The following is a 69557-nucleotide window of genomic DNA, read 5'->3' as shown; positions in this document are numbered from 1 at the left end:
AATAACTTGTTGAAGCAGATCCTTAAGGATCTTCTGATCACTACGAATTATGAATTCCCGACCAAGCAAATATTGCCTCCATTTTTGTACAGCTTCGACAATAGCATAGAGCTCTTTGTGATAAGTGGACGCGCTGTGACGTCTAGGCCCGAGTTTTTTACTGAAAAAGGCAAGCGGGTGACCATCTTGCAACAGAACAGCCCCAACTACAAAATCTGAAGCATCCGTCTCTATGCAAAATATACGATCAAAATTAGGCAAGTTGAGAATAGGAGCTGTTGTCATTGCCTCTTTAAGCGTCTTGAAGCTGTCATCCCCTGCAGAAGACCACTGAAATTAATCCTTTTTAAGTAGCTCGGTCAGAGGAGCGACAATCATCGCATAATGAGCTATGAAACGGTGGTAGTAGCCTGTAAGGCCCAAAAATCCACGCAATTGCTTGACCGTTGACAGAGTAGGCCATGCCACCATTGCATCAATCTTGCTAGGATCGGCTTTGAGTTGACCCAAGTAATCAACTGTCGTGCTACAAAAAAATGCACTTTGAGAGTTTCACAAAGAACTGATGACTCGTCAAAGTGGATAGAACTTCGGTCAAGTGGCTGCAATGTTTCTCCAATGTGGGACTATAGACGAGAATGTCATCAAAAAAAGCAATGACGGATTTACGCAGCAAGGGCCGAAAAATTGAGTTCATTGCCGCTTGAAATGTCGAAGGCGCATTCGTGAGGCCGAATGGCATGACGAGGAACTCAAAATGTTCATCATGTGTCCGAAAAGCCGTCTTGAAAATATCCTCTCTGTTCATACGAATCTGATGATAGCCGGAACGTATGTCCAACTTGGTGAAAAACTTAGCCGCTCCCAATTCGTCGAACAACTCATCGGCAATAGGAATCGGAAAGTGATCTGGAATCGTGGCCTTGTTGAGGGCGTTGTAATCAATGCAGAATCGAAATGACACATCTTTCTTTCGAACTAGTAGCACCGGCGAAGAGAATGGGCTTTGACTGGGACGAATAATGCCTTGGTCGAGCATAGCAGCAACCTGTTTCTCTATTTCTTGCTTCTGGAAGTAAGGATAACGGTATGGCCTCAGGTTCACTGGTTTAGAGCCCGGCAATCCGATGATCAAATTGGTGGGACGGAGGCATGCCCTCTGGAGTGCGAAAGACAGAGATATAATCTGATAAAACTCGCAGAATGGTCGGCGGCAAATCCGGAGGAAATTCCAGCGCTGAAGTTGACTGCGCCGGGTCAGTCAGCGGTAGAACGGCAACAACTTCAAACAACTCATGTTGGTCAGTCTGCGCGATCAAAACAAACAGAGTGTTGACTGAGATTTGGCGTGGCATAGATGCTATCCCGCGTAACACGACCAAGGAATCATCCTTGAAGAATTCCATTGTGCGGGCCACATAATCGTGTGTGACACGACCAAGAGATTCCAACCATTCCATGCCCAAAATCAAGTCCGGATCATGAAAAGCCAATACATGGAGGTCGATTCGAAAAATATGACCTTGTAAATCCACCACGGTCTGCTTACAAACATGAGAAAAAATTAGTGAAACACCATTACCCGCGTAACACACGAAAGGGTTTAATCATGGTTAAAGGAAGACTTAGCTTTTCAGCGACGCGGGGATGTAGGAAGTCATGGGAGCTGCCAGTGTCAACGAGAACAGTGATTGATGAAGAATGGATGGTAGCCATAATGTTGATCGACTTCGCACGGTGTTTGCCGTCAACTGCATTCAAGTGAGATAAGTCCGCAGTGATGACATTATCCTCCGGAAAATCGCTGGTCAGATCAGGTTGGTCCTCATCCTCCAACTCAACTCCCATGTAGGCAAGGAAGTTATGCTTACAAACATGACCAGGACTCCACTTGTCGTTGCAGTACCAGCATAATCCACGGCGAGACCGGTCAGATTTCTCGTTAGCCGACAGACGGACTACCGGCAATTTACCCAAGGCATTTTGGCGGTTTCGTTCTGGCCGGGCTTGATTAGTAGAAACTGTTGTCGGTTGTGAAGTAGGAGAAGGGTTGTACTGTGATCGCATCTCCTTTGAAACCCAAGGCTTCCTGTAATAGGAGGAGGAGGAGGTTGTTGCTCAGGCCTGCAAGCAGATAGTTCCTTGGCGAGGCAAAGGCCGAAGCGAGGGTCGTTGGCCTGTGTAGCTTGACCTCGTGTTGAAGCGGTTGTTTGAGACCAGCAACATAAATCGGCAAAAGGATATAATATGGAACGCCGGAGGGTTTATTTTGCAATTTTTCAAACTCAAGTTGGTAGTCAGAAACTGTTCCGGTTTTGCATAATTTAGCAATTAAGCCGATGTAGCTTTCATAACAGTCAGGATCAAAATGATAACGAACCCCGTTCAAGAAATCGTGTCAAGTCACAAAATCATTGTTAGAACAATAATGCTTGATCCATTCGGCAGCTGGAGGGTCGAACAACGGAACCACATAATGCAATAGCTGAGCATCGGACATCATCATATGGTCAAAATAGTATTGGATTTTTGAAAATCCAATTGGCGGTGTCAGTTCCATCGAAACGAGGAGGTCCATCCGAACACTCTTATGTTGATCTGAGTGATGATATCCAGAGATAGGACGAGATGGTGAAGGATACCAACAAGATGTAGGACGAGGACCGGGTGGAGGTGTGTAATTCTGCCGATCAAAAGGAGAAGTGAATCCCTGTGATGAAGGTATTGTGTTCTGCCATGGTTGGGAATACGTGGGAGGTATTCTGAAATTGCCGTGGCCCGTGGAATTCCTGATCATGGGCGGTGTGAAACAGTGGGGTAGTGGACGGTTGTGGCAGTTGAAATCCTGAATGTGGCAGTTGAAAACCTGGTTGTGGGAAGTTACTGCTTTGAGAAGTAATAAATGGTTGATTGGGCATGTTGTGAGTGTTAATAACCGCCGCAGGCAACGCCATGAGCAGCTGTGGAGAACGGAGCAGCCGAGGTCGACAATGGCACAACATATGGCGGATCAGTATCTGGCTGCGGTGGGGGTCGATGATCTACCGAACGTCACTCAGATGCAGCCAATCTGGACTACAATTTGACCATATGGGACATAATCCACTCTAACTGACCCGTGGGAACAGTTCCCGGGGCAGGAATGGCCACCGTCGGAAGGTTTGTATCAGGCCGAGCATCACCAGTTTGCGGCTGTCCGATCTGTTCCCGGCTGGGGATAATAGGTATATTGTTTGGATTGGTAGCCATGAGCACGTCAATGAAGGCACCAGATGATACGATGTTGATCGTATCGGAAGCTTGGTCGGCGGGAAGAGTGCTCGGCGACAAGAGCAGACTGCGTGCGGAGAGTTCCTCCGTCAAGCAGTAAACTTGAGTTTGATAAAAAGGAAGAAAGAAAACGGTAATTTTGGAGTAAACTTCTCATATATTATTGATAGTTGAAAAGTTCCCCTTTTTATATCTAAGACCCTAGGGCGGTTCGACCTCTTATCTCTCGGGAAAGAACCGCAAAGAAAACACAAGATAGAGCTTATAATACGCTCGACGCCTTAATCTATTACATTAGATAAAGCAACTGAACGAAAAGGACAATACATAACTAATAACTAACACAATACATAGCTAATGAGTAACATAACATAGTCTTGAAGACGTGCTGGCGGCCTTCTTGTGCGTCGAGTACTCGAGCCACGGTTGCAAGTCAGTTCATCGCCTCTCATCTCTTCCTCTTGTGTCTGATCTGCTGTTGATGATGAAGGTTGGTGATGATTCCGCGAATTTTTGATAATGATAAATGCTCGTAAAAATAAATTACGACACAGAGAATTTTACGTGGTTCGATTTACTGAGGTAAATCTACGTCCACGGGGAGAAATGGGGGCAGGTTTGTATTGCTTGATCTGCGAATTACAGCTTACAACACAGACTTGCTATATGATTATTTCTCTAGAGAGATTCTAACCCCTTTCTACCAGATCTAAGTTCTATTTATACATTGAACTAAGATCGTGGCTTACATCATCACTCTAGGTCGTGGAGGTCGTGTAGGTCATGGCCTAAGATCGTGGCCTGAGTTGACGCCACGTGGTAGTGGGTGTGTTGGAAGTTGTGGAAATCCTGCATGGGTCCACTAACTCCTTGTTCGGTCGAAAACTGAGACCGAACTGCTTTGGTTGCCGATCTGAGAGTAGAGCTTGATGCCGACCTATGAGCAGAGCTTGATTGGTTGGCTTTTGCCGAGCTGTAGGCTGAGGCCGAACTCTTACTGAGACCGAACTGCTTTGGTTGCCGATCTGAGAGTAGAGCTTGATGCCGACCTAAGAGCAGAGCTTGATTGGTTGGCTTTTACCGAGCTGTAGGCTGAGGCCGAACTCTTTGGTAATGCCGAACTCCTCCGAACTCTTTGGTAATGCCGAACTCATACTCTTCCTTGGGCTTTGGGCTGATGGGCCGTCACTGCTGTTGGGTTTGTTTAGTTCGTACCCCATCACTACCCCCCCCGAAAGACGAAGTGAATCACTTCGGCGAAGCGAGTCACTTCGGTATTCTGGATAAAAGTACGGGGGAGGCTGACGTCAGGGGACATGCCTTGCATGTGACTGCATTAAATGCGACAGTAAAATCCGGCCGTTGAATCCTGAAAAGGTGGGATTCGAAACGGTGCGACGATTTTGAAATCTTCGCCGAATCTGATAAATATGCTCTTTCCTCCTCATTTGAACACCTTTGCTGTTGCGTCTTCTATACTCTCTCTTTCTCGAGAAATTTTCTTCCGCTTTCAAGAGCTTCTTCAGACTTTCTTCACTTTCAAAAAGTAAGAAAAATCTCTTCTTCTTCTTCTTCGGTGTCGGGTAGCGGTAGGAAAGGGGATAAGGGGTCTTCTAGCCGGAAAGAATCCGGGGAGAAGACCGTAGAGTATTTTCACAGTATCTTGAGTAAGGATACTGTGATATCCCTTCACGAGAAATATTTTTTACCTGGGGGGAAGGCGGTGGTTCCCGACGATGATCATAGGGCTAACGACCCGCCGGAGGGTTATGCCACCGTTTACGAAGCCTGCTTAGAATGCGGGCTTCGTTTTCCTCTTCCCCCACCTTTTGTAGAGCTTCTTCATTTTTTTCAACTCCCTTTAGGTCAGGTGACTCCGAACTCTTGGAGGCACTTATCGGCTTTTGCTGCCGAACTGCGTAGGCTAGATAAGGATCTGTCTCTGAGGGCAATCCTTAATTTTTTCCAGTTTAAAAGGAAGGGATCTTGGTTCTACTTGATCCCCTTACAGCCTTTTAGGGCCTTCTGCCGAACCAAGTGGCCGAAATGGCAAAACCGTTTCTTTTTTTATAATAGGACTTCGGCTCCGGGCTTTCCTTGGAGAAGGCCGAAGTCCGTGATTCCCCATCCTCGGTTAGAACCGTTGGCCGAGCTCGAGGGCGAGCTCAATAAGATTCCTATGATTAGGAAACAGTATTCGGAAACTGAGCTCGTCAAGGGCGACCTCGTGTTCAATATCTCGTCTTCGGACGAAGAGGCCGAGGGTGAGGATTTCTCTTTATCTTTATGCTCTACTGCTTTAACGAAGAAAACTAACCTTGTTTTCTTGCTTTTTGGCAGTGTTCATGCTGAATAAGGCTATCCGAAAGTCCTCCGAGCTTGAGGAGCCGGAGAAAGAGAAGGCTACCAGCTCGGCGCCTGATGCCGAGAAGAATCCGAAGAGGCAAAAGACCTCTTCGGGTCCAAAGAAGCCGGAGTCGACTTCGGCAAGTAGGAAGGGGAGGACCCAGAAGCCCCCGAGAGCGCCAGAGAAAGATGTGGTCTTGGCGCCTCCTTCGGAGCATATCTGTGAGCCATTTTTATGGCCCACGGACTTCGCCGAGGTGAATTGTCTTCTTGATTCTTTGGCTTGGCTTCTGTCCTGTATTTTTGGTGCCCTCTGTTGACTTTTTTCCTTGTCCATTTTCAGAGGAACGATATGCTCTCCAAGCTCGTCGCCGTCGAACTCTCCAAAGCGTCCAACGACTATGCTGAGATGCAGAGGAAATTGGCGGCTGCTTGTCACCGGGCCGAGCAGGCCGAGGCAAACTTTGAGAAAGCCAGAGCTGCTAGGATTTCGGCCCAGGATGAAGCTCAGTTTGCCAAAAACCAGCTCGTCATCCAGCGAGAGCAGACGAAACGGAGTGATGCTGCCGCCGTGGTTGCCCAGGGGGAGGCTCTCCGTGTTTACACGGAGAAACTCTTTTTGAGTAGCCAGTTCTCGGCTTTTGTCGGTAGTCTGGTAAGGCTAATTGCCGATAAGGGCGAGCAGGGGGCCGACGTCGTACTGCCTCTGTACAGCCGAGAGATAGCAGCTCGGCTTCAGAATCTGCCGCTCCTTGAGGAGCTCGCTTCATCTTCGGTCCTGCTTTCTGCAGACCGAGTCCGGAGTTGTCGAGCTGATCGGGACGAGAACCTGGAGGCTATCTTTGCCTCCGTGGGACCCGTTTCACCCGCTTCGACTTACAACGGAGAGGGTGAGGCCGAGCCGCTGGAGCGGGAGGCCGAAGTCGAGCGAGCCGGGCATCCGGAGAAGGAAGCCGATCAGGAGACGCAGCAGATCGGCTACGGTGGCGCCGAGCAGGCTGAGGAGAGCAAGGAGGCAGAGGCTGAAGCTGAAGCAGATAAGGAGAAGGAAGCTGAACCTCACCGAGAAGGTGGAGACGAAGCTAGCGAAGTATGATTTCGTCTCCCTTCTCTTAGTTTAGTTTCTTCCTTTATGTAAAATGGCCTTGAAGCCCTCCTTGTATAGAAAAATTTTTTTTCTTATGAATGAAAAAATTCTTCTTTCTGCTCTTGTGTCTTCGTATAGCCTTTCGTACTCTCTTACTCCTGTTGTGGTTTACTACCTGCTCGGTAAGCTGAAATGCCGAACTGACGTAGCTGCTTTGTATTCTTAACTCTCAAGGAGCTGGAGGTACTTCACTGGAAGCGGCTGTACTCTTCGGCTTTAGACGAAGCTGAGAAAAGAGCTATAGCCGATCAGACGAAGAATGACGAGCTTCTGGCTCGTTTAGTGAAGCTGGATGCCGATAATAAGGACTTAGAGTCCGATAAGAATGATCTGGAGGCCGAGCTGAACACGACCATTGCTGAGAGGACTGCGTACGAGGATTACCTCCGTGTGCGCGGGGGAATGACCATATCAGATGTTCAGAGTCGAGTTGACGAACTGTGGGAGGAATATAATGTACTCCGGAGGAACAATGCGCTGGAGAGCTCGGCTTGCCAACAAGTCGTGACATCATTGCGGCGCTGGGCTTCTCGGTACAACATTGTTCTTTCTCGGCGCCCCTCCATAGAAAGATTCCTTCGGCATATCGTGCCAACAGATGCTCGCACTCCAGATCAAACCTTTGATTCACTTGCTCAAAACCGTACTCCAAGTCAGCAACGAACTCTGGAACAGCCGGAAACGTCAAGACGAGAACAGGCTGAAGTTCGTAGAGGAGCTGTGATTAAGAGTGAGCAAGATCAACAAATGCTTCGTGAAGAGACTCTTCGCCGCCGAGGTGCTAGGGCTTCCCGGGCTCAGAGAAGAGGTGGCAGGTCGATTAGAGCATCTCGTCGACCTGCTTATTCTGCAGCTGCCTGGAACGCTCGAACTCAGCTTCACGAGGATTTTGTGAATAGATGGCTCAACTTTAGCAACCCTGGACAGTAGAATAGTCCTTTGTAATAGCGTAACGCCATCTTGTAGGGTAGCGGAGTTGTGTGCCGAACAAGATTTGAAAATGAAATTTTGTTTTTGTTTTCGCTTCTAACACTGTGTATTTACAGCTTAGCGAAAAAATTTCATCGTACTTGTCCTCGGTCTTATGAAGTAAACTTCTTTGACCGGACTTGTCTTTGGTCTGATGAAATAAACATCTTTGACCGGACTCGTCTTTGGTCTGATGAAATAAACATCTTTGACCGGACTCGTCTTTGGTCTGATGAAATAAACATCTTTGACCGGACTCGTCTTTGGTCTGATGAAATAAACATCTTTGACCGGACTCGTCTTTGGTCTGATGAAATAAACATCTTTGACCGGACTCGTCTTTGGTCTGATGAAATAAACATCTTTGACCGGACTCGTCTTTGGTCTGATGAAATAAACATCTTTGACCGGACTCGTCTTTGGTCTGATGAAATAAACATCTTTGACCGGACTCGTCTTTGGTCTGATGAAATAAACATCTTTGACCGGACTCGTCTTTGGTCTGATGAAATAAACATCTTTTGACCGGACTCGTCTTTGGTCTGTGTTCTAATTTGGCGATTTTTGTCGCCGGGATCGAACTTTCCCTTGTCCTAATTCGGCGAGTTTTATCGCGTGGATCGGACTTTCCCAGTTAACCGAAGTGGTCTTATGCAGTAAACCTCTTTGACTAGACATGGTCGTCCTCGGTCTTATGAGGTAAACTGCTTTGACCGAACTTGGTCGTCCTAATTCGGCGAGTTTTATCGCGTGGATTGGACTTTCCCTTGTCCTAATTCAGGCAAGTTTTATCGCGAGAATCGGACTTTTGTTGCAGTTCGTTTCAGACGAAGTGCTTGATTCTTAAGCAGAATTGTGGTCTTGTATCCTCTTTAGAAGCTTTGACACACAATCGTTGGCTTGTATGTTCTAAAAAGGGGATCAGCCTTTGAAGAACGAGATACCTCAGTTTTATTTGTAAGAGACGACACTCACATAGACAGACACAACGCACGTAGAGACGAGAACAAGTAAAAAACAAAGAAAACACATAAGACTGACTGACCGGACTGTCTCTTACAAATGGAACTTTTTGAGGTTGGAAACGTACCATGTTCGGGGTACTTGTGCTCCTGACGTGAGTCAATTTGCAAGACCCTTTGCCGAGGACTTCTGACACCCGATGTGGACCTTCCCATGTGGGTTCGAGTTCGCCCAGCTTTTCTGCTCGGCTTACTTCGTTGTTTCTCAAGACGAGATCTCCCACTTGAAATTGCAGCTTCTTCACCCTTTGGTTGTAATACCGGGCTACTTGCTCCTTGTACTTGGCTGCTTTTAGGCAGGCCAATTCTCTTCTTTCTTCGGCAAGATCTAGTTCGGCTCTCAGTCCGTCACCATTCATTTCTGAGGAGAAATTGAGTTCGGGGACTGGATATGCCGATCTCAACCGAATCACGGCTTCAGTGCCGTACACCATCGAGTTCGGCTCCGGTGTGACTTCGGTCATTTCGCCGGCCTCTGATTCCGGCTGCTGTGATTGCTATGCTTGATGGTGCCGAACTGATTGCTCGGCACTTTTAAGCGCAATCTGCGAACACACTTGCTCTTTTTCGATCACCTCGGATGACCGCTATCTCTCCTTTAGTGGAGAAGGTGTTTGGCGAGGATGCCTCTGATCGCTATGACCGGGCTTCTTTTTGTCTTCTCTAGATGAGCTGTCTAAAGACCGTTTTCGACGGTCTGCCTCATCGGCACGAGAAAACTTGTCCGCAATGTCCCACATCTCTTGAGCTGTTTGCGGACCGCACTCCACGAGCTTTCTGTAGAGAGCTCCGGGCAGGATTCCATTTTGGAATGCCGAAATGACAAGTAGATCATTGAGATTATCTACCTGTAGGCATTCCTTATGGAATCTCGTCAGGAAGTCGCTGATCTTTTCGTCGCGACCTTGACGTATAGAAAGCAGCTGAGCCGAAGTATTTCGGGCTTCCGCTTTCTGAAAGAACCTCCTGTGGAAAGCATCCATCAGATCTCGGTAGGATCTAATGCTGCCTTGAGGAAGGCTGTCGAACCACCTTCTGGCGTTCCCGATGAGCAGCTCGGGGAACAGCTTGCACATATGGACCTCATTGAGACCTTGGTTCGCCATATTATACTGATAGCGTCCCAGGAAGTCATGAGGATCCACGAGTCCGTCATAGGTTATCGACGGAGTTCGGTAGTTCTGTGGAAGGGGAGTTCGGGTAATATCGTCCGAGAACGGAGTCCTCAATGCTCCGTACATGGCGAACCCGACATTTCTTCGGTATGGAGGAGATGGAGTTCTCCTGTGATTCCGGTACCGAGGATTCTTTCTTCTGGAAGACATGACACTACTGCGGTAGTGACTGTCTCGTATGGAGGGAGAGGGAGAATCCGCCGTTTTTGTCCCCGGCTGCTTTTGGCTTTTTTGCAGGAAGGTTAAGAATTCCTCCTGCTTTTCCGCCAAAAACAGCTTGACAGCCTCGTTCAAATCGGGCTGCTGGGAAGACTCGGTGTGACGGCTTTTGGAGCGGCTTGTTCCTCCACCATGAGAACTGGTGGTGGATTTATCCCTAGGCTGTTTTCCCGACCTATGGGATGGATTGGCTTCCTCCTGGTTCTCACGGGCAGGAATACGGGTACTCTGCGATCTGGTATGCATTTTTTGGGTGGAAAAAATGGATCAAAAATTCGCTTTATCACAAATTTTGTTCTCTGCTTCCCACAGACGGCGCCAGTGATGATTCCGCGAATTTTTGATAATGATAAATGCTCGTAAAAATAAATTACGACACAGAGAATTTTACGTGGTTCGATTTACTGAGGTAAATCTACGTCCACGGGGAGAAATGGGGGCAGGTTTGTATTGCTTGATCTGCGAATTACAGCTTACAACACAGACTTGCTATATGATTATTTCTCTAGAGAGATTCTAACCCCTTTCTACCAGATCTAAGTTCTATTTATACATTGAACTAAGATCGTGGCTTACATCATCACTCTAGGTCGTGGAGGTCGTGTAGGTCATGGCCTAAGATCGTGGCCTGAGTTGACGCCACGTGGTAGTGGGTGTGTTGGAAGTTGTGGAAATCCTGCATGGGTCCACTAACTCCTTGTTCGGTCGAAAACTGAGACCGAACTGCTTTGGTTGCCGATCTGAGAGTAGAGCTTGATGCCGACCTATGAGCAGAGCTTGATTGGTTGGCTTTTGCCGAGCTGTAGGCTGAGGCCGAACTCTTACTGAGACCGAACTGCTTTGGTTGCCGATCTGAGAGTAGAGCTTGATGCCGACCTAAGAGCAGAGCTTGATTGGTTGGCTTTTACCGAGCTGTAGGCTGAGGCCGAACTCTTTGGTAATGCCGAACTCCTCCGAACTCTTTGGTAATGCCGAACTCATACTCTTCCTTGGGCTTTGGGCTGATGGGCCGTCACTGCTGTTGGGTTTGTTTAGTTCGTACCCCATCAGTTGGCATGTATCACCGTATCATTAACTCCTCTAAATAGTTATGGTGGAAAGTTTTGGATGAATCATCCAAAATAAAGATTTGATATAAAATACTATGTAAATGAGTATATTTTGATTTAGAGTGCTAGTTGTACATGAAATATTTACATAACACGCAAACTAAAAGCATTAGATTTTGAAATATTTTTAAAATTTTAACGTTGTTCATTTTAAAGTATAAAAGAAATTTACATAATACATCTATATATCTTCTACGCATTTTCATTTTTTACAAACAAGATTTAACTCTTCCAAATCCAAAATCCAAAACTAAATGTTTAACTTGATCGACACACCAATTTACTCTCGTCAAACTATTAATTCGAGAAAGGTCATTCTCTCCGAATATCTCGCAATTTGCCGGTTTGAGATGAGGAACATACATACATGAAAATAAATAATAGTAATATGGTTATTGACTGTAAACGACAAAATTTGATCTAATTCTAAATTTTTCAAAATTTAAATGACAAATAATAGAGTTTTAAATAGTGACACAAACATGTATTATACATCAAGTTACGTCTCATTAATATAGTCTCCCAACATCATTTATAGATTTATCATCCACTATACTCTCCCTTCCCAGTTTAAGAAAATCACATTTTGCCATTTAAGTCCAGCTCAATTTAGTCACATTTAGAATCTATCATATTTGAATATAAAATTTAACTTCATTATTCATCAAATCTACACTCAAATGTCATTACATTCATAAAAATAAAACAAAACAAAATTATAAACATATAAAAAGTCAAAATGGTCCCCACTTTTCACTACCCATTTCAATTATTACACACTCTAACAAACACTAACTCACTTTATTTATTACACACTTCACCAATTTCTTAAAACTCGTGTCATAACTAAATTTTACTCTTAAACCGGGACGGATGGAGTATTATTTTAACTATTTTTTTCCTCTTATTATCTCTAATTAATACCCCCTCCGTACCATCTCAAGTGATTGACAGCTTTTCAGCACGTGTTTGAGAAAAATAATAATAAATAGTTAAAATGGAAAGAGACTAAGGTAAGTAAGAGAATAATGTAGATATGACTCTGTTCTATGGTATTTTTTCTTTTTTTTAATTATGTATTATCATCTTTACAAAACAACATTAAAAAGCCAGAACGAAGGTAGTATATTTTTATGTGAGGAAGCAAATATTTAATTAGGACTCTTTTGAGTAATGGGCGTTGGATACAGTAATAGAAGTAATCAATTTCCGATAAAATTTATGGAACGAAGGAATTACGATTTTTTAAGAGTAATATTTTATACATAGGAAGTAAATGACGTGATTGCCCTTACTGGAAATACATATATTTTCGTTTGCTGAAATATAGCGGCGGGGCGAGTAGGTGACAGATAACGTTCCCATCGACTCTTATCTAATCTCTATCACTCTCCAGGTTTCTTCTTAAACCCTTCATCTTCTTCTCTTCTAGGAGTATTTTTTCTACCGAACATACTTTTTAACGACAGTCAAATTTCCATTGTTTTTATCGGCTTCTTTCTTCTTGTTGTAAGTTGGCTTTAGACTTTCACTGATTTCAGTTTCTTCATCCTAATTTTGCGGTTGAATGTATAACTGGAGGCGTTACATGTTAGTATTTCAAAATCAGAGTGGGTTTCTGAAACTTGTAGAGATCCTTGTGGGTAGATAAATGTTATAATCTATAATTTGTTGAAATTAAAGTTAGGTTTTTCTTGATTTTGTTTTGAATTAGGCTTGTATTTTGGGAATTTTATGCTATTGTTTAGTTTTCTTTGTATGTTCTTCTATTTTATCATTTGACTTTTAAAATTCTAGTCTTTTGAGCAAAAATATTGATGTGGAGTTTTCCCATTGTGATGGCAGCATAAAAATGGCAGCACAGTTAGTCAAAGAATGGACTGCAATTCAGCAGTTTCCGGCAGCCACTCAAGAAAAGTTGGTTAATTTGCTGTCGAAATTAAAGACGCAGGTTTGATATTTTGCTCAAAGCTTTGCGTTTTTGCTGCAATTCAGTTAACAGATAGGAGAACAAAATTGATAAGATGAGATAAAACTGATGCAATTGGACTGGTTTATTCTAAATCGATCACCCTCACAGTTGAGTTTTTAGATTTTTTGCTGATGTTTTAGTGAAACTTTACCTGTCTTTTGTAGAATGTTGACACTTTAACGATCCTTGTTATGGGGAAAGGCGGTGTTGGTAAATCTTCAACAGTTAATTCTATCATAGGGGAACGTGTGGTAACTGTGAGCGCTTTCCAGGTAAATGTAGTTTTGTTTTGAAAACTAGCCTTATATTTTGAGATATATGTCTGATGTGATTGCTGAGTAACTTATTAACTTGTTTTTGCCCTTTACTTCAGTCGGAAACCCCAAGGCCAGTGATGGTTTCACGGTCACGATTAGGGTTTACATTGAACATTATTGACACCCCTGGACTCATAGAAGGGGGATATGTCAATGACCAAGTTCTGGATACCATAAAAAGGTATTGAATGCTACACAATATTGTTCTTGTTGTGTATAATCAAAATACGCAATTAGTGATACATTTTTTATGATAGAGTCATATCTTATTTATTACCCTTTTCTTGGATAGCTTTCTGGGCAGGTTCCTTATGACGAAGACGATTGATGTCTTGCTTTATGTGGACCGTTTGGATGCATATAGAGTGGATAATTTGGACAAGCAGGTTGTAAAAGCTATCACCGAGAGTTTTGGCAAGGATATCTGGCATAAGGCAATGGTTGTCCTTACTCATGCTCAGCTCTCACCTCCAGATGCATTGAGCTATGAGGAGTTCTTTTCCAAGAGATCAGAATCACTTTTGAAATGTGTTCGACAAGGTGCTCGGATTAGCAAAAAGGAAGTTCAGGTATACTCTCTTGTTATCACTATTTAACTTTTGTTTTGATGCCCTCTGGGATTATATTTTCGGCTTAATTATTTTTTATTCAACCCACTCTATGTGTGTGCTGAGAAGCCCATAAGAGCAGTTGTATACTTCTATATAGTATCCCTTCAAGGGACTTATAATTATGTCTACCAGTACTTTTTTTCTCCTGGTTATGAGTCTAGGTTGCTTTAGCTTCTGTGTCAGTTATGGATTGAAAGAGATGTAGGATTGTGATGCTTGATCGACCCTGCCCTGTCAGTTTTGTTGTGTATGCTTTATTATTCCCAAAACAATATGATTTCGTTCTGTAAGAGATGTGTTTATTTTCGGTGTAGGAATAGAAAGTAAGCTTTTAACTTCATTAGATGAGGAAATAATTCTCATCAGATACCTGTGTCAACTTCTTGTTTTCAACTGCATCCTCAGTGTGCTGTGGATTGGTTTACTCCTATTTAAATTGATGTCTGGCGATATACAAACTTTGAGCTGCCTTTCCCAACAAAGCTTTATTCTTTTTTAAAGTTCTTTCCAAAATCAAACAGTATTATGATGGACTACTGAACATGTGGTCTCTCAGCCCGTCAGCCGTGATGTTTTCTTATTAATAATCTACTATTCTGGGATTTGGGTCTGTGTGTCACTGTTGTCATTTTTCTTTTACTGGCATTGGCACTGGCATTCTTGGCTTCTTATTTCCCTTCCTCTAACTATCGTTTCTTCTTATCTTAGAACTTTGCTATTCCCGTTGCACTGGTTGAGAACAGTGGTAGGTGTAACAAGAATGACAGTGACGAGAAGGTAAACTTCTTTCATGTAAAGAAGACTTTCTCATCATTTTGTGTTTGGTTTAGGTTCCTGAGACGAGTTTTGTGGATGTCAGATCCTTCCAACAGGTACTCCTTGGATTCCCAATTTGGTACATACTATCACTGATGTTGCCTTGAATGGAAAAAGAGGTATTCTCATCGACCAGAAGTTGATTGAAGGGCCTAATGCTAATGACAGGGGAAAGCTGTTCATCCCCTTGATTCTGGCATTCCAAGTAAGCTTTTATCTTGTCTGTAGCACTAATGTGCAGGTTCACAAATTTCTAGAGCACAATCTTATGTATTTCTCCTTGTTGGACAGTATTTGTTTGTCATCAAACCAATCCAGAAGTTGATCAAGAACGATGCTGCTAAAGAGACTAAATCTTCATGGGCATGAATGATTCTTCTCTTGCTTGGTTGGTGTCTCTAATTGGAATTAACGATTACCGACCTTAAGCTGTAGAGTTGGTTTAGATTTCATTACGGAACTTTGTTTCTGCTCTAGTTCTTGGATAATATAATATGGCTGTAGTAATTTTGTTGCTGCTCTTAGTCCTGGCTGCTACTGGAATGTCCAGGTTTTTGTTTTGAGAATTCACTATTCTGTTAAATGAGTATTTTGAGGTTTTTATACTTATGTTGTTGATGATGAAGGTTTATTCTGATAGACTAAATCAATAGCACTGCCTTGGTCCCCAAAACGTTATAGCACATTGGATGAAGAATACAATTGGTGAATTCAGTACATACGAGATGTGTGAAGGGGCAGAGTTGCAAGAGTAGTATTACTTAGAGTTAAATTGAAAGAGTTGAATGAAATAATATTCCCTTTGTGGTTCCATCTCAATTTAGATGACTCCTTTTTTTAACCTGTTTTGAGAAAATTATGATAAATAGTTTAAGTTGAGAGAAAATAAGTAAGATATAAAATAATATAAAGGATAGTCTCTTGTACATTATTCTATCTAGTACTTTATTTCTTTCTACTTTATCTATTTATTGTTATTTTTTTAAAACAAGTGCGAAAAAAAATGAATCATCTTAACTAGGACATATGTTGTGTTAAGTATAACACACAAATCTTATATTGAACACCTTCAATTTTGCAATACACTAATATATATGTGTTAAGTATAACACACAAATCTTATATTGAACACCTTCAATTTTGCAATACACTCTAATATCAACAGATGAGAAATAAAATTTCACAAAACACAACAAAGAAATTGAAATTTTTGAATTTAGAAATTAAATTGATATAAGACCATAAAATACCAACAAAAATTAAATTTCAATCTAATCCAATTACCCACTACAATATACCCTCGGTCTGCCATTAAGAGTTCCGGTTTACCATTTTTGTTAGTCTGTCATTAGGAATATCAGTTCACTTTTACTATAAATGAATAGATACACATATCTTACTATCCACTAACTCATTACACTCACATTTTATGACTCCATAAAACTAATATAAAACAATGAGTCTCACATTTCACTATCTTTTCCCACCCACTTTTCTTTATATATTCTTAAAACTTGTGTCGAACTTAAAAATGTGACTTCTAGTGGCGGACCGATTGAGCATAATAGTAGAAGAAAGTTTGGAGAGAGAATGGATGGGGAAACGTGGAGATGTGTGGACAAAGGAGAAAATGGTAGAAGGGAGATGGATTGAGGAAACAGACGGCCAGTAGAGATAACAGATTGAGAAGGAATGAGATCCTTTGCTGTGCAAAATGCCACAGTAGGGGATGCTGTGGTAAATCAAACCATTCAATTTTTAAATGAAAAATAATAATACAAGTAGGGGAAATTAATTTGTGGCGTAGATCACCACAACATCTCCTGCTGTGGCATATTGCTCAGCAGGGATCTCATTCCGATTGAGAAACACTCTCTGACCGTCATTAAATATTAAATATATAGATTAATTTCAAATGACTAGGCCCAAAAGAGCCCCCTTATGCCATAATGTACATCTGCCACGAACAACAATACTCCACAAAATCACTAAACGATTCTTAGTAAGTACTTCCTTCATTCCATCATAAATAATAAGTTGATCACACGTCCCACTAACTCACTTCATTCATATTTTATTATAAAATCAATATAAAAAGTAAGCTCCATATTTCACTAACTTTTCCAATCCATTGTTCTTTACTTTTGCTAAAACTCGTGTCCGCAATAAAAGTGACTCCTATAACGAGAAAAAAAGGAGTATACCAGAAAACACATTATTTCATTATTGTATTTTTATTATCAGTCTAGTAATTCTTATACCGTTGTCAAATACAGAAGGTCAGAATCTATCGATGCGATTTTAGGTGGCAAATATTTAAAGAGAATGAGGGTCAATGATGATGTGTTTTTTTTTTTTTTGTGGAAAAATGAAATTCAAGTGAAGAAGATAATGTGCTAGTACTTGTTAGAGAATTAAAGCAATTCTTCAAATCTTACATTTAGTTGTGTAAAATGAAATTTGACATAAAACTACATTTATGGTTTTAAAAACTTACTGCATCCCCTTTTTAACATCATTTATGTCGTTCTTATCTGCTGTTTGTAATACTTAATCTTATTAAATTTTATTTCTGATTTATTAGAGATAAAATCACATCACCAATTACAACTACTACCATTCTCATCCTGTGTTGTCATACTTTTATATTAGGCTAATTGTCATTAAATCAATGAAGCGATATCTACATTTCGGTTTTAAATTAATTCATTTTTTCAAATATTACATAATTTTTTTTAAAAATTTGATGAGTCCGAATTTTGTTTCCTAACAACTGAAATGATTAGAGTTCTGATGAACAATCTAATCATTGGAAAAATCTGCACGGATTATTGTTTAACCTATATATTGTTAGATTATCTGATATTGTTTTAAAATTCTGTACTAGGAGTATATATTTAATATGGATTCTACACGGATTATTTTAATAGATGCACATAATTTAAAAAACCATTCGTCATCATTATTATTAGTATATTTATCATAAATTACTTAAGTCGTATTTATTTTGTACTATTCTATTGGACCATTTTTCTTTTTAATAAAGAACAAAACATATAATATTATTTAATATTCTCACTTATTTTGCTTTCTATTTTTTTTCCTACTTCATGATCTCATCTACTTATTTTATTTATATTTGACTCATAAAATATAACTAAACTCATTATAAAAAACACCTCAAATAATATTTGGCATAAAGATTACGTCAAATTTTTTATATGCTTACCAAATCATGTCTATACTATTAATATTTATATATATATATATATTAATGAAAACTTATATAAATCGATATAGTTTATTACTATAAAGTAATTAATTTGGCTATAAGTAACAAATTTACTAAATTGCATAGGTCATATTTGAAATTTGTTCTGGGAGAAAACCTAGTTTATCCCTTAGGTCATGATTTCGGATTTGTATATACTCCAATAGTCTATATATAATTATATATAGATTTATTGGCACCTATAAATAATTTATTATTAATTTAGCTATAAATAATGGATTTACTATAATCAGTGGAATAGTTTTTGGACTTGTTTTGGACGCGGACAGCTGCTACAGAAATCTGTGGCCCAATAAGATTGGTTATATTACGATGCGCCCGCAGCTGATTATTCCCCGGCTTGAAATAGTGAGCGCGATTCGCTCTGCGCCACGTGGCGGGAAAATCTAGGGGGTGACTATGGTAGTCCGCGTCGCAGATGAACCATCGTCTCAGTTTAAAGCCTCGCTCAATTTCTCTGAGCACAGTGTGTTTCTTTTCGCACTTTTTTTGTGAGAATTTAATAATTAAATTTTAAAAAAAACCCCAAAAACGTTTCTTTTCTTCTCCGGCTTGGCGTGGACGGAAAATCTGGCCGCCGATCAGTAGAGATTAGTTTCAGAAAAAGGTAGTACGATTGCCAGAGCAAAAAATGAATTGATATCTAATACTAGTACTCTTCTTGTTGCTTGTGACTTTTAGTCCCTTTTTTAGGGTTATGAACTCCATTTTGATAAATTTTTTGTGATTCTCAGTCTCATTGTTCATTCATTGTATGTGAATCATTTCAATGTTCATTAGTATGTTTTGTTTTTATGTAAATGTTTGATGTTTTTAAGGGTTTAAGAAAATTGTGTTGGTTGAGACTGATTTAATCTATTTTGTTTGCTTGGTTGAATAGATGTTAATTTGGATGGAATGCAGGAACGTTTTGGTTTTTAATTCATGTTGTTTTCTGATAATCTGTTGACAATTGTCTTTCTATTGCATGGGCAGCCAGCCAGCCACAGAAGAAATTAGGCGCGATGATGAATTTATTCTGATTTTTTGCTTTTGAAATGAGAGTTCTTCTTTGAGCTGAGATTTTGCAATTTCAAACGGAAGGTTCTAGATGGTAAAACTCTATATTTGCTCAGTTGAATTAAATTTGGTTCAATTGTTGAAGGGTTTAATTTAGTGGCTGACTGTTCTTGTGTTATGAATATCGTTTGGGGTGCCTCATTGTCTTAAATGTTGTTAATTGTGATTTATAAACCCCTGCTATTGCAACCTATCAATGTAAGCATAAATTTTTGGATAAATGTATTTTAAAATGCTTAAAAGAGTTTGTTCTTGTAACATATTTCTTAGTCAATGATTGACTTTCATATGATGATGAAAGTCTTGCTTGAGTAGTTGATACACTGATAGGACCTACTTCCTGTTGTGTATGTGTGGAATGTGGATATATTATTACTTAAGTGTAGATCCGCTTAAAGTCCAGCATATATGTTTTTTTTGCTTATTTATAAAGGTTGACATCAGGAAATATTGGGAGTAGGCATAGTTTCTCTGGTGTCCAGATGTAACTATTTATTAATTTGAATCAACTTACTGGTTACCAAGCTTATTAATATCCAGTAGAGATTATATCGTTGTGGCTATTAGGCCAGACAAGTGGTAATGAATAAGTTAATGATTGGTCAATGATTATGACTAATGAACATGATCAGATTGCACAAGTTCTCAGTATTTAGATATTTTATTTTTTGCACTGTAATGCAGAAAAACCAGATGTTATTATATGCATGTGTTTTCATGTTGTCTGTACAACACATAAAAGTAATGAAAAAAGATGCATGGTGTCCACAAAAGGCGACACACGAAGAATAAGGGTTTATCACATTGCTTAATTTCTGTGGTATATGAGGGTTGAATATCAATAACTCTTTCTAAACTACCTTTAGCTGAATTTCTTGGAATTTTTATGTTAGTAGATATCTTACCCCCTCATATGTTAGTATGATCTCAACTGGGAAGTTAGTAATGAAATCTTAGAATGATAGCTCCTCGGTTGCCGGTGCCATCATTTTCATATTTCTTAATTTTACGTAATGCTCTACGAAATAAGCAAATATTCTGTGAGGAATACATTGTCCTTATGTATTCTCCCTCATCAAGAATATCAATTTATGAAAGCACGAAATTTTCTTTGAAGTTATTTTTATGTACTTTTATAAGGGTCTACCTAGTATTCATCATCAATTGAAGCTAACCTTAGCAGTGTCCCATATGCATTTAGTTTCCGTCATGTAGATAGTATATACAGGCACATATCCTTTAAATTTCACATTGTAGGATACTTTGTGTTCAGCTTGAGCGTGCTATCTGTCGTTACAGAAATTTCCTAAACAGACCCATATCTCAGGCTTATCGTATAGGTTCACATATTAAACAATGTATTTCAGTTGAAGAAAGTATCCCTGATAAGTAATGTAAGTATGTATCAAAGGTTTCTGCCAAATATGTTGTCTTGTCCCGAAGCTTGTACAATGTTGTGAATGTGCTTCATAAACACTATTCACTATATTTTCGTTCTTCTTAGTCACTCACAGAATATAATTATTTGCATTATAATTGTAGGCATCTTAACTTGGGTGTCTATTGAGATATTCAAAAACCCTTTTCCTAAATGATATTGTGCTGTTGTCTGTAATCACTGATTCACTGTTATCCTCAATTCTCTTCAGTTATGTTTAATTAAGTTTAATGTCAACAAGACGTGTTTGCATTAGATTCCATTGTTGTTCTATACGGAGTAGATTTTTGAGTCAATCAGAGTTATTTTTCCATTTAGAGATTTATGAATAATATTAGAACCTTCATGATAGCGATCGTTGCTGTGGTGAATTATTGTTGCAGTTAGTAGTTAGAGTTTATCCGAGTCGGGATTAATTATTAATTTGTTTCAGATTAGGAGTCAGGTCCATTTTGCTTGCAATGGGCTTTAGAGATTAGGGTATTTCCTCACTGAGCCAGTAGTATGTCTTTTTCTTGGCGAGTTCTTGATGGATTTTTCCACAGGCCACGTTGAAGCATTCTTTTTGAAATTTGAAGTTCCATTCATTACTTAGGCTTTTTTTTTTCTTTTTTCTTTTCTGTTCTCATGGCTTTGACTCTATCAAATTGGTTTGTGTAATCAACATCATTCTCCGCACCAATTTATCGAATAAAGATGATGACTGATGAGAGCAAAAGAAATCCAAGTTATTGAATAGAACTGTCCAGAACTGGCTGAGATAAATGACTTGCTACTAGCTTATTGATGAACTACATATAATAAAACCCTAATCTCTAAAGCCCATCCAAGCAAAACGGACCTGACTTCTAATCTGAAATAAATAAACTCCGACCCCTAAATAATTAGTCACTGCCACGATCACTATCACTTCCCTTGCTTGTCAATCTTACCATAGTACGTCTTCCTCGTTAGTGAGTTTCTATGCATTTTGCATCATATTATTATTTGTTTAATGGATGATTCGTTATCCCAAACAATATAGAAACTTTTTTCGCATGTGAGCAACCTTTTCCAAACTTGAACTATCTGTGGCATTCAATGTTCTCTTACTCTAATTGGTTGGTATTTTTATTAGTTTTCACCTTTTAGTAAATAAAAGTCTCTCTTGGTGGTGGCAGTCTTTTCAGAACAACAACTTTTGGTTGCCCAATGGCTCTGGTTCTGTGGCTAATGGGGAGATCTGTTATGAAACTTCAACAAGAATAGATCAGAAACGTCCTCATCAGTATTTTATGGATTCTTCTGAGCAGGAGTTAGTTGTTAGCAAGAAGCAATTAGTAGAGCCTTTTAAAGGAACTTCAGGACCTGTAGTAATGGAAAGTTCTTTTTGGCATGATGGTTCCCACTCTGAAAGTCTAATCCCAAGCCTGTTCACCCCCAAGCCGGTGCGGGGTTCTAATTTGTCTGATAATAATAATAATCCCCCTGTTACGGCTTCCATGAATATGGAAAGGAAGGAACCAGGGAACCAATTTGGAAATGACTCATCGGTTTGTTTAACCATGTCTCATGCAGTCAATGACACTTTGTGTCTGAACTCCGGACCTAGGAAAGTAAAAGTCAATGAGGTAAGAATACCAGAGAATTGTTTGCCTGAGTTTGTCGGAAGTACCTTTACCCGTGGTGAGAAGAATGATGCTATGACAAGCACATTTCAAAGGACTAGCAATAACATGTTTACTGGACCTAGTTATAATACTGAATTGGGAAATGCTATTTCAGTGGATCCTGCTTACAGTAAGCTAGGCAAAAATTTTGTTTCAGTTGGGAACTCCTCCAGCAAGAAAGATGGAAATTTTATGCTCTCCAGTCAGTACTACAATGGGATGGATAGCAATGTGCTGTCTATTGGTCAGGCCTTCAACAGAGGGAATTACAACATTAATGCCCTAGGAGAGCAGTATGAAAAGGAAAATGGAAACTTTTCATCAGTTTGCCCTACATACAATAGGGGCCAGGAGAATCTATTTGCATTGGAGCCTTTATACAGTAAAGTAAATGAGACTTTCATATCTGCAGGTCTCAATAAGGGGGAGACTCATATTGCTTTTCAAGGTGAGCAGGATGCAACTGTTGCTTTAGGAGCTGTCTACAATAAAGAAAATTCAAGCATCCTTTCAATGGTTGAGCACTCTAGGAAGGGTGAGGAAACTACCATATCTTTCGGAGGCTTTCAGAATAATGTTGAAGAGAGGGATAACTCTGGAAGGCTCATAAGTAGCTATGATGTTTTGCTAAATCAATCCTCTGCTCAGTCTTCTGGGGCACTGGGGCAAAAAGATTGTACAGATCAGCTAAGTGACAATGCTATCTCGGCATCTTCTTTGCAGCCTGATTGTTCGCCTAAGAATAAGGATCAAAAGACCAAAAAAGGATCGTCAAATAACTTTCCTTCAAATGTTAAAAGCTTGTTGTCCACTGGCATTCTTGATGGGGTTCCAGTGAAATATGTTTCATGGTCAAGAGAGGTAAGGGGAGATTATCATTCTTTTTTCATTTTATTCTAGGTTACTTTAACCATAAACATTTTTCCCTGCAGAAAAATCTTAGAGGAGTGGTAAAAGGGACTGGTTACTTGTGTAGCTGCCAGGATTGCAAGCTTTCTAAGGTTAACATCTTTCCGTGGTCATATGCTGAATTTTCCCTACTGCTAACTTTGTTTCCCAACTTATGATGTGCAGACTATCAATGCATATGAGTTTGAGCTGCATGCTGATTGCAAAACCAAACACCCTAACAACCATATTTACTTTGAGAACGGTAAAACAATTTACGCAGTGGTCCAAGAACTGAAGAGCACCCCTCAGGAAATGCTCTTTGACGTGATACAAAATGTAACAGGATCTGCAGTCAATCAGAAAAACTTCAATATTTGGAAAGGTGAGACTCATCTATTTACTTATACAAGATTTAGATTAGGTCATAGTTCATAGTGCTGTTTTATTTTTACCTCTGACCTGATCTGATTGAGCTGTATAATTTCATTTCAGCATCATATCAAGCTGCAACCCGAGAACTTCAACGTATTTATGGGAAGGATGACTTGGTCGCGCCATCCTGATATGTTATCTTTCATGTTATCAAGGTCTGTTGATTAACTGTTGTCCACCTAGCTTGTGAAAATGACAGTAGGAATCGATCAACTCTGGAACATAAGATTTGTTGATCGTCAATCTATGTTGTATTTTGGATGCGTAACTTGTTTTTAACAGTACTGTTCAGCTTTATTTAATGCATATCCTCTTTCATGGGAGATCTTTTAAGTGATCATTAGATGCCTATTGTTCTGCTTTAAGCTCATCTAGCTTAAAATTTTGCACCCATTTTACATCTTGAAGACTTGCATCACATTTCTCTCCAGGTTGGATCATAACCTCACGTGTCTGCATTGTAATTGCAATAGTAATCCAATATTTGGATTACTTAGATATTTCTTTAGCTGAGTTTAGATATTAATGTGTGTCTCAATGCAGCTCTTGCTACAATCTGTAAACTGAGTAGATCAGAAGAGCTGATCTCCATCAGGTACAGCTTATCTATCTAAGCATTTTCTGTCGTTTAGATGTGCAATCATGCTGTGCTCGTTTTTCTGTTTGAAGCTATCGTAGGCAGAACCTATGCCGATATCAACAACATGTTCGTTTCTGTCACATTAGTATCTTAGAACCGTTGCTGGAAAATCTGGTTGTTACGTTCTGCATAAATGTTTGATTAAGCCTGGTGTATTTATTTTCTTAAATCTTAATCTACATATATTATAATCTATTTTATTACAAAACTTGTTCCTCTTAAACAACACTGTCGACGGAGATGGCCTTGGTAACAATCGTGTTGGAGGTCTGATCCTCTAGTGATTGGTGGTTAAGCTCCGACTGAGGATACGCCGATATGCTCTGATCTTGTGTCTTCCCCCATATAACTAAATACAGCCCAATTACAATCACTGTGGCTCCTGCTACCCTGCATTTTCATCACCCTCTTTTAGCATACAAGTTAGATTTCCCAGATAAACCCTAGTAAAATGAAATACCAAAATTACGTACTTCCCAACGTTGAGCTGCTCTGCGAGGATGAAAGAACTCATGACTGCAACAATCACCATGTTTAGAGGATTGAATGAAGTAACAAAAACAGGGCCTTTCTCCTTCATGATCACTCCTGATACATAGTAGCCAACTCCAGAACAAATCAGCCCCTGCACACACACACACACACACACTTGTCAAAAAGTTACTATAAAGAATTCATTTAAAAGGTGCAGAGAAATGCATATCCATTGTGTTCTTACAGAGTAAACAGAAGGAAGAAGTGTGGTGTCCCATCCAATAGACCAGATCTGAGCATTGCCTCTCGTGGCCACGAGAGTAAGCACTGTCCCTTGCAACGCTCCGAGCATGCATATCAGGCCGGTGAGGGAAAGGCCAGCTGGGTACGACTTCAATGTGATCGCCTATAATGTAACAAAGACAAAATTTAAAAAAGAATTAAAATAAAAAGAAAGATGATGGATGATACATATATATATGTAGACCTGTAGAATGTAAAAAAAGGACCAACAGATACAAGCAGCTCCAATCATAATAGCTCCTTTGATAAACTGTTGGGGATCGTTGTCTTGAGCAATAGATGTGGAGTTGGAGTTTCCTTTGGTCCATGGCAATTCTATTATTGAGCCTTTTACAATAGTCATTATCATTGCTCCACCTACAGTTACTATAGTTCCCATAATCTTTGCCTGGCTGTGCAGTCTTCTCACGTTCACGCTTTCGAGCCTGTGCCAACAATGTCGGAATAGGTTGATAAACCTTATATTCTACGTTGGCAAGTGTTGTTTAGTTCAAAGTTGATACCTCATGAGCCATGCTAATAGAAAGGTGAGGGCAGGAACAGTGTTACACATAGCCGCTGCAAATGTAGCTGTTGTGATTTTCAGCCCAATGTAGTACAAGTTTTGATCTATCACTGGCCTGCACTTGCAATTACATGTATTACATTACAATCTTAAACATCATACTAACATAAAGGAACTAGGTAGAGTAGTTACTCCAATAGAGCAAGAAGGAATATTTTGGCGAAAATGGAGAGCGTCATTCTTGGCCTGATTTTCCTGTTTCAAACAAATAAACTCTCAATAGTAAGCTTCAACTGATACATGTATCATTGATCTGAATATAGGGAGGAAGAGAAACATGGGAATCGAACCTCTCGAAGGCAAAGGCAAAAGGTGCTACAACAACGGCAGCGGCGATATTTCTGTAGACAGCAAAGGTGTAATGACTCATTCCCTTGTCCAGAGCTGACTTTGCTATTATACCTAAACCTGCATACCCAAACTGCAACAATATTGCAGCCATATATGGTCTCAACTTTCTCACTAATTTACTATCCATCTCTATGTGTGTGTGTGTGTGTGTGTGTGTGTTCAATGTTAACTGCTCTCAGGTTTAATGATATTGATACATGTATGTATAAGTGTGTGTGTACCTTATGTATATCAATGAGTATATATATACATATTTTGGTTTGGAGTTTGTGTGTTGTAGTTTGGTTCCTGTCAGGGAATGAGAGGGGCGATGGAAGAACACGACAGCTTTGAATCAATGGATTCCACTACTAGATGTATAACAGTGTGACAAACTAATACTTTTACAACAAGCATATTAAATGAAACGTGAAAATAAGCTTTAATTGTCCCATTTCAATTATTTTAATTTCTTGCAGATTTGGATTATCATTATCCGTTCACGTTAGGGTGATACTAATTTACAGTAATAACTAATAACTTTCAATTCTGTGTATTAAAATTATCCACACAAAGACATAAGTTTATCAACTCAAGAAGATTGACAAATTTATGTCTTTGTGTTGATAATTTAACATATAAAATTGAAATTAGTTTGGTAAAATTGAAATTAGTTAGGAGTATTAGTTATTACTGTAAATTAGTTAATATTTGATCACACACCATCATTATCCTCCTTTAACAAGGATACAATCTTCATTTCAATTCCATGATACTAAACGGGCCGGTTACGGATATCATCTCGATATATAAGGTCCTAGTCTTGTATACATGACTAGGTCGATACTGCCTGAATTCAGATACATGGGACTTGGCGCATTAGATACTTTTCACGGGGTGTTCAGTTACTTAGATTATTGCCCAAATTTACTTAGATTATTGCCCCAAATTATTTGAAGAGATTAATTTTGTCGTTTTTTACTAATATGACATGGGAATAGCCTAAGATTGTAACATTGGTTTGCACTAACCAAGTAGTCAAATATTTATAAAATAAATTCAAGGCTGAGAACTGGTATGGACTGGTCCCTCTGAAACTGCTTAATTGGTTCTTAATTACATCAAGATATAACTATAAACATATAAAAAATAGATCCACTAAATCAGCATAGTAGTAGTGATAATTGAAACCTGGTGCATAAGTGTGACATCCTAATCAGATCTCACTTACAGCAAATTATAATGCATGAAGCACCATTAATTACGTGGTTATGAATTATCTGTCCAAATAAGCGAATCAATTTGCCATCTACAAATATAAAATTAGTTGTACACAAGAAAGAAATTTTTTCTGAAAAAAGAAATCATATGTTGAACACTCAAAGTTGATATAGCTGGACACAAATTAATATAATTCCATTTTTTATGACAATTATTAATTCATGTCATGACAAATTTTAAACGACTCTACTATAATTTGGAATTACAATTTGTTTAAAATTTTAATTATACTTAATGTTAGCAGTACTTAGTCAGAGATTTAAGTGTTGGTATACTGTATATCATTACCGTTTCGTAATAGGTTGTAAGAGTGATTAAAGTTGTTTAATTAGCCAATCAACCAGACGTTTTTTATTTAGTTATTTTTTTTTGGTTTAAGAGTTTAGTGCCAAACACGTATTCATTCTTAGCTAATGAAATTATTTCCAAACATGTAGCACAGCCCATTGTTGTGTTGCTGGTGTCGAAATAGTGGAAATTACTACATCATATAAATAGAAAGATTATTATAATAAATAAATTTATAAAAAAGGGTGCTATGAATTCTGGTTTTTGATGGTGGCTGCCAACTTTGTTGAGCAACTCCATGTGTAGGCTTCGTTTATTAGTTATTACTACCACATAACATCAATAACCACTTTAGTTTGTTATTCCCATGAAAATATTTCTCTTACATTTCACCATCCTATTTTTTTATAATCTTTTGATTTCAATTTGACCACCCACCGCACGTATGATTTGATGTCATTAATCTCATATTTCTTTTATACTTGTTTCAAATTCATTACGTATTATGAGTGTTGTAGTATAAAATTTTATATACTTACTAATTGATCAATTTCTTAAAGCAAAAACTTTGGTGCTGCCATCTCACGCAATTATTCCCATACAAATTAAACATAACTAAAAATGAATAAAAAAAATCTCGAGCAAGTTATCAAGTTTGGAATCTAAGTAGTAGTATGTGTTAACAGGTGCCAATGCCAAACATGATTGCCAATTTAGTTGGGACCCAAATAAAAATATGGTAAATTAACTTAATTTGACACATACAAAAGGTCACAAATCAGAAATGATGTGTTTGTTGGGTTCTCCATTGAACTTTGTTAGAATGGAAAACTTTTTCTAGTGCATTTCTCTTCTTGTTTAGAGACATGTATACTATTGGAAGCGACTATATTACAACATGGTTTTAATTTTCAATGTGTGCATCAACATTTATATAAATAAGAGAACTTATGTAGTAATTAGTTTGTTGCTCTTTTCTTAAAAAAGTTGTATGAATTTCGGAACATTGTATGATGCGTTTGAGATAGATAGGTAGTTCCACATTTTGATCTTGTGGCAATTTGCCGCATTAAGCTGAACTCAGCAGTTACACTTTAAATAATGGTTGGTTGGATTAATTACAACTAATTCGGTCTTAATTACGATTTCAATTAGAATGATTCATATTCGAATTTATTAATCTACAAATAGAGTGGTTGCACATTGCAATCAGGTGTACAAAACTTAGGCCTATCTTTTTTCAGATAAAACAGAATGAATGGAGGTCTCTTTTCAGACAAGAATTTGTTTCACCAATATCTAATTAAAAATCAATCTTAGAATTGCACTCTCATTGACTAGCTACACTAGTATCCTTCCTGTCAATGGCACAGCCCTCCGGAGATATCGTGCCACCGGCTCTAGTAGGAGGCCAGTACCGGAACACAGATCTTCCGATTATATTCTTTGAAGGAAGGGGGCCACTGAGAAAGCATTCATTCATAAGAAAATTTAACTGAGCAAGTATCTCCATCTCAACGTTTGAATGCAAAAAACTATTACCAGACATGTGAGTCATAGCTATTGTTGCGATTATCGCCCATAACAAAAACTGAGTTCTCCGGTACACGCTGCAAGGAATTATACTTATATTAGACCAGGTACACTTGGGAATAAACTATGCAGGTCAAAGTTCTAAACAGCAAATTCTGTAAATGTTCCAGTTTCAAGTGTCCTAATGTCATATTCCTAACGGTATACATATTCGGCACAAACAACCTAATATTGCCACTTCTTGACTTACTTGAACATAAGAGCCTACAAAGATTGGAATAATTAACTCGTTAAGTAAACAGAGTATATTTATTTATTTGGCTGGTTTCAATAGCGAATGAGGTTGACAGGAAACAGTTTAAATATGTGAAACCAAACAAACATACAGTTTGTGTCATTTCATATTTGGGTGCTTCAAGAATATAGTCTTCATTTCGTACGACTCCATTGACGATCAATTTCCCATCATGAACCTGCATTAGGAAATAAGCATGAAAAGCTTCCTAAATGGAACAGGAAATACACTGGATGCCAAGAGATTATATCACCACTGACTGTCAAATCATTGAGTTTGCAGCAACAAGATAAGAATGTTAAACGAAGACAATAGATTTAAAGTAGTAAGTATTATGATTTCATGCAATAAGGTTGCTCCATAGAATTGTAGCATCAAACTAGTATCTGGAAACTAATTGCAAATGGAGATCATGTCCATCCTCTACTGATGATTCCTAAATTCTATAGAATAAATCGATGATAATATTATGCCTTATACATTTGGTGTATTAAGATTCCATTGTCAGCACTCAGCAGAGTATTCTCTTTAATATTACCACATGTACACAATCAAGCAACAAACAAGCTCAAGTTTGCTTTTACAACACCAGTCTATATAGATCTCATATTCAATAAAATCATAGGGAGCAGAATTACAGCAGCAGTTTTATCCAAGCAAATAAATGCAGGAATTTTAGCAATGCTCTACTAATTTAGCAGATACTTCAAATTACTGTATTAGGGATTCCAGCAACCAGAACTTAAATCCTTACCAAAAAAGAGGACATTTTCAAGTCTCACCTCAACAGTATCACCTTCTTTGGCAACTATCCGCTTAATAAAAACATCATCATCTGTGTAGCCAACTTCTTGCAGCACAGGTGGGCTTTTAAAAATTACAACATCATTTGGACAGGGTTTTCGAAAATAATATGAGACCTGGAAATGGAGAATAGCTAAGTACTAATAGCAAAAGGGGGCTCTACGGTGGAATGCAAATAAAGAGTCAACGAAGTAGTTCCATCAGAGAACTTAAACCCTTTTAAAACCCAGAGGGCCTCATTAGTAGTACACGACTGATGATGTGCACTAATCTGTGTATAAGGGACGACAAAGCATTTTTCGGACAGGAAGGTATCATGGTAGTACACTACATTCCAGAGGGATGAATCAAGTAAATAACACGAGTTAAAAAAAGCAAAAACATGATACAGAGGCAGAAACTACCTATCAATGCATAGACAGAAAAGAACTTTATATACACTAGAATACAATAGCTATATAATTTGATCATCTCTACATTATTTAAGCGAGTAAATTTTGAAATTTTAACCGCAAGAGTCATACATTGCAAGATAAGTGATAGCAGAACTACAAAATCTCCACTATTTCCTTCATCATGCTTCTTTTCTCTGTTTGTGCAATGGTAAAAATGCTCTTTTAACATGAACAAGGCAGATCAAAATTTGAAGCTAAAGCTAAGTAGCAATCACGAACAACACTAATATTTAAATTGAACGAAACTTGTGAGCAATTATACCTTTTCAGCTACAAGTCTATCTCCAACATCAAATGTAGGATACATAGACAAGGAAGGAATATATCGAGGCTCAGCCACAAACGATCTGAACGCCAGTGATATAGCGACCACCGCAACAACCGTTTTGACGTCGTCTGTGCTGAAATTCAACCATTCTGGCAGTAGACTATCACTCTCTCCCGTTCCGTCATCATCTCCATTGCCGCCGCCGCCGCTCTCAGGCGTGGTTTTGGCAGTGTCCTTATTGGAGACATTACAACGAAGGGGCTGCAAGCGATATCTTTTAGGGTTGGGAGACAGGCAGCTGGGGAGTTTAATTGGAGTTTGGGTGGTCGAAAATGGTGAGGTTAGGGTTGTCTGGAAAGAGAGTTGGGGGATTAGCCCAAGCTGCAAACTCATCATCTGAATTTGATTTTCCCCTCTCTCTCTTTCTCCCAAATTAATTGAAAGCAGAAGAAATTGACTTGGCTCCTTGCAAGCTATCCGCTATTTGAGATTTCTATCACTATAAAAAACTCATCTTTATTCTGATTGAAACATAAAGACTGAGAGATGTTTCTTTTCCTGTGTCATATTTTTAAACTGAAAATAATTGTTCTTTTTGTTTTGGGTTTACATAAAAATTACTACAAGAGTATAATAAGTTTGCATCTACTAAAGTGCACTTGTTAATTTTTCTCATAATAATCGTATCAATATTGCATTGCTAGTTGCTAATTTGTGGGGGGTATGTAGGTAAGCTCTAAAGCTACTAAAGGAACCTTGATTTTCCTCAATATAAATCAACAAAGCTCAATAGTCTAACAAGAAGTCAGTTTCAGTACAGAAAATATACATTTCTATCACTAGTGTACATGGCTTTTCCAAAGAATATTAACAAACTTGTGTGAGAAATCTTGCAGTTGGAATCACAAATTCTCTGCGCTTAACTTGGTTTCTTCCATAACTCTTTAGTCTACCAACTGCACAGCTGCAATGACTGGTATTTTTTCTCTCAATTTCTGTGTGAGAGCTACACGAACTGTCATCACGCCAGCTGCAGCTCCGCTTAGTCTAACCTTTACGACTTGGTCGTTGATATGAACGAGCTCCAGTTCTCCCCCGCCTGTGCCTGAGAGGTATGGTCTAATCTCTGATAGAACCTGCAATATCCGATACACGATTGAGTATTTTTTATCTTCGTCACCAGGATTATAGTTTAACTTCCTTCCTTTGGATACTAATCAACAAAGTTATCTCATACTACTATTTGTAAAAATTATCAAGAACCTTAGCAATATCCGAGAGTTCCAATCCATTATCCATCTAGAGATATAATCTTACAAATACAATATATCAGCCTTTGCTACTTTTATGTATGTAGTCTAATCAATGTGGATCATATTCCTAGCTATATATGCAAATGGAATGTGATGAACTGAACACAAAAGCTTACCTTCTCCACATTTTCTTCATTCAAGTCAAGACCTGTTTCTGTGTCAATAATCTGCTCGACTGCTTCGATTTCAGGGATCTTGTCGGTGAGACGAGTCTCGATCCCCATCTTGAGGGTCATGGTGGAGCTGGGGCAGGAGCCGCAAGCCCCTTGGAGCTTGAGTACAACAACAAGACCATCAATCTCATGAAGAGCCACATTGCCTCCATCAGCCATGAGCCCTGGCCTCACTTCATCCAACACCTTCTCCACATTCTCCTCAGTCAGTGGCAGCACACACACAACACCTTCAAATTCCAATCACATTTATCCATTATCCATTCAATTCATGCTTAATTGCTTAAAATAAAAACACTACTTAGCATAAACAATTTCTTATGAAACGTGTTGACAACCAAAATCTTATCAAAGTTGGGATCTTTTTTTACCAATTATCACTATTAAGTTAGCCCTTGATTTCAATTCAACACAATTAAACACAGGTATGTGAAATCACCAGCGCGATTCTTGATTGGGGGAGCAGGATTAAATCTAACGAAGTGTTTGGTGTGAAACTGACCCCTGAAAAATGGGCTCCTCTCTGAAATGAGATTCTGTAATAGTAATCAACAAATAATAGTAATCAATAATATTAAATATTAATAATAATGTGATGCAGAATTGAAGATTTATAAGCGTTTATACATACATGTGAGTGGGAAGAAGCAAAGCACTGCGAAGGGCGAAATTGCGTCTTGATGAAATGGGTTTGCGCGGAAAGTGCTCCCATTTATGCAATCTGCTGTCAAATTTCAGGGAAGGATGAAAAACCCATGAAATTCTTAAAGCCTAGAAAGGAAAAGTGAGTATCTGGTTGAAGATGGTTGGCGGGGAATGATAGGTTGTTTATGCGATTTGTTGATGATAAGCTTCGTGTGGATATTTTCATATTTAATTAGGTAATCATGAATCTTATGTCTAATATCACAAAATTTTAATACAAATTCTATTAGATTTATATTTAAAAGTATTAATTATTTTCTGTCAAAATATTTTTTCTCATAATAACATAATACGGAGTATTTATTATTTTTAAATTAATTTAAATTAGCTATACAGACTTATTATATTTAATACTAGTAAATATAATCGGTGTGATTTTTAAAGTAGCAGAGTTTGATAGTTAAAATAATTATTGTTTCTGTTTTACTGGATATGTTTCTATTAGACACTCGATAAAAAAATAAATATCTGTGTTTAATGGAGATATGATAAAAATAACAAGTAGAATAAATTAAGAAAGTGGAGAAAGAATAAAATTATAAAGATAGTAACTTATATACGAAAAAGTAAAATAAAAGAGAAAATAAAAAAAAAAAGGTTAAATTTGTAGATATATAGTTTACCATAAAAGAAATTGCCCCAACGAATACAAGCCACTTTTTTAGAGTCCATTAAAAGACTTCTTTGGTAGTCATTTAAAACTATTTCAACTACGTTTCACCAATATATGGGCATGGGCTATGGCCTATGGGGCTTGTCCACAGTTTGCCCAAAAAAGGCAATAATACTCGATAGGATTTCGTGAGGGTATAGAAGGCAATAATAATATTACTCGCTTGATTTCAGCGCGTATTTTAAGAAATGTAAAAAAAATGGAATATGACTATACCTTCTTCAATTTGCTATCTTATGGTTTATTTCCTCTTTTTGTTTACTGCTATTTTGAGTAATGGGTGATTGCTATGCATAGTTAATGTGGTATCTGCTGTTACATTTTCAATCAAGTCAAAGCTAAATTAACATTATAACATCATGCATAATGGAATTGCAAAGTGCGAACTAGACATGCCCAAAGTTTTTGGTTCCGGCGGTTAACCGCGGAACCGTAACCGTGACATTTTTTACAAACCGGAACCGCTATATTTGGAATCGCATGCCGATTCCGGTTCAAGATTTTACGAACCGAAACTGTCACCGAACCGCCGGTTTCACGGTTCCGGCGAGGTATTCGAGGCGTCAACCGTTGGCAGCCAAGGAGCAGCTTTTTTAGTCGGTTTTTTGACCGGAACCGGCTGTTAACCGTGAAACCGGCGGTTTCCCGGTTCCGGTGCGGAACACAAGGTTGACAAGTTGCAGGGCCGATTGGATGTTTTATGCAGGTAGTCAGGCGGTTTGCAGGCGGTTTGTTGACCAAAACCGCCGGTTTTGTCCGATTTTCAATTTGTTTTTTTTTTAATTCTGATTTTGAATTCAAATTGATCCATCCCCCCCCCCCCCCCTTTTATCTATAAATACCCCTTCTATCATCACTTACATTCACCCCATTCTTGTATTAACAAGTGTTTCTATCTTCAATCCCCTAATTCTCTCTCTTTGTTTCTCATTTCTCATTTGTGCTATTGTGCTTACATTTGAATTATTTAAGCGCTACTCTTATATTACGCATTGTTATACTTGTTCCGTAGTTCTATAAGTTGTCTTTCTCAATTGCTAAAACAAAAAAAAATATAATTTCATATTTCTACTATATAATTTGTTACTATCAAGATGTCTTCATCCCGAGAAGGTCGTGTTGATAAAGGAAAGGGAAAGTCCAAGAGGCCAAGTCGAAAATCCGTTATTGATGAGATTTCTCAAAGGAACATGGATATGTGACAGGTTAATAATTATTATCTACTATTATTAATTATGAATTACATTACATTATTGTTCATAATTCTATTTGATATTTACACTACAAATATTATTTTGTAGAAACGAGAAGAGCAAGATATGGCCAATGCTATTGCTCTCTCTCGCTCTCAATCCCAAGGCGGACGTGGATATGGTGGTGGCGATGCTTATGTTGGTAGTGGTAGTGGTGCTCTCGGTCCCGGTGCCTATTCTCAACAAATTCCAACCCCGGTGAATCTTGATGACGACGATGATGATGATGACGAGGAGGAGGAGGAAGAGGCGGAAGAGGAACAACAACAAGAAATGCCACCCCCACCACCACCAAGGAGTCGTCGTGGTCGTGGACACCCTCCTCAACCTCCAACCCAAACTCAACTCAACTTTCAACATGGAGTGGGGACCGGGAGTGGGACGGGTTCATCCCAAACATCAGGTATGTGTAGCACTACTCTTTTAAAATATGATCACAAAAATGCTCTTAATGTGATGTCTAGATTTGTTGTGATGAAACATTTTCCGTTCAATGCTTTTGATAACGATGCATTAGAGTCGAGTATGCGACAAGTTTATAATGCTGCTGCAAGAAAATTGAGTCGAACTTCTATGACTCGAGCTGTTGTTAGACAATGCTTGGAAAAGAATGCGCAATTAGGTACGTTTATTGTTAACTTGGGTCATAAAGTTTTGATTTGCTCTGATGTGTGGACTGGTTGTTTTTGCAAAAATTCATATATGGGCATCACTGTGCATTTCGTTGATCACAGTTAGACTTTGAACAAACGTTTGATTGCATTTCGGGAATTTCCCGCACCACACACTGCACAAGCAATTGCTCAATTGATCATTCAAGTTTTGAATGAATTTCAATTGATCAATAAAATTTTTTCTGTTGGTTTTGATAATGCAAGCGCTAACACTGCTAGTATAGATGAACTCATCAGTACATGTTCTCCTGTTATTGATGACAAATATTTTCATGTACGATGTATTGCTCATATTTTGAATTTGCGTGTTCAAGATGCGATCGATTTGTGGCAAAAGTATGTTGATCCTATTATAACTGCTGTTAAGTTGATTCATAACAAAACTCCTATTGATAGAGCTTGGAAGAAATATTGTCATAGCTTACAGTGGAGGTACACCAATTTTTGTTTGGATGTTTTAACTCGTTGGATCTCGACGTATGATATGTTGGAGTCGACCTTGAACCACATTGAATATTTATGTGATTTTTTTAGAACTTGCCCGCATGTTCCTTCTAATTTGCTTTTGATACCCTCTTGTTGGGACCACAACATGGATTTGTTTCGATTATTCCAAGCTTTAAAAAATGCCACTGTTGAGTTATACGGCATTTATTATCCTACTTCTGTGCGCGTTTTGCGCGTATTTTGTTTTATATGGTTGAGTTAAGAAATGTGTGAAAAATACTCAATTCATAGAGTTGAAGGCTATTTTGTTTTATATGGTTGAAAAATGGTTGAAATATTTTGCGCGTATTCCAAATGTGTTTTTTATTGCAAAATGCTTGGATCCAAAGTGGAAGTTGCATGGTGTTCATAAAATTTTAGACATGTACTATGGTTGTTTGCACGATTTGGATTTTTCTCAACTTCGCGAAATGGGCTTGACAAGAGGAGAAGGCTTCGAACTAAGTCTTCTGAATGTTGATGAAATCAAACTAAGGTTAGATAGTGCACTCCGTGCTCTCTACACGGAATATGAAATGCGGTATAACACCACTCACCAGGTACGTGCTCCTCCTAGTCCTTCTACATTTGATTTTGGTGGCGGGAACTATAGCAATGTCATGATTGATCCAAACGTAATATCACAATTGCAAGATCTATACGGTGCTACAACCAATAGGACTAGATCTACTAGTGAGTTAGATATATATTTGGAATCGCGCTCTATTTTTCAAGATGCAGGTCCTCCTACTCAACAAATTGACGTCCATGATTGGTGGGGAACACATGTCAGAGAGTTTCCGATACTCTCGATAATGGCTAAGGAGATTTTCGCCGTTCCCACTTCCACCGTCACCGTTGAGCAAGCTTTTAGTGTCGGCGGTTGTGTCCTAGACGACAAAAGGAGCAATCTCTCCTCCAAAAACATGGAAGCCACTATGTTACTTGATGATTGGGCAAAAGCGGACATGAGAGCACAAGAGCCGGATTTCGACTTTCGTGTAGAGAGTGATGGTGAAGACTTTTCCACCGATGACGAGGTCGGAAGCAAGGGCGCTCAACAATATCACTGACGGGGCGGTGAATGACGAGCACGGCCGACCAAAAAGGTAAGCAATGTAAGAGAACTACGTGGGCTTTGATTCCTCAATAAAATTGTGGATACGTATGCAACTCAACTTAAATTTGAAAAGTTTAACTTTGAAAGTTGAGCTCAAGCCCTTTTCAATTTTTTCCTTTTTCCTCCCATTTCATGTTTTTTTATTTATGTTCCGACGACACTTGTAAATTATATCACATTGTTATATATGTATTATAAATTGTAATGTATCGTTGTCCGTTACAACTCAAATTCAATAAAATTGATATGATTTTCACCTTATTCGTCTTATTTCAATTTAAATTAACAATTTTCTTGTTCCAATTTATTGTATAAGTCCAAAATTCCAAATTACATAGCAAAAAAAAACCGTTGAAACCGCCAAACCGAACCGAAACCGTCCGAAAATCGGCGGTTCAGAACCGGAACTGCCGGTTTTCGAACCGTGGGCATGTCTAGACTGCGAACGCATGAACATCTCATTGAAAAGGAATTGCAATCAACTTTTATTATCCAAGTTTATGAGTCATTTCAGTAGTCAATATGCATAAAAGGGATCTGGGACATTGAACTCACCATCAAGGGTTCGACGGTAGCAGCGACGGAACTAGTAAGGGGCAAGCCCCCGCTCCGGTGCCGGACAATGTATAATTATTCCGTGCTTGGGGCGGAAATTGAAGAGAGTACCCATAAAGTTGTTCTTGTTGTATGATTTTTGGAGAGATGGAGGAGAAGAAAGGAAGAATCCATGTGTGAAATAGATATAGAATAGATACAGGACCAAGAGAGAGAGAAATGAAATTTGGAAATGATACATGAGAGCATTAGCAATGGTGGCCTATCTCCGGAGCCCATCTCAGAGACTATCTTCATTTTTTCCTGCCATGTCAGCAGGCTCATCTCAGAGCCTATCTCCATGCAATGAGAGCTCATCCCATAGCCTAACTTAGAGCCCATCTCATTTCCACATCATCATTATTTTTATATATTTCACTTGTAATTGTTTTAAATTAAAGACAACGTAATATACGACAAAAAATAAATTCATTAAAAACAAAATAAAACATCATACATTAAAAAATGATAAAAATAGAAAACATAATAAAAAACAACGGAAGTAGAAATCGTGAAATTTAGCACCCTCATACACCAGGCTCGTCCTTCCCGACACGACCCATTAACCTTATGAATTTGGGGCAATCCTTCAGTTGCAGATATATTTCCCAGTACTTGAACCCCCTCGCATTGCCATCGTAGAATTCGTGAAATTGAGCACACTCAGACACCAAGCGTTTCCAATGCTTGCTTAGATCGTCGGGCTTATGTGTCGGGGCTCATGCGGGCTTTACTTGTTCGTATATTTTCGTGACACGCCCCAGAAACCGCCCTCTACAATCGGGTCTTTAGAGATCTCTGTCCAACAATGAGCAAGAGCAATCGACTTCTCTATGGAGTAGGTACTCATCGTCCGCCCAGCTTCAGACGCCTCCCTGACTGTCTCCTTCTTCTTCCCCTTCATGTCGGGCACCTTGGTGCTGAAGCTCATATCACCGTGGAGAGAAGTAATAAAATTGAAATTGAGATTGGAAAGGATGAATGTGAATTGAAGGAGAATGAGGTATATATAATGGATTAAAAATTGAATTAAATTATAAAAAAATGGATATCAGCTCTGTCATCGGTCCGAGCCCCCGCAATGGAGGCCCATCGCAGGCCGATGCGGGCGATATATCGGCTGATGGGAGGAGGCGGAGGCGAAGGGGAAGGGAGATTGGCTCCCTCCCCAAAATGGTGACCCATGCTCGGTGATAGGGGGCCGATCGATCGGCTGTGGCGATCGGCTAGCAATAGTGGCGATCGGCCCCATTGCTAATGCCCTAATACTCTGTAAGCTATTTTAACTTTTTACATAGCAATAATATTGGGCTTGTTTGATAAATAATATGGTTATACCTAGGTTAGTTAGTGATTAAGATTTAGGGCCAAGTTAAGGAAAGATTTGATTTTACTAATACACATTTGATATCCTAGTGAATTTTTTCTAATAAGCCTAATTTGTTTGGTAGGGAAGTTATGAAATCAGAAATAAAATATGCAATGACGGATTTGACCTTATCAAATAAATTTGCAGCTATATTATCAAACAATAACAAAATTTACCGCAACAAAAAATTATTGAAAAGTTTTTAAGCTCTAATCATCATGTTCCTGAGTTATGCACTTACCTACCAGCATTATTGGGGGTATAAATTCAAAAACAAACAAAATGAACCAAATTATTGGAGAATAAGTATTGCTTGAATATTTGAGAAAAACAAATGGAGGAATGCACAATTTCGGAGGAAGATAATTACTTAACTTCACTTGTGAAAAAACCTCAAACATATCTGAAGAAGAATAATCACCTATGCTAGATTTAAAAGCCACAAACAAGGCTCTTCAAAAATTTATGGAAAAAAAATGATCCAACTCAATCTTAGTGAACATAATTCATCGTGGAAATATTATCACAATTCACAAGTGGACTTTTGATTTACTTGTTCATATGAGATGGAGGAAAAGTATACGAGTGGAAGGATTGATCCAAGGCTAAAAAAGAGAAACTTTATTTTTCTCACTAAACAAATTGATGCAGAATACTATCTGACCAAATTTGTGAGATACATATCTATGTATTTTAAGGGAAAATCTGCAGACTCGGATGGGCCATAGAGAAAAAACACAGGCCTAGCATATAATTAACTATGATACCAAACACTTGGAAATACTCATATATATATCTTTATCTAGGCATTACCTACTTATCAAACAACTCCTTAAATTAATTAGTACTACACCACTTCAGATTTTACTCGGATTAAAATATTTTAGATTTAATAATTTAGCCAATAAGTTATGAAATCAGAATATACTAGAAATCAAAATATATTAATATCGTATTCTTAATAAAAAAAAAGCATATTGCAAATATCTCAACCAAATTTGCGAATACTTTGAACAATAAAAGAAAGAATGATGAGGAAGACATTATCAAATATTATAAATAAATAATTATATAGTAGTATTTCATACTCATCTTAGTATTGAAATATACATTGCATATGACTTTTGTCCAATTGTTGAGTTTGTACGACTCCTTATTTAGTTGATTGTAAAGTACTAATAGAAATGTAAGTGTTGCTTTATTGCTCAACACATGCTATAATAGAAATGTACGTACAATTGCTTTATTGCTCATTAGTATGTGGACATACTTAAATAGCAAACCGAGACTCCTAACGGTGAATATACTTAAATTGCAAACCGAGACTCCAAATGACGGACGGAGAGAGTATTAATTATTTGAAAATTATTATTATTAATTTTAATTTTAATTTTATTTTCAGCACTGGCTTATTTCATTTTCTGATTCTGCCACTGGTCCGTAGTACCTTCCGGGAGCATGGATTTCTCATCGGTCATGGAAGCCCCAAGAGCTGTTTAATATCCCTCTGCAATCAAGAAGATGGTTACAGTGGCATGATATCACATGTACAATGCAGTAGAGGAAAGGGAAGTAGATACAGAACACATTCATTTGATACCTCAATTGTAAGAGGTGATGTTGTGGGGTAATAGCGATCAACAGGGTGTCCAGTCTTGTCGATCAAGAACTTTGCGAAATTCCACTGAATGTCATCACCGAAGATCCCCCACTTTCCCAACTTCAAGAACTTGTACAATGGAGCAGCATTGTTACCATTCACCTCAATCTAACACAAGCAAAGCAGTCAATTAAGATACTAAATCGTGTGAACCTACAACACAGCTTAGATTGATATGCTTTGCAGTTAAACTTCCTGCAGTCGAGTACAAATAAGGGTACCAGATTACATGAATGAGTAGAAATCTATCAACTGGATACATGGTTTTAATAGACATGAAAGATGTCAAAGCATGGAAAAATCAACATTAAGGTAACAGATTATACTGGTGTAAATTAAGTGTAAACACAAATTCAGAAGACTAATGGTAGATAGATGGTTTTAATAGACATGAATGATGTCAAAGCATGGAAAAATCAACATTAAGGTAACAGATTATACTGGTGTAAATTAAGTGTAAACACAAATTCAGAAGACTAATGGTAGATAGATGGTTTTAATAGACATGAATGATGTCAAAGCATGGAAAAATCAACATTAAGGTAACAGATTATACTGGTGTAAATTAAGTGTAAACACAAATTCAGAAGACTAATGGTAGATAGATGGTTTTAATAGACATGAATGATGTCAAAGCATGGAAAAATCAACATTAAGGTAACAGATTATACTGGTGTAAATTAAGTGTAAACACAAATTCAGAAGACTAGCTAGAACTCAAGTATCTATATTTACGAAGTAGTCCAAATTTTACCTTGTCAAAGATGGGAAAATCTGACTTGAATCTAGTGCAGACAAAGTCCATGATTTCATCATTGCTTCCAGGTTCTTCTTCACCAAACTGATTACAAGGGAAAGCCAGAATCTCCAGGCCTGTATTGAATACGACGCAACCAGAAGAATTCTTATCATTTGCAAGGAATTGAAGTAAAGACAGAATACGCTTGAAGCATCACTTCTGAATCTGAACTTTCTTGACAGAGATGCAATACAAAGTTAGACCAACAAAGATAAGTGTTTGTGTTGATAGCTTACTTACAATTATGATCTTGATTTCTACAATGCAAGCTAGATAATTTTATCAAAAATCAAAATACTAATCCTACAAACAAAACTATCCTGTCCACTACCGCTTTTCATTACGGAAAATGTTGTGCCTCCCTCCCCACCTTTACAAACTCACGGAAGAACCAAAAGATCTCAAGTAAATAAGTTCCATTGAGGGGTTGGAAGAGGATTGGTCCACATCTTTGTCTAATATCCATACATCTCACAAGAATCACCTTATTATGCTAGTTTCTGAATAATTTTATTCATTTACCCCCCTTTAGATCAGTCATGTATCGGATAATCTATGTGCCCATAGATTTAGGTAATATTATAACATGGTGGATGTTATTTTAGGTGTGAAAAGCTCATTTACGATTCAGCAGGTGATATAGCAGTGTTCTTCCACGTTTTGGTTGTTCCTTTTAATAACTGTTTTTCTGATTTTTCCCTAAACATTTTACTTTAAGCTGATTTCCTTGTCATGACCCTCTGAGTCTACCAATACCACACTAGTGGATTTGTACATGTCTACATCAGCAAAACCATACCTTGATCTTTGTACTTCACGTACAATTGATTTAGCTCAGTGTAGTTCGAATTGGTCATCCCGCTAATATTGAATTAGAAAAGACAGACAAAAAGCAGTTATTAATAGGCAAGGGTTAAGCATCCTATGTAAATGCTAAAAATTAGAGGACACAAATACAAAGACAAAACAGAAGCTAAAGTAAATGCTACTACCATTTTGAGGCAACATTCACAATCAGCAACACTTTGCCTCGGTAAATGCCTAAGTCCACTTGATTTCCTTTAGCAACCTGAAAGCAAAAAAGCAATATGTTTGCTAACACAAGTTATATACAGCGAGCCAAATATGTGATGTGAAGTGCTATATAGCTCCTTTCAGAAGTTAAGGTCTTGATATGGTTATAAAAGAAAACCTAAATGAGATGCTTCAGATGAGCCAAATAGTTTTAAAGATCAAGCCATCTAGGGAGCAACTCCAAGGTCACATAAAAGGCTTTTTGCTTCATTTTTAACAGACGTCGAGGCAATCGCGCTATCAAATATTTATGCTAGAATGAAAATGAAAATGAAAATTAAAATCATTGTCAACTGCACTGTGGAAAGCTTGATCCAAGTGTCACATGTGATTTTTTTACAAACAGGTAGTGAACATTAATAGCAACAATTATCGCGTGGTTCCAGCACTTGGCTAAAGTCATCAAAACATGAATTGAGTTCACATCCATACATGTATGACAGTATGAGCATCATGAGCTGCTCAAAGCGATTGTGAACTCGAGAGTTAAAACCCCATAAATTCGTAGTAAAATTACACGAATCGTTGGTAGGGGAATTGGATCAAACACCTAGTGGATTCTAGTACAGGTTAAGCATAAACAACAGAAACCTAAGTAAATGGTAGAATCTGGAGAATCGATAAGCATAAATAGAAGCGATGATCAACAAGCACGTGATATGAATTAGCAGTTTGATTTGGGGATTACGAATCCAGGAATGTTAAATTCAGAGCAGGAAAATGAAGTATGCAGCGAAGTTAACAGCTGACCTTGACGGTGAAATCAAACACAGACTGCGACGACGCCATTCAAATTTACGAATATTATGTGCAGAATTGTTCCGAAATCTAAATTCAGACGCGTATGGTGAGTTGAATTCTTAGTTAAAGGTTGAATTTCATACTAATTGAATTATTTTATTTGAGTCGAGCTTTAATATGCTGAGTGACTCAAATCATATAATACAACTGATTTAATGACTCAATTTTTCATGATGAATGTAAAATGCATATGTACTTGAAACAATGACACCAGCATCATCCATCAATAAATCTCTCACAAGAATAATCTATGTTCACATAATCCTATATTTTTTTCTTTTTGATTCGGTAAAATTAAATCGCCTCTATTTATAATAAAATTTTTATTTAATAAGGTAAATATCATATTTTCATTTACAATACTTCAGCCACTGTGTTCTCTATACCTCTTTTCTATTTTATCATATTTGCATTAAAACTTTTATTATCAAGACTTGAATTCTCATTTTCATTTTTAACAAAGAAAGAGCCATTGTTATTGGAAATGTTATTGCCACCTCTAGTGTTGCCCACGGTTCACGAACCGGCGGTTCCGGTTCGGAACCGCCGGTTCCGGTTCGGTCGAAGGCGGAACCGGAACCGAACCGTGAGGCTATTTCACGGTTCCGGTTCCGGTTCCGGTTCGGAACCGCCGGTTTTTCCGGCGGTTTAGGCGGTTCCAGTTCGGAACTGGCGGTTTCGCGGTTCGGTTGTATTTTTTTTTTTAATTTGAAATTTGGATTTATACAACAAATTGGAACAAGACAATGTATAATTCAAATAGAAATACGGCGAATAAGGAGAAAATGATATCAATTTTATTGAGTTTGAGTTGTAACGGACAACGATACATTACAAATTACAATATATATACATCTACAACTACAAGTATACAACATACAACAATGTAATATAATTTACATTGAAAAAAACATGAAATGGGGGAAAAAAATTAAATTGAAAAGGGCTTGAGCTCAACTTAAACTTTCAAAGTTAAACTTTTCAAATTTAAGTTGAGTTGCCTACGTATCCACAATTTTATTGAGGAATCAAAGCCCATGTAGTTCTCTTACCTTGCTTACCTATTTGGTCGGCCGTGCTCGCCGTTCACCGCCCCCCGTCATTGCTATTGTTGAGTGCTCTCGCTTCTGACCTCGTCATCGCCATCGGAGGAAAATTCTTCACCATCACTCTCTACACGGAAGTCGAAATCCGGCTCTTGTGCTCTCATGTCCGCCTTTGCCCAATCATCAAGTAGCATAGTGGCTTCCATGTTCTTGGCGGAGAGATTGCTCTTTTTATCGTCTAGGACACAACCGCCGACACTAAAAGCTTGCTCAACGGCGACGGTGGAAGCGGGAACGGCGAAAATCTCCTTAGCCATGATGGATAGTATCGGAAACTCTTTGTCATGTGTTCCCCACCAATTAAGGACGTCAATTTGTTGCGTAGGAGGACCTGCATCTTCAAAAATATAGCGCGATTCCAAATATATATCTAACTCACTAGTTGCTCTAGTCCTATTGGTTGTAGTACCGTATAGATCTTGCAATTGTGATACTACGTCTGGATCAATCATGACATTGCTAAACTCCCCGCCACCAAAATCAAATGTGGAAGGACTAGGAGGAGCACGTACCTGGTGAGCGGTGTTGTAGCGCATTTCATATTCCGCATAGAGAGCACGAAGTGCACTATCTAACCTTAGTTTGATTTCATCAACATCCGGAATACTTAGTTCGAAGCATTCTCCTCTTGTCAAGCCCATTTCGCGGAGTTGAGAAAAATCCAAATCGTGCAAACAACCATAGTACATGTCTAAAATTTTATAAACACCATGCAACTTCCACTTTGGATCCAAGCATTTTGCAATCAAAAACACATTTGGAATACGTGAAAAATATTTTAACCACTTTTCAACCATATAAAATAAAATTGCCCTCAACTCAATGAATTGAGTATTTTTCACACAAGTTTTAAAACCAATTGCCACATACATGCAATGCTCCAAAACGCGCACAGAAGTAGGATAATAAACACCGGATAACTCAACAGTGGCATTTTTGAAAGCGCGGAATAATCGAAATAAATCCATGCTGTGGTCCCAACAAGCGGGTATCAAAATTAAATCAGAAGGAACATGAGGACAACTTCTAAAAAAATCACATAAATACTCAATGTGGTTCAAAGTCGACTCCAACATATCATATGTCGAGTTCCAACCAGTTGAAACATCCAAACGAAAGTTGGTGTACCTGCATTGCTTACTATGACAATATCTCTTCCAAGCTCTACCAATAGGAGCTTTGTTATGAATCAACTTCACAGCAGTTCTAATAGGATCAACATACTTTTGCCACAAATCGATCGCATCTTGAACACACAAATTCAAAATATGGGCAATACATCGCACATGAAAATATTTGCCATCAATAACAGGAGAACATGCACTGATTAGTTCATCTATGCTAGCAGTGTTAGCGCTAGCATTGTCAACACCAATTGAAAAAATTTTATTGATCAATTGAAATTCATTCAAAACTTGAATGATCAATTGAGCAATTGCTTGTGCAGTGTGTGGTGCGGGAAATTCCCGAAATGCAATCAAACGTTTGTTTAAAGTCCAACTGTGATCAACGAAATGCACAGTGATGCCCATATACGAATTTTTACAAAAACAATCAGTCCACACATCAGAACAAATAGAAACTTTATGCCCTAAGTTAATAATAAACGTACCTAATTGCGCCTTCTTTTCCATGCATTGTCGAACAACGGCTCGAGTCATTGAAGTTCGACTCAATTTTCTTGCAGCGGCATTATAAACTTGCCGCATACTCGACTCAAAAGCATCGTTATCAAAAGCATTGAATGGAAAATGTTTCATAACGGCAAATCTAGACATCACATTAAGAGCATTTTTGTGATCATATTTCAAAAGAGTATTGCTACACGTACCTGATGTTTGGGATGAACCCGTCCCACTCCCGGTCCCGACTCCATGTTGAAAGTTGAGTTGAGTTTGGGTTGGAGCGATACCAAACTCGACCGGATGCGCTTTCTCCATGTGACGGGTAAATGTACCGTATCCTCCACCCCTTCGGAATGTGTATACGTTTTCGCAATAGTTGCAATACACATTATAAGTGTTAGGATCGTTACTATCTTGTACCTTCTTGAAATGTTTTCACCATGATGTTTGAGGTTAAAGACCTTTCAGCTGGTCTAGGAGGTGAGGAGGTTGTCCACGACCACGACTACGACCACGCCGACTCCTTGGTGGTGGTGGGGGTGGCATTTCTTGAACCTCTTCTACCTCCTCCCCCTCCTCCTCGTCGTCATCATCATCATCGTCTTCATCAACATTCACAGGGGTTGGACTTTGTTGGGAATAGGCACCGCGACCGGGAGCACCACTACCGGTACCAGCATAAGCATCGCCTTGGTATTGAGAGCGAGAGAGAGCAATAGCATGTGCCACATCTTGCTCTTCTCGAGCCTACAAAATAATATTTGTATTGTAAATACAAAATAAAATTATGAACAATAATGTAATGTAATTCAAAATTAATTAAATTAGTAGATAATAAATATTAACCTGCCACTCATCCATGTTCATTTGAGAAATTTCATCAATAACGGATCTCCGAGATGGCCTCTTGGCCTTTCCCTTTCCCTTATCAACACGACCTTCTCGGGATGAAGACATATTGCTATGTAGAAATATGGAATAATATATTTTTTTTGTTTTAGCAATTGAGAAAGGAAGACAACTTATAGAACTACGGGAACAATTATAAGTGTATAACAATGCGTAATAAGAGTAGCACTTGCGTAACTAAATGGAAGCACAATAGCACAAATGAGAAATTGGAGACAAAGAGAGAGAATTGGGAGATTGAAGAGAGAAACTCTTATTAACACAAGAGTGGGGTGAATGTAAATGAGGATAGAGGGGGGTATTTATAGATAAAAATGGGGTGGGGAAATGGAAGAATTCGAATTTGAAATTTTAAAAAAAAATTGAATTTTCGGAAAACCGGCAGTTTTTGGCGGAAAACCGCCGGAACCGCCGTTTCCGGGCAAAACCGCCGGTTTCCGGGACAAAACCACCGGTTCGGTCAACGAAACCGTCTGCAAAAGCTGCGCCATGTCTCCTCGTGTCTCGCGCCGCAACCGGATACCACTGAACCGGCGGTTAACCGCCAGTTTTCACGGTTAACCGTCAGTTAACCGCCGGTTCAAGTCCCAAAAACCGCTGGAACCGGCCGGTTTTTCAGCTAAAAAGCTGCCGCCGTCGGCCCCATCACCCATGCCTTGATATACGCGCCCGAACCGGCGGTTCCACCGGTTCCGAACCGTCCGAAACCGCCGGTTCGGTGACGGTTCCGGTTCGAAATACCTTGAACCTGAACCGGACCGCAACACGAATTCCGACGGTTCCGGTTCAGGAAAATGGCCACGGTTCCGGTTCGGCGGTTAACCGCCGGAACCGGAACCGGTGGGCATCTCTAGCCACCTCTCCCTCCCTCTTATTTGGAAGTGTCTTGTTCACAAATATTTTTACATGTAAAATTACTCTTACTCTTTTCCCTTGCGATTCTTAGATTTCAAAGGCTAAAATACACAATGCAAGAATATTAAACCCATGAATACACAAAGATTAATTAAGTATTATTTGAAGTAGAAAGCAATAGATGAGTATACAGAAAAAGGAATATTGCAAAACCCACCCCAGAAAGTAATAGTACATCAATATGCAAACACATGGTGCTGCTTATTCACTCCGGGGTCGTTATTGGCGATAAGCCGGACCCCATTCACAAACCTAAGAGCTTCTTTATATCCTTCTGCAAAAACCAAACCCCAACCAATTTCAGACTCTTTAACCTCAATAGTAATAATCCCACAAAACAAATTCAGACAATGTTTCTTTCTTTACCTCTATGCTGAGAGGAGATGTGGTGGGCGCATAGCGATCGACAACATTACCCTCTTTGTCCACCAAGAATTTGGAGAAGTTCCACTTTATGCTATCTCCGAAAAGCCCTCCTTTCACAGACTTCATGTACTTGTATATCGGAGCAGCATTCGCCCCATTCACCTCCACCTGCATGCATCCAACTGTCACGCCCGCATTTCCTAAGGATAGGAAGTACGGTGGACCGCGACTAGGGGAGGAATAAAGAAGCGGGGAAGAAAGGGGAGAACAGGAATATTTGACCCAAAAGCATTTATTAAAAAGAAGTTCACTTCAAACATTGTACTAAGAAGACATTTCTAAAGTTAATGTAAACAGAGTTAAATAAAAACAATGTATCGGATTACAAAGCAGCGGAAAAGACCAAAAGACAGATGATGCCGGGTATGACGACACGACACCATCCAAAAGACCAAGTAAAACACTCATTTGGCTTTCACTGCTCAACATCCGTCATCCCCATCGCCGCTCAACCTGCACATTAAGAAAACAACATGCAGGGCTGAGTACTTATTGCACTCAGTGGACACACGCCAAAATCATAGTTTGTCATGCCACATCAGTGTAACCTTGGGGTTTTAAGTGTAAGAAAGTAACCCAAGTACACAAAATATATTTCATAAATTCGACTGCGCAGTCATTTTCAGATATTGCCACCCTTATTCCCACTATCATACACTATCTGATCCAACCATGACAAGGGGCGTGGCCACACCCCAGGTCAACTAGACCGGCCAACTTGCTCTCAGATGGCTCCCGGTCTCGTGTACACTAGCCTGAGGGTTCGCAGCCCAACAGACCCGAATTCGATTAAACATATGTGGTAAACCACTTCAGATAGGTTTCAAAACAAAACAATTGGCAAGACAAACAGTTCACCTCCATAAACATTTCCGGAACAAAGTCCGTATTTAAAGATAACCCACATAAAAGTAGGGTAGAAAAGCCCACCTCGATTGCTTAGCTTTTAAAACAGTTCCCTTCAACCACACTTTCCTCGAAAAAGATCACCCTTTTGAAAGATAAATAAATCATGATTAGAGTCAGGGTAGACGATGTTTAAACGACAATGCATGATTCCTACGTGGACGACTTCAACATCTAGCACATTACACGAACACACACTTAACAACATCTCATAAGCCAAACACACAAAGACACGCCCGAAAACACACCCCGCACGCACCCGACACGCATACGACGTACTCAAAACGCGCACACGACACCACACAACACTCAAACTCCTGGCATACCCTTACTGTGCAACGGCTCACTTGGCTCGGAAAAGGTTCGGAAAAAGCTCGGAAAAAGGATCGGCGTCTCGGCCTGGCTCGGTGTCTCGGCCGCCTGGCTCGGCACCTCGGCCGACCGTCTCGGCCGCCTGGCTCGGCACCTCGGCCGACCGTCTCGGCCGCCTGGCTCGGCACCTCGGCCGCCTGGCTCGGCACCTCGGCCGACCGTCTCGGCCGCCTGGCTCGGCACCTCGGCCGCCTGTCTCGGCACAGCTCGGCACCTGTCTCGGCACAGCTCGGCACCTGTCTCGGCACAGCTCGGCACCTGTCTCGGCACAGCTCGGCACCTGTCTCGGCACAGCTCGGCACCTGTCTCGGCACAGTCCAGTGTACACTCACTTTCCTCCAACCTCCGATTCTCAAACCCTATACGACAATCACACCACACCTCCTACGTCCCAAAACACACCCAAACACCTGGGTCATCCCTTCAAAACTCTCCACAACACTGCCCTAGGCCGAACCCTACAACTCTCGGCCAACACACACGAAACCCTCGAACCAAACACTGATTTTCCCGAGCCATCTCTTGGCCAAACACACCCACATGCTTGACAAAACACAACACTCAGAAACACACCCAAAGCACACACAAACATCACCCAGAACACACCACACGCAGAACTGCGCAGTTTACTTGCAAAAAATCATAGTAAAATCATACGACATCCAATGAAGCTGAAATTTACACACCACACCGAAGACACATCCAAGTTTATACGGTTAAAATTTCGTACCAAAAGGAGATCGTTTGCTCAGTCAAAACGGGGTCGGAACCCACTGTCAGTTACTAACAAAACATGCTCGACAACAACACATAATCACAAAACCTATTCAGCATCTAAACCTTCCCAAAACGTCCTACATGCATGTTTTTCGAATTAAACGAGAGTTGAGGCCTTGTATTACCTTTCCCGGATAGTTCAACGTAGTGTAAAAGCTTTACTTCCTCTTACGACTCCGATTCACGACGAAGGAGGGTATCACCTTGAGGAATCCAAGAAGATGATGAGAGGGAGTGAATGGAAGAAGGTAAAAACCGAGAGGGAGAAGGGAGGAAGCTTACCGGTGTTGAGATTGTGAGGGAGAAGAGAGAACCGATGATTGATTGTGATTGGGAAGGGAAAGATATCGGTTTTGTGGGAGTGGGGGGGGGGTTGAGAAGATCGTGGGGTGAGGGAGAGAACCGAGAGAGAGAGGGAGAGAGAGAGAGAGAGATATTTAATTTATTAATTAGGATATTAATTTGCTTTTCAAAAACCATAAACTAAATATTCACACCCATAAATAATGTAAAACAAATAAAACATACCACACCATATCTTAAACAAGATATTCACAAAAAGCAAACACCCTTTAATTAAAAAAAACGGACATTACACCAACACCCCTTTCCTCGATCATCAATCAATTCTCTCTTTACTTCTTCAGGTAAACACCCATCTTCTAGTTTGCTTGACATGATATGACAAGTTAAAATTCAAATAATTCAGCCTAGTAACCCAAGACTAAACCTGTTTCCCCTAAAACAGGGAGTAATGGCTGCCATCTTATTAAAAACATGGGCATTCATACCTTGTCGAATATTGGATACTCAGCCTTAAAACGAGTGCAAGCAAACTCCTGAATCTGTTCATTGGTTCCCGGCTCCTGGGAACCAAACTGATTGCAAGGAAATGCCAATATCTCCAAACCTAAGTTATTATAACAAAATAATAATACAGTAGGAAATAAATACTATGACTATATATATTCGAACTTAGCACAATATATATCTCTTAGTACCAGCTCAAAACCTGCTAGTCTCAAGAGCAAGGAGGACAGATAATCAAATTTAAATGGCTAAGGAAATCAACTCATCCAAAGGAAAGCACTCAGAACCAAAAATAAACATGATCATACCTTGATCCTTGTATTTCTCGTACAGCTTCGTCAACTCTGTGTAATTTGAGTTTGTCAGGCCACTGACACATCAATAGCGCACAATTCAGTTACTTATCCGAAACATGAACACGGTTTTGTATACTAGAAGCTATATAACGAACATGTTGACCAACTTGAAGAGGTCCCAATATCATTAATGGAAAAAATATTCCAGATGTATCAGTCAAGCAACCATAATCCAGCAGACATATGGCTAAAGACTGAAAAATATAAACTTCATCATCTTGTTTACACAATATACAGAAGGAGATTCTGATTCTTTTAACACATACCTTCGCAAAAACCAAATCTCGACAAAATTATAAAATTCAAATTATCTACTTGATCTCACGATGCAAAATGAGAATACAGGAACAAATCATAGATTGATTGAGCTGTGAAGACACTCTTTTTAGCATAACCAGTCAAGCTAGAAATTATGAAGCTAGCATTTGCATTTACAGCAGAGAAAAGTTTCATCTGAACTTAACACATACCACTGTGATGCAACATTGACAATTAGCAGGACTTTCCCTTTGTAAATGCTCAAATCCACGTCATTCCCTTTGGCATCCTGCACAAACAAATCCAAGATTGTAATTACAGTAGACATGATGAAAAACCCTCATTTTAAACCATATTATGAACAATTGAACACCCATACATTTATAACATGTTTTTAAAAAATGATCACACATTGGAAACTTAGGCACCGCACACCCTCCGGGAAACTGTATTATCAATACAGATTGACAAGAAAAATGGAAACAAAATTTATGAAGTACATTCAAAAAGAGAATTTGAACCTTCTTTCCAAAAAGAGCTAAAACCTTACTTGGCTATCTTGGCTGTCAAATGGTGGGAAAATCGGGTTTATGGGGCACTTTACACTAAATATTACGTAAATGTACCCATTTTGTTATCTATTCCAAAAATGGGAAAAACGCCAACCACATTGGCGTTTCTATTAGTAAAAACGCCAACCTCATTGGCGTTTATCTTCGCGTCGTATTGGAGGTGTATTTTCGCCAAATACAGCGGCGGTAAAAAACGCCAACTTCATTGGCGTGTTTTAAGCTAAAACGCCAATGTAGTTGGCGTGTTTAATTAATAAAACGCCAATGCAGTAGGCGTATTTACTAATAAAAACGCCACTGAGGTTGGCGTGTTATTCTTAAAAACGCCAATTTGAGCGGCGTGTTTCTGTTGAACCATATCCTTATCAGATCTCCCCAACATCGCGACCCTAAACACTTTCCCTCCCCAAAACGCGAAAACCCTTCCCAAACGCATAAAAACCTTTCGCTCGGGTCGACCCGGTGGTGGATTTAAGCGTGGATATTTTGAATTTGGCTAATTCTTTCAACCATTAGTCCTTCTAATCGGTTAGTCTATCAAATTTTAGACTCATTCTTCTAAACATTAGTCTTCCAATATTTGATTGATTGTTGTGATAATATATATTGTAGTGTAATTAATATAATAGTTTGACCAATTATTATGGGTACACTAATATTTTGATGGATTATTATGATAGTATATATTTTAATGGAAATATTTTGACCAATTGTTATGCTATTATATGTTATAGTATATTTTATGGATTGTTATGATAATACATATTGTAGTGTATTTAATAGAATTATTTTGTCAATTTTTTGGCTGACTCTACATAATGATGAATGTAAAAATAATACATATTTATTTGTGTTTTACATTATTGCAGATAGTATGACGTGGTGTGTCAATTTATATTGGGGTGGAAAGATAATTCCCGGAGCAGTTATTTCGTATGATCCTCCTTTTGCTAAAGGATTCATTATGTTGGATGAAACAATTTCGTACGATGACCTTGTGGAAAAAATTTGTGAAAGGATGGGGATAAGCATATATGAAAACAATATTCAAATAATATGGAAACGTACTATATGCTTTGGATCCGGAGTCACGTTTATAGGTGTTCAACTAGAAGAAGTATGCATGCAACTAATGTTTAGTGAGAGTATGGTTATTGGAGGTGTAATTGAATTATATGTTGAGTATTCGGCAATTACTCAACATCATAGTCATCATGTCATAAGTTATGATGCTGGTACGTCAACGAGAGCCCAAGAACCATATTTTGCTGCAACACAAGATTTTGATGTTGGTACGTCTACGAGAGCCGAAGAATCATATTTAGCTGCAACACAAGATTTTGAAGCTGGAGGCGTGCATTTAGGGGATCGTGACAATTGTGATGTGGTGGAGGACATAATAGGTCCTGATAAAGCCGACTTTCTTGATCCACAATCACCTTATAATTCTGAAGATTCCGACACGGTTAGTACAGACTCAGATGGTGATCCGTCGGATGATGAACAATTTGTTGCTTCAAGACCATCCATTCCACTTGGAGAAACAGCAGTTGGAGAAACATCAGTTGGTGGAAGGGCAGTTGGAGGAAGAGTAGTTCCACAGTTCCCACAGCCTGGAATCAACTACTTTCGCACCTTACCAGGTCCATATGATAGTTTTGATCCCAAAAACTTTGAGCGTGATGATCCCAGTGTGCATTATTGGAGTGAAAAGGATCCTACCAATGCCGGTTTGCATACTAAATTTAGAACGAAGTTGGAATTGAAGGCAGCTGTGACTCATTGGCATTTGGAAAAAATCCGACAATATACAGTTGTTGAAAGTAAAGGAAAGAGATGGCATGCAGTTTGTAAGTGGCCACAGGGAAATCCGAAAGATACGTCCTTACCTAAATGTTTGTGGGAGTGCCGAGCAACACTGAGGAAGCATGATGAACACTGGCAAATTAGAGTGTTCAGCACTGCTCATACTTGCATGGGGGATCGTAACTATAATGGCCACGCTAATCTTTCGTCGGGTATGATAGCGTTGAGTGTTCGCCATCAGATAGAAAACGATCCTTGCTACAAGGTAAAAGCAATTGTGGCGGATATTGAAAATAGATTTCATGTCAAAGTTAGTTACAAGAAAGCATGGTATGCTCGGAGGACAGCGATTGAGCTTGTATACGGTGGATGGGAGTGGTCGTTCAAAGTTTTACCAGCTTATTTGAATGAAGTGCAAAGACAAAATCCTGGCACAATTGTGGAATGGATGCACGATGACATATTAAGCAATGGTATGAACAAGGTATTCAAGTACGTATTCTGGGCTTTAGGACCAGCTGTGGAGGCTTTTCAACTATGCAAACCAGTTTTAACGGTTGATGGAACTCATCTACGTGGACGATGTCGAGGTAAAATTCTTATTGCCGTTGGATTTGATGCTAATAAGAAATGTTTGCCTGTTGCATATGCCATTGTTGATGAGGAAACCAAAGAAAGTTGGAATTGGTTTATGGAACGCATTAGACTTCATGTAGCAAAGCATGAAATATGTGTCATATCTGATAGGCATGTGGGAATCATAGATGCAATGAATTCTCCCATATGGAAAGAAGAACCCAATGTGGGTCATCACAGATTTTGCTTGGTACATGTTAGAAAGAATGTTTTGCAGAATCACAAAGGTATCATGGTCAAAAGACTTGTTTGGAAAATTGGTATTGCTACCAAGAAGCGCAAGTTTAAGATCAGACGTCGTTTACTTCGAAACGTCAACAACGAGGCTTTGCAGTACCTTGATGCCGTGGAGTTAGAAAAATGGAATCTGGCGTATGACAAACACAAAAGATGGGGTGAGGTTTCCACTAATATGGTGGAATCTTACAACAATGTGTTGAGAGGCGCAAGACAACTCCCAATTAAAGCTTGCATTGATATGATATTCTGGAGGACAATAGAATGGTTCAATGACCGGTCAATTGCATCAACACAGTGTGCCACACCACTTACCCCGTGGGCGCATGAAAAGGTGTGCAAAAATGATGCAAAAGGTCAATTGCATAATGTGAGAGCACCCAACACAATTGCAGGGCATTATGTGGTTCGAACAAAGCGTCGAATTGGTGGAAAGGGCGCTAATAAGTGGAAGGTAAAGTACTTGGACTCGCACTGCAAATGTCAAAAGTGGCAGATGTGGAGACTTCCATGTTCACATGCAGCGGCAGTTGCGCGTTTTAGAAACGACAACATGCTGTCGCTTGTTGATCCCGTATACCGCACAAGTGTTTGGGTACACCAATATTCTACGGTGTTCAATCCACCCAGACACCAAGATTATTGGGCCGTGCCTGAATGGACTTTGCAATGTTCACGAGCTCAGTTAATGCCTAAAAGTCGCGGTCGATACCGTACTACTAGGATTCCTAATCAGATGGATGTCCGTGAAGCTGACCAGCCACGAGCCCGACGCCGATGTAAACATTGCCGTCAACCAGGTCACGACAGGCGCAACTGCCCGAATACTCATTCAAGGATGGATACTCAGTTGGTAGATGATGCCGCTGACGATTTTATGCATCCACCTCCACCAAGGATGGATACTCAGTTGATAGATGATGCCGCTGACGATTCTTTGCCTCCACCTCCACCAAGATATGCAGTTCGAGGTCGTCATTCTGTCAGTCACACTGATGATGTCGATCACGATTTTATGCCTCCACCTCCATCAAGATCTGCAGTTCGAGGTCGTCACTCTGTCAGCCACACTGGTGGTACAGGCGAACACATCGGTCTCAGTGATGTCCCACATTCTCCACCTCGGTCTTCTGTGCGAGACGAATATTTTGGGGTTGATTTAGAGAATGTCGTTGTGCGAGAGACTCCTCCGTCTAGACTCTCAACCGCCAGAATCGGGAAGGGGATCCGTAGCTTTTTTACGCGGAAAAGGCGAGACAATTGAACGTATGCATTGTGTAATATTGGATTTCTGTATTTAGCAAGATTTGGACTAATGTATAGGGTAATATTTGTATGTACTTATATATTGAATAATGATGAAATGATTAAAAACTCTAACTGTGGGAGCGTTTTTTTATAGGACACGCCGATGTGAGTGGCGTGTTTAAAGCGACGCCTACTTCATTGGCGTCTTTTCACTTTAAAACGCCAACGTGAATGGCGTGTTATTGCTGAAACACGCCAACGGGACTGGCGTGTTTGTTCAGAATGTCCGCTTTCGGCGTAGAAAAAACGAGCAAAGAAAAAACTAACTTAAAAACGCCAATGGCGTTGGCGTTTTTAAATAACACGCCAACGGGAATGGCGTCTTATTAAACACGCCAACGGGACTGGCGTGTTTGTTCAGAATGTCCGCTTTCGGCGTAGAAAAAACGAGCAAAGAAAAAACTAACTTAAAAACGCCAATGGCGTTGGCGTTTTTAAATAACACGCCAACGGGAATGGAGTCTTATTAAAAACGCCAACGGGAATGGCGTGTTTGTTCAGAATGTCCGCATTCGTTGTAGAAAAAACGGGCAAAATATAAACTAACTTAAAAACGCCAATAGCATTGGCGTTTTTCACAAAGACTTACATTCACAAAAACGCCAATATCTCTTTATTTGCCTGTTTTCATTTTCATTTCTACTAGGAAATAATAATTCAGACATCCAAAGACTTAATCATAAAGACTTAAAATCAATGAGTTCAAATCAAATGAAAAAACATCAATATCAAATTACAGTAATATCAAGAGTTCAAATTAGTTCAATCGTCACGACGTTTCCGCATAAACAGACGCCGTATCCCCTTCCCAATAGTAGATGTAGATCTAGGGATCCTTGAGGGAGGAGTATCTTGAACAACAGCGTTCTCAAGATCCTCCTGCACAGACGACCGCGGTGGAGAAGCGGGGACATCACTGAGGCCAATATCTTCTCCGGTACCACCGGTATGGCTAATAGAATGACGGCCTCGAAGTGCAGAGCTCGGTGGAGGTGGGTCCTCAAAATCGTCATCGGAGTCGTGTACGAACTGAGATGACGACTCTCCGCGGACGGTTTTCTGCTTGGTTCGTCGTTTTGCCTTTTGCCTTATGGGTACGTCCACGTCCATTGCAGAGCGCTGCGAAGGAGGGTAGTCCATCAGCTGAGGCTCCCCGGATATCTGCAGTCCTTCTTCAACCATCCTCGAAATGGTTTCCATATCCGGACAGAAATGTCCTGTCGCAGCTCGGCCACTTAGAAAGTGGCGTATTTTGTGAAGCGTCTCCACCTACAATTTTTCAAAGTTAAGTACATATCATAATATGAATTTGAATAAGTAATCAGGGTTTAGTTAAGTATAAATAATGTACCGTAAAGTTATGAGAAGATGCGGTTTCGTGGAATCCCTCTTCAGCATGCACGCCGGGTTTGGTTAAATACACCACAGTGATCTGGCGAAACCAATTCATATATTCTTCCGTTGCAACAGGCTCAGTACTGTCCTCCAGATCAGTCCATATCGTAAAGTGTCTGTTGTCCCACTCCTGTATATAATTGGCGTGCCATTGAACCCAATTCCGACCAGCTTTTCCACGGCGATCCTGTTTCAAAAAATCAGAACCGTGGAACCGGGGGAGATCCGGGATATACGGTTGGACAATCCCGAATTGGCGCAACACTCGGTGTGGCAGGTGTGGCTCAGCCAGATTCCAACAAATAAGCGTTGTGATCGACATCCATATAGGACGACCGGCATCACAACTTTCCGGCAACTCCCGGTGGAGATAAGGCCTCCAAATAAACTACATGTGATACAAATTTTTCAAAATAATTTCCATAAAAACAAAAAACAAAAAACCAAAAACATTTTATAAATATATGAAGTACCTGATTAGGATGCATCATGGAGAACTGATCTCGGAAATTTTCAACACAATGTCCGGGTGCTTTTACATATGACGCCGGGCCATTCCATCTAAAAAATTTAAATTATGAGCGAAGAACACGAAAATTGATGAACATTAAGTTTAAAAACGCAATTAATGAACAACTTACGCGCTTGCACATGGTAGATAGTCTGTATGCACGGGATCTAGCATCCTCGGTCTAATATTTGGGATTCTCTCCCAAGCCCAAAGTTGTAATAGAGTTAAGGCTCCCCCTACATCCGTCCTCTTACCAACGGCCGCTTCACACAAATTGTGGTACAAGCAAGCAAGCGTCGCCCCACCCCAGCTATATGTAGAACACCGTTCTATATCCATGAAAAAGTGTAGGTAGAAGAACGGAATTTTATTTCCGGTGGCGTTGGGGATCATCAGACCACCAAGTAATAGCAGACAATAGATACGAGCCCGCTGAGCATATATGTAGTGTTCGTGGTCATTAGACAGCTCAATCCTCAATTGGCGCGATAAGCTCGTCTGCTTAAAAGCCATTTCCTTCAACTCGGATGCTTCCGGTATGAATCCTAGAAAATCCATACACCTGTCCGTCCAATATCCCGCGTCCGTCGGGGGGATGTAAGTTGTCAGAGCCTCTCCATCAACTTTCAGGCCCCATAAGACCTCCACGTCTTCCAGTGTCACAGTCGCTTCACCGACTGGAAAGTGAAACGTGTGAGTCTCTGGCCTCCAACGTTCAATCAGAGCTGTGATAAGATGGTGGTCAATTTCTTTTGGTTTACCACACCTTAACATACCCCCAAACCCCATCTGGTCCACTATTGCCAAGACATGTTGCTGGATGGGAACATCCCAAATTTTTCCTTCAAATCGTCGGCAGCGTACATCTTCGGATGGAACTCCTGCCCATATGTTGTTAGAGACGTGTTGTCTCTGAAAATATAATACAGATGGATCCGCAGGACCACATGCAAGCCGACGACGAGAGGTTGAAGATGATGCCATAATTTACCTACATAATTCAAATTCAACAATAACCAACCATAACATTTAATCCAATTTCATAAACCAAATTCAACAATAACCAACCATAAACCATTTCAATAATTAGATACAATTTAATCCAATATCACAAAATTGAACACCAACATCAAATAAGCAAGTTACACAACATTGCACATTCAAAATCATAAACCAATTCACCTACACAAAATTAACAATTTCAATTAACAATTCGCCCAACCTACCAATTTCAATTTTGCCTAACCTAACATTTTCAATTTGTCCAATTTCAATTTGACAAACCTAACAATATAAACAAATTTAACAATCTAAACTAATCAACCAAAACCCACATAAATCAAAACAATTTGCCCAATTTTTTAGCTATAAAAACCCTAGGGTTTAGGCTTATAATCAAATTTATACACAAATTAACTTAAACCCAACACAATCCAACATAATAATCAACAATAATATCATTCAACCAATCCAAAATGCATAATATTTCTACTCAATTCACAACCCATTACAAACCCTAGCTATCCACCAATTACTATAATTATGTAAAAGGTAAGCATACTAACCGAATAAAATAGATGAATTTGGGGGAGAATAGCACCGATTGATGAATGTAGGCCGAAATCACGGAGAGAAGGCGCGCAGCTGGAGAAATCGCGAAGGCTGTGTGTTGTGAGGTTTTCGCGATTTGGGGGAGGAACACCTGGTATATCAGTCTGATTAAACACGCCACTCAGGTTGGCGTTTTTCATGATTAAGTAAATACGCCACTCCGGTTGGCGTCTTTTACAAAACGTCAATATGTTCGGCGTTTCAACAAAGAAAACACGCCATTTACAAATGCGTTTTTTTATTTATACACGCCAACCAAGTTGGCGTGTTTAATCGTAATTACAATCCGAGAGCATACACCCAAAATACGGCACAAGTATAAAACGCCATCATCGTTGGCGTATTTACCTTAAAACACGCCAATGGCGTTGGCGTATTTACTAATAAAAACGCCAATGTGGTTGGCGTTTTTCCCATTTGTGGAATAGATAACAAAATGGGTACATTTACGTAATATTTAGTGTAAACTCCCCCATAAACCCGATTTTCCCGTCAAATGGTTCACTTCTTATTTCTAATGAAGTGGTTAATTACATGTTATTTTAATCTCAAATGGCCTCGGTTAATTTTCTCCCAACAACCTTCTCCTATAGATCAAACATTAAATTAACAATTCCAATATGGCTCGATACCAAACTTTGCCTTTCAAAATTCCAATTCATGCTTGGAACATCCATCACCAGTAGACAACAACACAATTCAATCGAGAAAATAGTAAGATCCCACCATCTATCAAATTAAGAAAAGAATAGATAAATTAGCTCGTCAATCTGAAATCAACGAAATCGATACCTTCACAGTGAATTCATGGATAGATTTAGGCGGCGTCGACTGAGTTGCCATCGCACGACTGTAAAGCAGATTTTCTCTTGGAACAATAACCGCTGAATAATTAAAAAAGGTTTTTTTGTGGTGAAAACGCAAACGATTCGTGAGAAACAGAGATGAGTTGAAACGAGTGGTTCTATTAAAAATGGAAGAAATGCTTGTGGATTTGAATTTGAAGAGATTTCTTGCGTGACGGGACATGGTGTATTAGAGCATCCACTACGCGTCCCGCGCGGGGCTTGCGTTCCGTCCCAGAGGGACGGTTCCGCCGCTGGACGCGTTGCGACCCTCGTCCCGTCCCGTAGCCCGTCCCCAACCCCGTAGCCTGCATCCGCGAGACAAGGGACGCGCCGGCCCGTCACGCGCCTGGGCGACGTGGCGCGCCCCCGATGCATGCGTGACGCCCACTCGCTGGCCAGCGAGTGGGCGTCGTCACGGATGACGCAATAAATCATTTTTTTAAAAAAAATCGAATTTTTTAAAAAAAAACTTTTTATTTATAAAAATTGTTTTTATATTTAAAAACAATATTTACAAATAATTAAATATAAGAAATTCGTAATAGCCCACATATATTTAATGGGCTTGCGAATTTATGAAACTCATTCTTGGTTGCTTCTCTTTTATAGAGACAACCTTGAATGTTTTATGTTCCACTTTCGATGTGGGACAAAGTCATTCTTGGTTGCTTCTCTTTTATAGATACAACCTTGAATGTTTTATGTTTCAATTTCGATGTGGGATAAAATCATTCTTGGTTGTTATTCTTTTATAGAGACATCCTTGAATGTTTTATGTTTCACTTTCGATGTGGGACAAAATCATTCTTGATTGTTTCTCTTTTATAGAGACATCCAAGAATGATTTTGTCCCACATCGAAAGTGAAACATAAAACATTCAAGGATGTCCATATAAAATTGTATTTTAAATTATGTCATTTTTATTTTTTTAAGATTTTAATTATATTTTTTTTTAATTTTAAGTTGTATTTTTATTTTATGCTGTAATGTTGTTTTAATTTTAATGAATTGTGTTTGTTTAAATTGAATTGGGTTGGAAAAAAAAAATAAAAAATGAAATTGAATGAATAGTAATTAAGGGACGGAATAAGGGACGGTTAAGGGATGGAGCGTTGCAGTTTCCGTCCCTTAGTTAAGGGATGGAGGAAAAAAGGATAGTGAGACCCTCAAATAGTGATCAAATAATAGTTAAGGGACAGACAGCGTTGTATGGACTTGAGTAATTGAATATATACGAAATGGGGCCAGCTAGCTTTGCGTAATTAAGCTGACGGAAATGTTACAGCTGCAAACGGTGGCGCAGGGCGTGTATGAAGATGCCGATTTCCACGTGGCAAATGCTCTGGATGCCACGTTGCAAAGGCGTGTGGAGGATTAGAGCATCTCCAATAGCACTGGACGTCAAATAGCCGTCAAATAGCCTTCACACTGCCACATCATCAGCACTACAATTCTCCTGTCACATCAGCTTGCCACATCAACTGGACATCAAATAGCCCTCACATAGCCTTCACACTACCTATCCACATCACTAATAACAATTATATAATTTAATTTACACGTGTATCAACATACGGAATTTAATTTACGAGACAAATACGGAAAATTCGAATAATAATATTAAAATTTAAAAAGTACATTAATTTTTAAAAAAAGTACAATAATATAAAAAAAAGTACAAAAATTAAAAAGTACATTAATTTAAAAAAGTAAAACAAAATCACTCATCGCCGTCGTCCTCGTCTCCGTCGTCGCCCAGCGCTTCTTCACCGTCGTCGCCGCCGCCTCCGTCGCCACCTACGCCGCGGCTATTCCCGCCGGTGTCCCTCCTCATCGCCTCCAATTCTTCACGCTGGCTCTGGAGCAATACACGAAGAAAATCCTTCACCTCGGGGTCCACCGCCGCTTGGAAGTCGGCTAAGGTCTTCACCATTTGAGCGCGCGTTTGTTGGCGCGCGAAGAATTTGAGCTCCTCGGTAGACCTGCCGAGGGGGGATGCCGAATGGACGTCCTGGGAACTCGGGGTGCCCCCCCTCGCAACCTGCTGCGCCCGCCTTTGCCCAACCGGGCGAGGTCGGCGACCGAACGACCGAGGAGTCGGGACCTCCTGGGCCGTCTCAGGGAGGTCTGACGAACCACCGCTGCTGCCGCTATAATCTCCGGTATAGTTCAGTCTCTGCCTCTTCGGCCAGCCAGCGTCGACGCCTGCCCGGAATTTCTCCGACTCGTTGAGCACAACGTAGCAGTTCCAGTAGGTAAACTCATAGTACTTCTTATCCGGATCGGGGTAGGCTCTCTCCGCAATTCTCCTGCAGTCTTCCTCTGTTTGGCCACTGGTCTGCATGCGGAGGGCGTTGGCGTACAAACTCGAAAATCGAGAGACGTCAGCCCTGATTCGGTCCCAGCACTTCCGGACCTCCTCCCTGGTGCACGGTCTCCCTTCAGGGCAAAATGCCCTGTAGGCTGCGGCTATCTTGGCCCACAAGTTGACGATCCTCTGGTTGTTCGAAACCAGAGGATCGTCGCAGACACTCACCCACGCCTTGGCAACCTCAACGTTCTCCGCGTCTGTCCACTTCCTCCGGCCCCGGATTTCGGCTTGGGGCTGCGACGACTCGCCGACCTTCTTCGCCTTGCCCTTCTTCTTACCCCGCCCTACTCCCTGGCTTTGAATGAGAGTTTCCGAAACCTCGTTAATATCAAAACCCAAGTCCGCTAAGGAGAAGGTCTCCGTATACTGTGCATCCATTGGGGTCGATGTGTGCAAAGAACCGGTGGAAAAATCAAAAGTCGGCCGATAGGCGTTGTCCCCCCGTGCGTCCCCTGCGCCGGGGGAATCATCTGTTGCGCCGGTGGCATCATCTGCTGCGCCGGTGGCTGCATGCCGGGTGCCCACCCCGGCATCATCTGCATAGGGGGCTGCATGCCGGGTGCCCACCCCGGAATCATATGCTGCCACGGGTACATGTTGTAGTACCCGCTCATCGGAGGCCAACCACCTCCCCCAGGAGCCGGGGAAGTATGGGACCCTGCCCCGGGAGTCGGGGGCGTCTGAGACCCTACACCGGGAGGCGGGGGAGTCTGAGACCATCCTCCGGGATTAACTGGAGTACCTTCGTAGTTGTTCTCCATTGCTCGTTATTGATCTTGTACAGAAAGTAAGGTAGAGAGAGAGTACTCGTTAAAACAAGTGGTGCGAATGAAAATGAGGTTCAACGCGCGTATATATAGTGTTTTCGAAAAACAAAAAAAAAATTTAAATCCGACGCCGGTTTAGCGCCGATCCGGGACGCACAATGGCGCCCGTGAGGATCGGCGTCGGAACCGGCGTCAGCGCGGGAATCGGCATGGCGACGCCGATTTTGACGCCGATTTTGACGCCGATTTCGCCCACGCCGGTTCCAATGGTTCGGCGTCAAACCGGCGTGGGCGAAAAATCGGCGTCGCGGTGGTGACGCCGGTTATTGGAGATGCTCTTATTCTAGAAGGTAATTAGTGTGGACACACTCAACAGGATGTTGACTATTGCTGGTTCGTTACCATCCCGCTCTCCTACAAATGACTCATTTTTAAATTGCACATATTTTAATGGATTATTTTAAAATAAAAGAAAGATATGAAGAAAAATGTAATTATAATGGAGTATTATTAATATAGAATGAGATATAAGAAAGAAAAAATTTCTTTATTTAAAATTAATATTAGTCATGGACTTTTTATAAATTTCTCTGAATAAGGGGAGTATATCAAGATATCAAAGACTGATAAAAATACTGTAAATTTTAGAACGTGGAATTGTTATTCATTTTTTCTTAAAATGACAAATGAGTTGTGGAAATTAATGGGTCAGTTTTGAAGAAAATGGTCACTGAATAAATTTTATAAAACATTTCCATACTGCTGTAATATTGACAAATAGACCATCCTTAAGAAAAGAAAACCATCTTCCAGTATAACTTCTCCTCCACCTTCTATCTCCTACAGTATTTCACTTTTTACTGTGTTTAATTGTATTAATTATTTTTAAGAAGAAATGCAATAGTTAAAATAAATCAAATGGGAGTGCAGCAAATTTGTGAAGAAAAATTTAAATATGCAAAAAATCATCACATTAATGGTAAATAATTATTTCAATTATTAGTTCATTAAGTATAGTAGTTTATTTTAACATTGGTTGTCATTAATATTATTTTTTCCTGATTTGCGTATTTATATATGAAGAATTTAGACTATATAGTTATTTTGTGAACTGAGAGTTTTAAACTCCTATATGTGTAGATGTTTGAAATAAATTATGAGTAACTAATGAACTAAAAAATGAAATAATTATTTAGTATCAATGTTAAAATCTTTGCTTATTTAAATTTACGTATTTCATTACCAAATTTGATGCACCCCCATTTTATTTATTTAACAATTATCACAAAATACGCAAAAATTATGATAATTAGCTAAATAAATTAAATGATTAGTACAATACTACGTACATACATACTCCATTTTAACACCTTCATTTCATACAGTTAACACAGTTGTTTAGAGAAAAAAGAGGAGAGACAGGGTTGAGGATAGAAAGTTGTGTTGGGAGATGTTTTATCTTCTTTACGATGGTACAATTATCAATTTTACAGTGGTGTTGTAGACTTGTAGTAATTGTTTTTGGAAATATATGGAGTGATCGTTTTCGCGGTTAAATTTCGGATGAACCAACTGACATGGACGAATCAGGCACCAAATTCGGAAGTACAACTCGACAAGCATATCGAACTACCCTTGCTGTTCTTGTACAAGGAGAGAAGAAAGATGGCGCAGATCGCATGTCGCATCCTTCCCGCGCAATTCTCATTTTCTGCAAGTAAAAATTGGATCTTGCATTTTGTTTTGTTAACAACTGATAATTTGATATTGATGATGTGTGGGTTTCTGTCTGTTGATGAGATAATGGGATAGATTTTGAAGAGGTAAGAATCGAGACCAACAAACGCCAGCAGTTAACTCCTGAATTTCAAGGTCAAAAATCATATCCCACAACTCAATTATCTGCAATGGATTTTAGTCTGACTATTTTCCATTTTTTGGTTTTTTCCTGTTAGAAATAAATCCCATGATGAGAGTGCCTGCTATAGTAGATGGAAGACTCAAGCTTTTTGAGAGGTAGTAATTCTTTTTCACTTTTATTTCCTCTTTTATAAGAATGGTCAATGGTTTGTATGATTGATCCATTTGTTAGAGCATCTTGATTTTGTGCAGTGCATAGGAACATGATCTTCTGTATTCACGCACTTTTAAATTTTGTGTTTATTTGATTGTGCATTTTGGTAATTGTAAGCATCAAAAGCTCAGAGACTGTGCTTTGTTGTTTCAACTGTATATTGACACACATACACTTTTTGTTTGGTATGTTTTGCAGTCACGCGATTATGATATATTTGGCTTGTGCATTTCCTGGAATTGCTGATCATTGGTACGTTCGATTCTCCGTTACTTTTTCATAGTTTTGGGTACAATGCTTCCTACATGAATAAGTTGTGTTTAGAGATCCTATCTTCGTTTCTTTAGAGCTTACATTTTTCATCACTTATTTGTATTTTGTAACCTAACTCCCGGTCATCTAGGTATCCGGCTGACCTTTTCCTAAGAGCGAAAATTCACTCTGTGCTGGATTGGCATCACTCAAATTTGCGTAGTGGCGCAGGTCTTTGTACTGATCTCTGTTGTTTGTCTATGTCTTACCACGATTCTGTTGCCATCGTTTTATGTAGAAGCTCTAACGTAACTAATAGTAGACCCAAATATCCATGCTATATATGCTGCCGCTGGTTGATTCCTATCAGGACTAGCTTATTTAAAACCTTTTGTTTCCACTTTCAGCTGGATATGTACTTAATTCAACTCGTGGACCTGCCTCGGGCTGCCTCTGAATCCGGAAGCAGCAGCTAAAAGCGAGAAACTTCTTTCAGCCTCTCTTGCTAAGATTGAATCTTTCTTGCTTAAAGGAAGTGGGCGTTTCTTACTTGGAAGCACTCAGCCTTCAATTGCTGATCTTAGTTTACCTTGCAGCTTGAGGTAATCATATATGCTTCATTGTGTTTCTCTACTTGTTTAAGCTCTTGAAAAGACTACATTGTAGCAGTTTGTATTTTGTGATGAAGTTGTAATATACTATCCTTCATAGATGTGGTCAAGTCATCATATTCAATGTGGTTTCACATCTCTTCCACATTTTGTGGACTCCCCACAAAAGAGTTGTGAAGTGAAGAATGCAACGAGACCTCATTTTGATGAAGTTCATTCAGTCCTCTTCAAAGTCAAACAGAAGTTGCAATCACAAAGAGCAGTTACTGAGACAAGGAACAATGTGCTGCCCTCTAAGATTTAAGTCAATAGTGTTTCCAACGCTGATATGTATGACCCCTACTATGTTAAACAATTGTTGGAACTTGGAAAAAATCTGGTGTTTTAGGAGATTATTATTCAGGAGTTGCATATATTCATCATGAGAAAATGAGAGTTAAGAAGCAAGGAGAAGCTACATTTACTGAGGATGAAACGTACATTGGTTCATGTAATTCAAGTCATTTATCTTTCAATGCAATAACACACCCTAATTTTATTCATTTTATCAACAAAAATACAAGAATTCATATTATTTGGTTGCGAGACGATCATATTTTTGGGCCTTCATCAGATTATACAAACAGATACATAACTTAGGTAGTAAAAAAACATAACTAAGGTCAGGCATCGGTAATAGAATGTAAAACCCGAAATTTCACCAGATAATACACAAGTCCTAATTAATTCAAGCATATGAAAAGGTCCGAAAATAGCAACACAAACCAGACATACATCCTAGATAGGCTATGTAGATACCAAAATATAAAATGGGTTAATTGTACTTAGGCTTCCTCTTCTGCGTACTCATCTTCTTCGTCTTCATAATCCTCATCAGCTGTGGCATCTTGATACTGCTGGTACTCTGCAACCAAATCGTTCATGTTGCTTTCGGCTTCAGTGAACTCCATTTCGTCCATTCCCTCACCAGTGTACCAGTGAAGGAAAGCCTTCCTCCTAAACATAGCAGTGAACTGTTCGCTGACTCTCCTAAACATCTCCTGAATGGATGTTGAGTTGCCGATAAATGTGGATGCCATCTTCAGACCAGTGGGTGGGATGTCGCACACTGTGGACTTCACGTTATTCGGGATCCACTCAACAAAGTAGGACGAATTCTTGTTCTGCACATTGATCATCTGCTCGTCCACCTCCTTGGTGCTCATTTTACCACGGAAGACAGCTGATGCAGTGAGGTAACGCCCATGGCGGGGATCAGCAGCACACATCATGTTTTTAGAATCCCACATTTGCTGGGTCAGCTCAGGAACAGTAAGAGCGCGGTATTGCTGTGATCCACGAGATGTAAGTGGGGCAAAGCCAACCATGAAGAAGTGGAGTCGCGGGAATGGTATCAAATTCACCGCCAACTTCCGAAGATCTGAATTGAGCTGCCCAGGGAAGCGAAGGCAGCAAGTGACACCACTCATGGTAGCAGATATCAAATGGTTCAAGTCACCAACTGTTTGCGAAAAAAAAAAAGAAGAGAGATTATTCAAAGATACCAAATAATCCATCAATTAGATATTCATATTACTGGTTATGATTAATCAGAAGGATACAACACAGAAGAAATACACAATATTTTTTTAACAGAAACACAACCAGTAAGAAAAACTGATTATTAGATTGTTCCAAGAAAACAAGTGTTTTTTGTTCTAAAAAGCTGAAGCTAGAATGCATACCAAAGCAAGAACTAAATGGAACTGAAAGTAATTTAGACAGTCTTATTAATCTATTTCCTATAAAGCAAAAAAAGTTTGAATGCGTAATTATACTAGTAGAGACGAAGTACAGAAATCAATATAATAGATGAAGCATGAGACTTACAGCTGGGAGTTGTCAGCTTGAGAGTTCGGAAGCAAATGTCATATAGAGCCTCATTGTCGAGGACCATACACTCATCAGCATTCTCAACAAGCTGGTGCACTGAAAGGGTAGCATTATAGGGCTCCACAACTGTGTCCGACACCTTTGGAGATGGGAAGACAGAGAACGTTAGCATCATTCGATCAGGGTATTCTTCCCTTATCTTGGATATCAAGAGGGTTCCCATCCCAGACCCAGTGCCACCTCCCAAAGAGTGACATACTTGAAATCCTGAAGAGCATGACTCATCAGTTAAGCTAGGCTTTCCAAGCAAATGATTAAGCTAGGCTTTCCAAGCATTCAAAGATAGCATTACAAAAGAAAACATGGAAATCAGCATTTTAAAATAATCAAGAGTCAAGAGTCTTTAATTCTAACATACTACTTTATTTTTGTAACAGAATTTAATGAGGCAATGGATCCAGATACACAACAAAGTTCCACATAATACTCGACACAAAAGGAAATTTCATAATAATCATATCAAGTAAAATATATCTGCATCTCATTCGGACATGCCACATG

General features: G+C 39.5%; 8 protein-coding genes and 1 pseudogene across 14 annotated transcripts in view; 3 read left to right on the top strand and 6 right to left on the bottom strand.

Moving 5' to 3' along the window:
- Positions 1-12591: 12591 nt before the first annotated feature.
- Positions 12592-15578, top strand: LOC121772501 (translocase of chloroplast 34-like). 2 transcript variants are annotated; one of them, XM_042169627.1, is made up of 8 exons: positions 12592-12653; positions 13103-13208; positions 13394-13501; positions 13603-13727; positions 13839-14115; positions 14866-14934; positions 15017-15178; positions 15265-15578. In XM_042169627.1, the coding sequence occupies exons 2-8, from the start codon at positions 13110-13112 to the stop codon at positions 15340-15342; spliced, it is 918 nt and encodes a 305-aa protein (XP_042025561.1). In that variant the 5' UTR covers positions 12592-12653; positions 13103-13109; the 3' UTR covers positions 15343-15578. The 2 variants fall into 2 exon arrangements, with proteins under 2 accessions (XP_042025561.1, XP_042025562.1); XM_042169628.1 differs by having other exon boundaries at positions 12628-12766.
- A 3101-nt stretch (positions 15579-18679) lies between these two features.
- On the top strand, positions 18680-26116 carry LOC121770037. Of its 4 annotated transcripts, XR_006043740.1 has the most exons (8): positions 18680-18872; positions 19241-19358; positions 21923-23272; positions 23344-23412; positions 23486-23684; positions 23795-23889; positions 24278-24329; positions 25980-26116. XR_006043740.1 is itself a non-coding variant. In XM_042166834.1 (7 exons), exons 2-6 carry the CDS (start codon positions 19356-19358, stop codon positions 23863-23865), a joined length of 1692 nt encoding a protein of 563 aa, XP_042022768.1. In that variant the 5' UTR covers positions 18680-18872; positions 19241-19355; the 3' UTR covers positions 23866-23889; positions 25980-26106. The 4 variants fall into 4 exon arrangements, 3 of the variants coding, with proteins under 3 accessions (XP_042022768.1, XP_042022767.1, XP_042022769.1); XM_042166834.1 differs by lacking the exon at positions 24278-24329 and having other exon boundaries at positions 25980-26106; XM_042166833.1 differs by lacking the exons at positions 24278-24329; positions 25980-26116 and having other exon boundaries at positions 18681-18872; positions 23795-24057.
- Positions 24493-26426, bottom strand: LOC121770039 (WAT1-related protein At2g39510-like). The gene is made up of 7 exons (XM_042166836.1): positions 26007-26426; positions 25849-25911; positions 25655-25771; positions 25336-25576; positions 25093-25254; positions 24848-24999; positions 24493-24764 (listed from the first exon to the last, which is right to left on the bottom strand). Exons 1-7 carry the CDS (start codon positions 26192-26194, stop codon positions 24593-24595), a joined length of 1095 nt encoding a protein of 364 aa, XP_042022770.1. The 5' UTR covers positions 26195-26426; the 3' UTR covers positions 24493-24592.
- A 2334-nt stretch (positions 26427-28760) lies between these two features.
- LOC121770040 (chloroplast processing peptidase-like) lies at positions 28761-31521 on the bottom strand. Of its 2 annotated transcripts, XM_042166837.1 has the most exons (5): positions 30965-31516; positions 30226-30363; positions 29535-29621; positions 29158-29225; positions 28761-29078 (listed from the first exon to the last, which is right to left on the bottom strand). In XM_042166837.1, the coding sequence occupies exons 1-5, from the start codon at positions 31364-31366 to the stop codon at positions 28946-28948; spliced, it is 828 nt and encodes a 275-aa protein (XP_042022771.1). In that variant the 5' UTR covers positions 31367-31516; the 3' UTR covers positions 28761-28945. The 2 variants fall into 2 exon arrangements, with proteins under 2 accessions (XP_042022771.1, XP_042022772.1); XM_042166838.1 differs by lacking the exon at positions 30226-30363 and having other exon boundaries at positions 30965-31521.
- A 209-nt stretch (positions 31522-31730) lies between these two features.
- LOC121770041 (nifU-like protein 3, chloroplastic) lies at positions 31731-33308 on the bottom strand. 2 transcript variants are annotated; one of them, XM_042166841.1, is made up of 4 exons: positions 33088-33308; positions 32959-32992; positions 32400-32686; positions 31731-32106 (listed from the first exon to the last, which is right to left on the bottom strand). In XM_042166841.1, exons 1-4 carry the CDS (start codon positions 33166-33168, stop codon positions 31915-31917), a joined length of 594 nt encoding a protein of 197 aa, XP_042022775.1. In that variant the 5' UTR covers positions 33169-33308; the 3' UTR covers positions 31731-31914. The 2 variants fall into 2 exon arrangements, with proteins under 2 accessions (XP_042022775.1, XP_042022774.1); XM_042166840.1 differs by having other exon boundaries at positions 32896-32992; positions 33088-33307.
- A 7198-nt stretch (positions 33309-40506) lies between these two features.
- Positions 40507-43879, bottom strand: LOC121770751 (probable glutathione peroxidase 8). Its single transcript, XM_042167519.1, has 6 exons — positions 43614-43879; positions 42782-42858; positions 42589-42650; positions 41745-41863; positions 40931-41098; positions 40507-40837 (listed from the first exon to the last, which is right to left on the bottom strand). Exons 1-6 carry the CDS (start codon positions 43650-43652, stop codon positions 40805-40807), a joined length of 498 nt encoding a protein of 165 aa, XP_042023453.1. The 5' UTR covers positions 43653-43879; the 3' UTR covers positions 40507-40804.
- A 4584-nt stretch (positions 43880-48463) lies between these two features.
- On the bottom strand, positions 48464-61178 carry LOC121769914 (probable phospholipid hydroperoxide glutathione peroxidase). Its single transcript, XM_042166697.1, has 6 exons — positions 60993-61178; positions 52337-52413; positions 51819-51880; positions 51492-51610; positions 48586-48753; positions 48464-48493 (listed from the first exon to the last, which is right to left on the bottom strand). Exons 1-6 carry the CDS (start codon positions 61041-61043, stop codon positions 48464-48466), a joined length of 507 nt encoding a protein of 168 aa, XP_042022631.1. The 5' UTR covers positions 61044-61178.
- A 4445-nt stretch (positions 61179-65623) lies between these two features.
- On the top strand, positions 65624-67666 carry LOC121771707 (annotated as a pseudogene).
- Positions 67667-67759: 93 nt separating this feature from the next.
- Positions 67760-69557, bottom strand: part of LOC121771706 (tubulin beta chain-like) — a 2728-nt gene continuing 930 nt past the window's right edge. The window contains exons 2-3 of the mRNA XM_042168557.1: positions 68994-69263; positions 67760-68625 (exon numbers count right to left, since the gene is read on the bottom strand). Of these exons, the coding sequence (XP_042024491.1) occupies positions 67949-68625; positions 68994-69263 (947 nt within the window). The 3' untranslated portion in view covers positions 67760-67948. The remainder of the gene's footprint in view (positions 68626-68993; positions 69264-69557) is intronic.

Source organism: Salvia splendens, chromosome 16 (genome assembly GCF_004379255.2).
Source record: "Salvia splendens isolate huo1 chromosome 16, SspV2, whole genome shotgun sequence".
Taxonomy (NCBI): domain Eukaryota; kingdom Viridiplantae; phylum Streptophyta; class Magnoliopsida; order Lamiales; family Lamiaceae; genus Salvia; species Salvia splendens.
This window is presented reverse-complemented; position numbering and strand designations above follow the sequence as displayed.

Coding starts and splice junctions, on each gene's coding strand:
- LOC121770040 (XM_042166837.1), bottom strand. CDS start 31,366: ATGATGAGTTTGCAGCTTGGGCTAATCCCCCAACTCTCTTTCCAGACA. Junction 29,226..29,534: donor AATATGAAATGACACAAACT/GTATGTTTGTTT, acceptor AATTCCTTGCAG/CGTGTACCGGAGAACTCAGT. Junction 29,079..29,157: donor AGCTATGACTCACATGTCTG/GTAATAGTTTTT, acceptor ATGCTTTCTCAG/TGGCCCCCTTCCTTCAAAGA.
- LOC121772501 (XM_042169627.1), top strand. CDS start 13,110: ATGGCAGCACAGTTAGTCAAAGAATGGACTGCAATTCAGCAGTTTCCG. Junction 13,209..13,393: donor TGTCGAAATTAAAGACGCAG/GTTTGATATTTT, acceptor TGTCTTTTGTAG/AATGTTGACACTTTAACGAT. Junction 13,502..13,602: donor TAACTGTGAGCGCTTTCCAG/GTAAATGTAGTT, acceptor CCTTTACTTCAG/TCGGAAACCCCAAGGCCAGT.
- LOC121770039 (XM_042166836.1), bottom strand. CDS start 26,194: ATGGATAGTAAATTAGTGAGAAAGTTGAGACCATATATGGCTGCAATA. Junction 25,772..25,848: donor TTCCTTCTTGCTCTATTGGA/GTAACTACTCTA, acceptor TTGCAAGTGCAG/GCCAGTGATAGATCAAAACT. Junction 24,765..24,847: donor GAGCAGCTCAACGTTGGGAA/GTACGTAATTTT, acceptor ATGAAAATGCAG/GGTAGCAGGAGCCACAGTGA.
- LOC121770041 (XM_042166840.1), bottom strand. CDS start 33,168: ATGGGAGCACTTTCCGCGCAAACCCATTTCATCAAGACGCAATTTCGC. Junction 32,687..32,895: donor CCCAATCAAGAATCGCGCTG/GTGATTTCACAT, acceptor TGGAATTTGAAG/GTGTTGTGTGTGTGCTGCCA. Junction 32,107..32,399: donor ATGAAGAAAATGTGGAGAAG/GTAAGCTTTTGT, acceptor CGGATATTGCAG/GTTCTATCAGAGATTAGACC.
- LOC121770037 (XM_042166834.1), top strand. Junction 23,413..23,485: donor AGGATTGCAAGCTTTCTAAG/GTTAACATCTTT, acceptor TATGATGTGCAG/ACTATCAATGCATATGAGTT. Junction 23,685..23,794: donor AAACTTCAATATTTGGAAAG/GTGAGACTCATC, acceptor ATTTCATTTCAG/CATCATATCAAGCTGCAACC.
- LOC121770751 (XM_042167519.1), bottom strand. CDS start 43,652: ATGGCGTCGTCGCAGTCTGTGTTTGATTTCACCGTCAAG. Junction 42,859..43,613: donor TGTTTGATTTCACCGTCAAG/GTCAGCTGTTAA, acceptor TTTTGCTTTCAG/GTTGCTAAAGGAAATCAAGT. Junction 42,651..42,781: donor GTGAATGTTGCCTCAAAATG/GTAGTAGCATTT, acceptor ATTCAATATTAG/CGGGATGACCAATTCGAACT.
- LOC121769914 (XM_042166697.1), bottom strand. CDS start 61,043: ATGGCAACTCAGTCGACGCCGCCTAAATCTATCCATGAATTCACTGTG. Junction 52,414..60,992: donor TCCATGAATTCACTGTGAAG/GTATCGATTTCG, acceptor TTGTTTGTGCAG/GATGCCAAAGGGAATGACGT. Junction 51,611..51,818: donor CGAGAAATACAAGGATCAAG/GTATGATCATGT, acceptor ATAATAACTTAG/GTTTGGAGATATTGGCATTT.